This window comes from Cupressus sempervirens, chromosome 7, assembly GCF_028749045.1.
Source record: "Cupressus sempervirens isolate cs-2001-9-10 chromosome 7, ASM2874904v1, whole genome shotgun sequence".
NCBI lineage: Eukaryota > Viridiplantae > Streptophyta > Pinopsida > Cupressales > Cupressaceae > Cupressus > Cupressus sempervirens.
The window spans coordinates 628,162,661-628,234,749 of NC_143124.1; the positions used below are offsets into that span (position 1 = coordinate 628,162,661).

Sequence of the window (72,089 nt, forward strand, 5' to 3'; positions counted from 1 at the left end):
TCTTGTGATCGCGAGATCGGTTACTAATCGCAAGGTGAGGTGTCCTGTAATTGGGAGCAAGAGGAACACTATGAACGGAAGCCTGATCTAAAAACTCTAAGTTAGTAACTACCTTTTTTTAGTCGCTCAACTTCTTAGTGCAAGGATCGATCCTAGTGGACTACCCGGATCACCCCAAGATTTACACTCACCATATGTGTTCCTTTGGTTGTGCTTATGGCACTTCCATGACAAAGCCAATATCTCTTGTGGGAAACCACTTGGTGTGAGGCAAAGGAGCATCAAGCGTGGGCCAAGTTGTTGAGCAATGAGCCATGTCCTTTAGGTAGATATTGCTTGATGTGTTCTCAAATGTGCTAGACTTGTGGAAATCTTTGGAACATACACATGATGATAGTTATACGGCTTTCTTTAAAGACCTCACATATGCTTGTATCATGAAAGGTTGCTTTGTCCTTTGCTTGATTGTTTGAAGACTACTCCATGTGTCACTATCTTGCTTGGAAAGAAATTGCTTTTGAACATCAAATTTGCTATGCTATCAACTATTGTCAAACTTTGTCAACCAAGTCAATGCATCAAGTCTTAACATTTTTCTTGTGTTGCTTGCTAAGGGGAGTCTCATCATTTGATTTTTATTTTTTATGTCTCTAGTTCTTGAACATGCTTAAAGTAACTCTTTGGTCTTGGTACTCTTGGTCTTTCTATCTTCATGGTCTATGTCCACTTGCTAGTTATCTTTTTGCTGAAATGGTTACCTTGATTTCTTGACTACACTCTTGGGTTGGGAAAGTTGTTCACTTGTCACCCTACTTGCTCTATCTATTTGGCTATTTGGGCATCTTGCCTAGCTATTGACTTGATTCATTCATGTCGTAAATTTATTGGACATATTGTTTGACAAGTCACTTTAATATCTCTCTACTATCTTGGCAAGTGAACACTCTACCTCCTATAGTTTCAACATCAAGTTATCTTCTAGGCTCTTTTATGCTTGGCTTTGCATCTAAAACTATGGGATCTAAACCTTGTATTATCAAACCTCAGCCAAATCTAGATGATTATGATATCCTCCATGCCACTAAAGAGTTCCAAGATCTATATGTGCAATACAAAGAACTAGAAGAGACAAATGATCTTTCTTACCTTCATCTCTCTAAGCGCATGACAGAAATGAAGTCTAAACTTGAGAAAAGGTTAGAGGAGAAGATTGCATCATTACATGAATCTTCCTTAAGGTCTTTACATGCATGTGAGTCACCTTCTTTGAGGTCATCCTCTTCTTCTAGGTCTACATGCTCTACTTCAAGACATCAAATGTCTTCATCTTCTAGATCTAAAGACCTTTGTAGAGAACAAGCACTTGAGCCTATGCCAAAATTTCATGATGGACCTATCTTTGACCAAGATAATGATGAAGACATAAATGCATTGTATTCACTTGAGAAACAACAAGAAGATCCTAGACATACTTCTAATAGAACTTTTGCTCCGTTGGAAGATTCTTATGATGACACTTTGCAAAAACTTCTTGGCAATAAGATCATCATGTTACCTAAGTCTAGCTCATATGGAAACCCATTCTTGGATATCTATTGTGATTATCATCAACATAATGAGCATAGTACTTCGGATTGCATTGAGCTAAAACATAAAATCCAAGATCTTATTGATAATGGAATTATTGATACCTCTAGTGACTCATGTGCTGAGGATACTTCTCTTGAGCAAGATTACGTTGATGAACCTATGTCTAGTAGTGGCTCCATTACATCTTCCACTTCTTCCAACACTCATGCATCTCCCAACACTTCAAATCTTTCCAACATGCCTCCATAAAATAAAGAACCTAATGCTTTCCACATTGACTATGTGTATCCTCAAGGGCTACCTCTAAAAGAAACTCAAACTAACCTTCACTTGGCTGCAAACCTTTTCCATGCTACTAATCCTAAACATCCTCAACCTTCATGCACTACTATACCTAATCCAAGCACTACTCTATTCACTCTTCATTCTCCCTTGTCCTTAGAAGTGGCTCTATGTCAAGAGGACTCTCAAAACGAAAAAGCTATAAATGTCAAGAAAGATCAAGATCAAGCACCCTTTCATCTCTTTCAAGATTTTTCCCTTCCATATCCTATAACATGTCCACCTCCTAAGTATGATGAAGATACCACTTCCATTATCTCCCTTGAGCTTACTGAAAATTATGAGAAAAGTTCTCTTCATATGCTATCCAAAGCTACTTGTCAAGATCAAAGTGTCCCCTCATGTTCTACTTCTCCATATCCACTTCAAAATTGTGCTCAAGCTTCAAGTGCTTCTATTAAAAATGTTGTTCCTATCAAAGGTACTCATGAGTCTATTGATGGCTTTGATCATGTTGCTCACTCTAAAGATGTTGATATCCCTTCCCACTATCCCTTTGCATCTTCTAAATCTATCCTTGGTCCTTATCCATCTAAGCTAAAGCATTCAAACCTTCCATCCATATTGGGGCCTTATGTTCCTCCATCTCCTACATTCACTCCTAGCTCATTCCCTAGCTCTCCTATCATAACTCAAGATCAACAAAGACACTCATCCTTGATGACTTTTCACCCATCTATACATCTAAACCAGTCATATCATCCTTATTCATCCACAAATCCCAAGTCCTTTGGAAGTGAGAACAAACATAAGAATCCATTGAAAAATGAAGATCACTATGTCCCATCTAATCGACATGTGAATGCTAAGAAGGAGAATGCACAAAAGAGATTGCAAAGGTCCACTGTTAAGAGAGCTAAATCAAAGAAAATGTGGGTTCCTAAATCCATCATTGAAGAAATGCAATCTCAAGCACCCAAAGAACGAGGAAAATCTAAAGCTATATGGATTCCCAAGTCTCTTTTAAAAGACTTGAAGATTGAAAATATTTCAAAGTTGACATTCAAGCTTCTAAAGGCTTCCATTCCATCTTCTTCCAAAAATCTTCCTAAAAATATTCCAAAGCCTTCCACTCGACTTTTTTCCAAATCTCTTCTACCAGCTCATACATCTAAATCTCAAGCTATTTCATCCATGATTCCTCCATCATTCCAATACCCTTCAAGGTGTGTGTCAATGTTGATCTTGTACAATATTTCAACTACCCTCATGAAATCCTCTAAAGCTTACACTAACTTTCTATACATGAACTCTTATCCTCCATATACTCTTCCTACTACCATTTCTCTTTCATCACCCTTTCAACATCTTTGAGCATACCTTTCTATGGTCTTGTCTTATCATGGCTTATCTTTCCTATAAAAGCACTATCTAAATTGACAAAGCTTGAGCTCTTTCTAAAAATTAAAAAAAAAGAAAAAGAAAAAAGAAAAAAGAAAAAAAATGAAAATGTGCCTTGGTGAAAACTACTTCTTGTGGCACCTTGGTAGCAAAAGTAAAGAGAAATAAATGCATCCTATGGTGAAAACTACTTCTTGTGGCACCTTGGATAAGTACCATGATGAAAATCTGGCAAACAGGCATCATGCGTAATTCTTCCACCATCCATCTATCCCCTCTTCTCTCTTTGATCTTGACAATGTTAAGCTATCTTTTCATATTGGCTATCTTATCCACGAGATTTTCTATTGTGCTCTTCCATTCACTCATAGCATCTATCTGGAGCTTTATTCTTATTGCTCTATCCCATTACTATCTTATCTAGTTGACCCCTTGGTCTTGATCATAATAAATGAAACATGGTTCTCATAGGTCTCTTGACATGGCTACTCTCTTGGATTGCACACTTTCATGCTATCTCTCTCATTGGCTTCCATTGCTTATCCTACATGCTATCTTACTCATTGGCTTCCATTGCTTATCTTATATGCTATCGCACTTGTTGGTTTCATTGCTTATCCTTCACGCTATCTTGCTCATTTCTTCCATTGCTTATCCAAAATATGCTTTATATGACTATTTCACCTCTTTCCCTAGCTTGGGTACTCTTGAGGAGTCAGTCCTTGAGGACTTGCTTCATACTCTTTTTTCATCCATCTTTGCTTATCCACTGGCTTGTTTCTCCATCATGTCCTATACCTTGCTAGACATTAGGAGAAAATGATGTGATCTTGCTCGAGAACTAGTAATCTCTAAAACTTTTTAAAAATTTCAAAAAAAAATCATATATGATGCTGAAAAAATCCTAAAAATAAGAAAATGTCTTGAAAAAATGATCATCTTAGTGAAAACCTAGCAATAGGTGCTTTGATGTATCACCAAAAAAAATCAAAAATACAAAAATACAAAAAAATTGAAAAAAGTCTTGAAAAAATCTATCAAGTGGTGAAAACCTGGAAATAGGCACTACTTGAAACCCTCGTACCTATGTCTATCAGTCTCAATCATCCACTTCGCTACACATTTCCTAGCTTGGAATTGTTTCTTTTCCTCATCTTGGGGGCACAACTTCTTAGCCTATTGAGGTATTCTTGTGCATTAGGGTTTCTTGCACAACTCACAAAATAGTGTTTCTTAACACTACCCCCACCCACTTTGACATCAAGTGTTTTTCAACACTTTACAGATAGTTTACCTACGGTCTCTGATGTTGCGATATTTTTCACTATCAGAATCAAGTCTTGAAGAAATGGCCAAGTGACTTACACACATGCACTTTAACACTTAAACGACTGAGCTATGTTGATCTTTATCTACTTTGTGTGTTGTCTATGATGATTTTTTTGCCATGTGTTCCCTCCCTAATAGTCTTTCGAGGATGTCATTGACTAGAAGACTGGGGGCATGGGACATATTTTCTTGATTTTTGCTTGTGGGTATACTTTTGTTTTTCTATAGTGTTGTAAGCATTTATGCTGGCCCTATTCAACACGTTGACTTACAAATGTATCATCCTTGACTATTTTGCAAGACCACACTAAGGGGTTATCTTGGTGCTTATGCCTTGATACAAGTGTAATCTTGCTGAATTAAACTTAGGGAATGTAATTGCGTAGTTATCTTGACTTACATGTCTCTGATGCTTAGATTGGATTTCCACATACCTATCTAATATTGATCATATTCGAATCCTCATAGTTATACTAGTGATGGTTGTATGATCTCATGATGTCCCTAATAAATGCTCAATGATGAAATTAAGAGTCTAAATGTTATGTGCTTCTTACTAGTAAACCACTTTGCATATTAGCTTGCATTTTAAGTTCATTTTCTAGCTTAGTCTTGCATTCTTGCATATGGGGAGAGCTCTCTCTTCATCTTTTTGTGGACATATCAGCTAACTCCTTTCATATATTTCTTTACTTTCTTCTTGTTCATGTCTTTTCACCTTCTTAATCTTTCGCTTCATCTCTTTTCTATCTTGTCATCACATTATCTAAAGTTTTGACCTCTTAAATAATTTTGACGTCCTAGATTTATTTTCGGGATCGAAATCCAAATTCGAGTTCATCTTGATGGTCAAAATTGTCTTTTAAAATTCTACTTTCTTCTGAGCAGTTAGCTGACCTTTTGAGGTCTAATCTCTGAATCATCACTGGGGCATCTTCATTTCTTCATGTCTTCATCATTTTCATACTTCATATCTACTTAAATTCACTATTTCATGTCTAAAATCACCTTTCTACTCATTTCGACCTTATTTTTATGCTATATCCTTCAAGGTCAACTCTAGTCAAACTGGGGCATTTTATCAATTTTTTTATATAGTCATTCTTGGGTTCTAATCATCTATCTGTCATTTTGGACATTGCTATACTCTAATTTTCTCATTTCTAGCTAGTTTTTGCATCCCCTTACCTCATTTCAATTTTGATCCCGAGGGGGCAGAAATACTCTATCACTGCTTAGGAGCATTTGTTTGATCTTCTCACTTGCTCTCACTCTATCCTCTTTTCTAAGTGTTAGTATTCTTCTTGAATTCTGACATCATCTCTTCCTAGTGTTCAGTACTACTGCTATCAGGCTGTGCATTCACGACTTGCTATCTATTTCTGCATTTTACTCTTCGGAATTAGACATCTATATCTATCATCGCCTACTTGGCTTCAATTTTCTTTGACATAATGTGTTCCCAGATCGATCACGCATTAGTCAAAGAGGGGCAAATGTAATCACCTAAAAATGGTCATCTAGACTATTAGCCCCCTTTTCAACATTTTGGCTAAATTAATTTAATCACTTACCTAAAAGCCAAATTGCAAATAATCAATTTATTTGATTATAACCTATAGTTTGACTATGCTATCCTAAGTTCATTATTTGATTAAAAGAACATATCCCCTTTTAATTAAATAAAAGACCCCATTCTTCTAACCCACTTAAAGTGCACACATAAAGTCCTTTTTCTATTTTGCAATTAAAAGAAAAGGCTTTGTGACTTTTGTCTTATATGACAAGTTAACTTATCTCCTATTGGTTGATTTGTGTGTGCACATGGATCACTCCTATTTTCGAATTCCACCGTTGATCATCCACCATCTTCATCTTGATCTCTACCGTCCATACATCTTTAAAAGGGAGAGAGCTTTCCCCCTCAATCAATCCATCTTTTGAACATTGTTATGCTGCAGGTTTTCTAACAGGTTTTATTTGGAGATTTGTGGAGAACTTCTCTTCCTTGTCTACATTCTCTCATCCATGGCATTTTAGCTTAGATTCATGTTGCATGTTAGTTTAGCTTCTATTTTGCAATAATCTCTCACATAGCTTAATATTTGGATTGTAACACTCTCATCCATGCTTAGAATAGCTGCACTTTGCATCTCATTCTAGCTTAATTTTCATTTGCATTGCATCCTTGAGGAACTCCTTGGGACATTTGCATTCTTGCATCTTGTCTTTGGAACCTCCCATTGCATGGTTTACTAGCAAGAAGAGTATCTCTAAGGCTCATCTGAGAGCCCTTGAACTTGAAATACACTCTCTTGCACTCCATGGATAGGGAGCTCTAAGCCGGCATCCAAGCATTCCGAACTCATGGAATCATTTGGATAGAAGGGTTTAGAGTGGGACACTTTCGAGTGTACAATAATAAGCATGAAAAGCCCAGCCAAAAAAGTTTCAGTTCAAAGGCTAAAAAAAGCACAAGGCCCAGCCAACAGACAAAAACCAAAGAAAAGACCAGGAACAGAAACAACAAGAAATGACCAGGGCAAAAGCCCTTACAAAAAGCCAAAAAAAGGCACAGATAGAAACAAAAGAATAGGCAAAGGATCAGTCCTCATTCTTTCTCTCCAGGTCTTGCATGACCTAAGCTACCTCATAGGCCATCTTGTTATCCTTAGCCTCTTGTTGGTGAGCCCTTTGATCCTCCTGGTCCTGACCATTGTTGATGTTGTCCTTTGCAGTGTCGACCCCCATTCTAGCTTCTTCCCTGTCTTTACCATCCTCATCATCCTTCATAACTATGTCTTTGATCCAGGCCATTAAAGATATGATCTTGCTGTTAATGGAGGTTAGCATCGAAATCATTTGATTTGAGAGATTATGATTGTAGATTTTGAGGGTGTTAATCCTTCTCTCCGCCAAACTAAGCCTCTCACTATTGCCATCTCTTTTATTAGAGTCTGCTCCATTCCTGTTATCCTCCATATGACCCACCTACTCTTTGACCTCCTCCAACTCATGGAAAAGCCACTTGATTGATCTGAAGTCATCAATCATGCTATTATGGGCATTGTTCAAGAGATTCAGCCTGATTTCCCTAGCTTTGTCTGAAATAGCCACAATCGTCGGGTCTATGAGTTCTTCAAGCCTCGTCTCTTCTTGGTTATCCACAAGGACCTGCGGGATCATGGCCTCTCTAAAAATGCCCATTTTTTAGGACCTAACTTTAAAGTTTTTCCAAGCTTTCCTCCTATTATTTACTTGCATCTCCCCACCCTCAGTCTCAGAATCCAAATTTTGTTCCTTAGGTTGTGCATGAATATGGATAGGTGAAAGAAGCAGTGAATACATGTCTCGTTCTTGTTGCATTATCTCATCCTCCAGACCCTCTCTCTTGCATTTCTTCCTTCCCTGGTCATCCTTAATTTCCTCCTACATCTCCATTTCCTCCTCTTTCATCTCCACATCCTCCTCCTCATCGCTGTCATCCTTCACATCTTTCACAGGATGTTTCTACCCATGATCCCTAGGACTTTTTTTGTTGGGGATGATGAAGGCAAGTTCTTGACCTAATGGGTGGCTTTTTTATCAGCGAAAGAAATCATGTCATCCTCAGAGCTAAAGCTCTGAATGTCTTCCGAGTCTGAAGAGAAGCTGGAGCTTCAAGAGGTCACATTCTCAGTCTAAGGGGGAGCCTTGCTTATAGTTTGAGCCATAAAATGCTCATAAATAAGCAACAAGAGCCCCTCATGCAATGCGAGGTTATCAGTAGGCTTCTTTTTGAAGCTAACCACCACCTTGCTCAAAGAAGTTAACAAGTAAAAAGGAAAAGAAATTTTATGTTTACACCGAAAATGATTCAAAAGAACAAAGTGGTGGGTACGAGCCCTATCAAACCTAGGGTCCAAAGTAATATACTCTATAACAGCTCTCAAAACATACCTCCACAATTTCTTCATGGTATCAGGAACATAGTACGTGTCAATCTTCTTCAGGGCTTTCAGTCCCTTCTCATCCTTAACAAAATCCCGTACAACATTAGCCGAGAGCTTCTTGTCCCTAAAAAACTTAAAACCCTCAATTGAGATTTTAGCAATAGTTGAAATCACCTCCTCAGTGATCATGAAAGAAACCCCATTCACCTTCACTCTGCCATCCTTCCATGAACCAATCATACTATTGGTCACCTCCTAATCAAAGCCATGCAATTTCGTAATGTATCTGGTAATCCTGCCCTGATCAAACTACTCCCAAACTATGTCCCTACTCTTCCATTTCGCAATTTTTCCCATTGGCTCCTTTCTACTCCTTTTGCCAACCATATCTGCACTCTACACATCCTCAATTCTCATATGCACCTCTAACTGCAATAGATTGGAACGTCTGTGAATAAGTAGAATGCAAAAAGAATTAACCCTTATGTTGCTCCTATTGTAAATGTAATAAACAACCCACAAAGCATGTCGACTAGTCTATAATAAATTGCAGCAATTACAATTTCCTATGCTAACTTTTTGGGAAGTACCCTTTCTCCTTGATCCATTCATACTCATAATTGTAAATTGATTCTTCTTCATACTTCCTTGGATCTTGTCTAGTTTGATCATGCTTTTAACACCTACCAGCAAAGTATTTTTGAGATGCCATGTCATAATTTGGCTTGCACCGACCCCAATATTTGCAAGCTTGTCAGCAACCGGGCTAGCTTCCCAGAAAATATGAGTGACGTGGACTCTACTGAATTTGGCAAGAGTCTCACAAGTCTCATCAATAAGATTCGCAATCGACCATGATGGCTGAGAGTTGCCATTAATACATTTTCTAATGTTGTTCGAATCCCCTTCAAGCCAAAGATTAGTAACTCCAATTTCAGAAGCCAGTTTTATAGCATTACACGTAGCATTTGCTTCTGCAAAGTGGTTGGTTTGATAACCCAGCGGGAGGGAAAAAGCTGCAATATCATCTCCATTTTCATTCCTTATTATGCCTCCACTTCCCAAGGAGCCAAGATTTCCCTTGGATGCTCCGTCGAAGTTGGCTTTATGCCAACCTTCTAGGGGGAGAAGCCACTTGGCTTCCTATCTTTCCATCTTTCTGTCTTTTGCCTTCTCCTTTTTTCTGCCACCTAATTCTATATCTCCGCCTTTCCTTACTGAATAGTTTTCCTTAATGTTAGCAAATATTTTCTTTCCTATCACTATAGCCGACTCCTCTTTATCTCTAAAGATTCTGTTATTTCTCTCCTTCCAGATGCTCTAATAGGAATGAGGCAGGATCCAGGAACTTAATTCCTGAAGTTGAGACCTATTGAACATACATTTCCATTGACAAAAGAGATCCAAGAGGTTAAAAGGCACACACCAGCTGAAGCCCAAGTCCTAGGTGAGGAAAACCCAAACTTCTCTGGAGAAAGAGCAATGAATGAACAAATGATTGTTAGTCTCTATCTGATCTTTACATAACACACATCTACTAGGCATAATATGACCTCTTTTAATGAGGTTATCCTATGTAAGGATTTTTTCATGTAGAACCAGCCAATAGAACATATTAATTTTTTGAATGAGGCTAGGAATCCAAGCCCTCAACCAAGGATGAATATTTTTTAATCTCCAAAGGGTTGAGTACCTAGAGGTGGCAGTATATTGGTAGAATTGTTGGAAGCATGAATGTTGATGATATTCCTATGGGGGAGTATTGTAGGAACATGATTAGATCATTATCATGATGATATGTTACATTCATGATTGTGTTTGTCATTGATGTCAACATAGCAGTTTTTTGTGGTATCTAACATAAGAACAACAAAAAGATCAAGTTGGTACAAACAAATTGTTGACTACTTTCACTAGCAAGATTAAAGGGAGATAATAATAACTATCTAGTATACGTAGCTAACTTTAAAAGCATAAGATATTAAATCTAGAAGAAGTTATGAAAGTTTTAGTGAAGACTGTTCTAAGATAGAGCTTATAGAGGAATGTTCTGGTAAACTTGTTATATCTCTTAGCAAAGTTGTTATTCTAAGAAGCCAAAGTTCAAGATGTGAAGAAGACATGTTGGTGATGATGTAGCTAATATCGCTCGTCACAATGTTACATGTATGGAAAGATATTCAAGTTACAAGGTGGAAGATTAATGTTATCACTAAGTGTAACGTGTTCTTAATGTGGTCCTATAATAATTGATTGAGAAAGTGTAATAGCCAACTTAGGGAACTATTTTATGGATTTTTTATAAAGGAAGGACATTTTCCTTGATCATAAGATGAGATGTGTAAATGATTGTAAGCAACATGAAGAGCAGAATGCGAAGATAAGTAGAGTAGAGTGAAGGTGAAGGAAACTTCATTTCCAAGGTTTTATTGCGTGATCTAAAATTGGATACTTGGATCTGAGGTTCATGACCTAGTCTACAAGGTTTGATAATGATTGTTTTGGTTGATAGGACAAAGGAAAGAAGTAAAAATATAATACATACAATTATTTTGCAAGGAATAGTTGAGATATCAATTGGATAGTGAGTTTAGTGATCTTGCCCCAAAAGTTGTTTGGACAGTGGGTTCTTATGTCTTCTACAACTCCTAACAAGATTAGCACAACTCCTAATAGAGTTGGCACAACTCCTAACAGGGTTAGAATCTTATAACAAGGATTCAAAGTCTCCTAACAGGGACTCATACATACTAGATGTTGTAATAGACTCCTAATAGGGTCCATCCTTTAACAAGGAATATTTATATTAGTACATCATCTTGTGGGCATCATTCCTGTCGAGGTTTTCCCTCTGATCAAGGGTTTCCCTAGTTAACATATATGGTGTAATTGTGTATGTGCATCTTTGTATAGTTTTTTTTTTTACTTTGGTTGAATAGCTAAGATTGTTTAAGGTTGATAAATGTTTTAATTATTGGATAACTGATTCACCCCTCTCCCAATTATCTTGGCAGACTATTGTTTCTAACAATTGGTATTAGAGAATCAAGTCCTTCAAGATAAATTTTAACAACTTTGGGAGATCCATGGCAAACATATTTAGAAAAGATAGTCCTACATCTAATAGAGGAAATTTTGACACCCAGATGATGGAAATTCTTGGTGAGTTATCAAATTTGTGTAAAGAGCAGAACATTGAGTTTTCTGATCTAGAATCCTTCCATTGTATATAAGAAAATAGAAGCACAAGCAAATATAGATCCAAATCCAAAGAAGACATAAAGATAAAGGAAGGTATTGATCTATTTACAAAGAGAGAACTGGAAGGTATACAAATTTTTATTTGTTGGACATGTAAAGAATTTGGTCATTTTTTGACTAAATGTCCTAAGAGATTAAGAAAAACTAGAAATAGTTTACTTGTTGATAAAATTGAAGAATTTAGAATAAGCATGGAAAGATCCTTGAAAGACTATACATTGGTTAAAGAAGAGCAAGTAATAGAAGAAATAATTTTGGAGACTATTATGGAAAGTACAAATGTGAGAGTTGATGAGAAATTTAGGATACAAGAAAGAATAGTTGATTGCAATTCAGATGATGAGAATGTTGTTACTAAACCAAGAAATGATGAAGTATTCTTTAAGACTAACAATGATTTGAAAAATGAAGGAGAGCTAAGATAGGAACAAAGCTTGGAACTTTCAACAAAGCCAAGAGTTGAGATAAAAACTCCTACTTCGGGTAAGAATATGACAAAGAATCATCCACCCAAGCAGATCATCGGAAGCAAAGATAAAGGTGTGATGATAAGAAGTAGAATCAATGAATAACTATGTTTTGTATCTCAACTTGAACCAAAAAATGTAGATGAAGCATGTAAAGATGACTATTGGAAAGAAGTTATGAAAGAGGAATTGGATTAGATAGTAAAGAATGAGACATGGGAATTGGTTCCCAGACTAGCAGACAAGAATGTGATAGGAACAAAATGGGTATTCAAGACTAGCAGACAAGAATGTGATAGGAACAAAATGGGTATTCAAAAACAAGATGAATGAACAAGGTGAAGATGTAAGGAACAAAGCAAAATTGGTATGCAAAGGTTACTCATAATAAGAAGAATAGATTATGATGAAACCTAAGGTTATTCTTAGTATATGCAACACATAAAAAATTTAAAGTATATCAGATGGATGTCAAGTCAACATTTCTAAATGGAGAACTTGAAGAAGAGGTATATATAGAATAGCCTGAAGGTTGTCCTTTGACAGATGACAAGGACATAGTATTGAGATTGAAGAAAGCATTGTATGGCTTGAAGCAAGCACCCAAAACCTAGTATGCAAGTTTGGATAAGCATTTGACAAAGCTTGGATATAACAAAGGTATGGTAGATATTAATCTCTATTTGAAAGAAATTGATGATGGATTAATGATTTTGGTAATATTTTTTTATGATATTATATTTGGAGGAAATGATGATGAAAGTGACAAGTTTGCAGAAGAAATGAAGAAGGAATTCGAAATGAGCATGATAGGAGAAATGAAATATTTTCTAGGATTACAAATTTTGCAAGACAAAGAAGGAATCTTTATTTCTTAGATGAAGTATTTGAAATATTTACTAAAAAGGTTTGGTTTGGAAACATGTAAACCCATTGGAACACCTATAGTAACTGGACATAAGTTATCTATAAAGGATGAGACACCTACTATTGAGAAAAAGAAGTATAGATCTATGATTGGAGGATTGCAATATCTAACTCACACAAGGCCAGATATAACAAATGTAGTTGGAATTGTTGCAAAATTTCAAGCTAACCTCAGAGAAGCACATTATGCAAAAGTCAAAAGGATATTTAGATATCTAAAAGGAACACCAAAGTTCGGATTGTGATATGATAGATCTAATGATTTCACTCTGTATGCTTATATTGATGTTGATTGGGTAGGTAGTATGGATGATAGAAAGAGCACTAGTGGTGGAGCCTTCTTTCTTGGAGGAAGATTGGTTTCTTGGCTAAGAAAGAAGTAGGATTGTACCTCACAAAGTACAATAAAAGCAAAACATGTTATGATAGAAAATATTTGTAATCAAGTTGTTTGGATCAAGCAGATGCTAAAGGATATAAGGATAGAATTTAGTGAACTGTTGTCATACATTGTGACAACACAAGCACAATAAATATGTCTAAGGATCTAGTGTTGCATTCTAAGACTGAGCACATTTCTATCAAGTATCACATGTTGAGAGAAAAAGTTGCAGAAAAGGAGATTAGATTGGAGTATGTAAGAACTAAAGAGAAGATTGTAAATATTTTTACTAAGCCTCTTCCTGAAGAGACTTTTGAGCATTTGCAAGGCATGCTAGGGTTTATGCCCCTTCCTACATAAGATGATGCAAGAGTGCATCAGTCCAGTGTAACAGAGCACTATTGTTTGTCTGGATTGAGTGTTGATGCTTCTTGTATGGGGGAGTAGTTGTGATGGACATATTCATCTAGGAATATTGTTGGATGTTGTTTTAATAGTGTATTTGGACACTTGAGTAGGTCAAAAATAGTTGTTGTAGAGATTGTTGGTTGCTGAAACCTTTGACATTGATGTCAATGGGGGAGAAGTTTAGCATGAAAAATAGTGTAGAAATGGTAAGATAGTTTAGCATGGTGAGAAGTTTGAAAAGTATAGCATGGGAGAATGATTGATGAAGAGGATTTGAAAAGAAAGGTTAACAGTCTTTTGTAGTTTGTATTCTTGGAACTAGATGTTTTTCATCTATGTTGCAATCAATGCCAAAGGGGGAGATTTTTTGAAGAATGAATGTTGATGATATTCCTATTGGGGATATTGTAGAAACATGATTAGATCATTATCATGATGATATGTTACATTCATGACTGTGTTTGTCATTAATGTCAACATAGTAGTTTTATGTGGTATCTAACAAAAGAACAACAGAAAGATCAAGTTGGTACAAATAGATCGTTAAGTACTTTCAGTAACAAGGTTAAAGGGAGATTATACTAAGTGTCTAGTATACATAGCTAACCTCGAAAGGATAATATATTAAGTCTATAAGAAGTTATGCAAGTTTTGATGAAGACTATTCTAAGATAGAGTTTACAGAGGCATGTTTTGGTAAACTTGTTATATCTCTTAGCAGAGTTGTTATTCTGAGAAGTCAACATTAAACATGTGAAGAAGACATGTTGGTGATGATGCAGCTAATCTTGTTCATCATAATGTTATGTGTATGGAAAGATATTCAAGTTATAAGGTAGAAGATTAATGTTATCGCTAAGTGTAACATGTTCTTAATGTGGTCCTATAATAATTAATTGAGATAGTGTAATAGATGACTTAGGGAATTTTTTTTCGATTTAGTATAAAGGAAGAACATTTTCCTTTATAATAAGATTAGATGTGTAAATGATTGTAAGCAACACGAAGAGTGGAATGTGAAGATAAGAAAAGCAGAGCGAAGGTGAAGGAAACTTCATTGCTAAGGTTTTCTTGTGTGATCTAAAGTTGGATACTTGGATCCAAGGTTCGTGACCTGGTCTACAAGGTCTAGGAGTGATTGGTCTAGTTGACAAGATAGAGGAAAGAAGACAAAGTATAGTACATACAATTATTCTAAAAGGAATAGTTGAGAGATCAATTGGATAGTAATTTTGGTGATCTTGCCCCAGAAGTTGTTTGGACAGTGCGTCCTTATGTCTTCTACAACTCATAATAGGGTTGGAATCTTCTAACAAGGATTCAAAGTCTCTTAACAGGGACTCATATGTACTAAATGTTGTAATAGACTCCTAATAGGGTCCATCCTCTAACAAGGAATATTTATATTAGTACATCATCTTGTGGGCATCATTCCCATCAAGGTTTTCCCTCTGATCAAGGGTTTCCCTAGTTAACATATCTGGTGTAATTGTGTATGTGCATCTTTGTATGGTTTTTTTTTTTACTTTGGTTGAATGGTTAAGATTATTTAAGGTTGATAAATGTTTTAATTATTGGATAACTAATTTACCCCACCTCTTAGTTATCTTGGTGGACTATTGTTTCTAACAAGAATATCTGAGATTGTTGCAAGAATTAAGTCTTGTGAAGGATCTAAGAGGAAGATGAGATTGTATGGAAGATTTTGAAAACTTGGACACTACCATTCAAACAAGTAGCACAAATGATTGAACTTTTTCTACCCTATACTGAGAATTTCACCAGGGAGACTTTTCTTGGAAGATTAGAAGCAACAAAATCAACTTTGAGGCAGTCTGGAGAATTGACAAGATTGGAGACAACTTTTAGTGTATTAAGTGTTCATCCTTGTTTATCCAAAAGCGCAAGCACCTGTGGAGACTATGCTAGCAACAAAAAATCTAGAACTAAAGAAGACAGAAAGATTGAAGAAGGGATAGCCTTTCTTGTGAGAAGAGAAACAGATGGTAAGAAAATTTTCAAATGTTGGACTTGTAATGAATTTGGTCATTATTCTTCTAAGTGTCCTAAAAGAGAGAAAAAATATAAGAGAAACTTCAATCCTAGAAGACCTAGAGATTGTTTGTATACAAATGAAGATGATAAATCTGAGGAAAGAGTCTAGAGTGAAAGTGATGATGAGTTAGGAATTGTGGCTATAAAAGAAGAGAGTTTTGAAATTGAAATTAGAGAAGAAAAATCCCTAGTTTCTCAAGTTGAAAAGAAATATGATTAGATTATATACAATGGTTGTTCACATCATATGACAAGTGAGATGAACAAATTTGTTAAATTTAGAGATCATGATGGAGGAATTGTTAGAGTTGGTAACAATGCAACTTGCCACATCAAAGGGATATGATCTATTACTCTTGATGGAAAGACTAACACTTATGATGTTTATTTTGTCGATGCCCTAAAGCATAACTTGTTGAGTGTTGGATAGTTGGTTGACAAAGGTTATTAGTTGCAGTTTACAAAGAAGACTTGCATTATCAAAGATAAGGATGATAAGATGATTGGAATAGGTACACAATCTAGAGGTAATGTGTTTCAATTGAATCCTACTAAGATGACTTGCTTGGTTGCAAAAGTGGATAATAGTTGGTTGTGGCATAGAAGGTTTTTTCATATAAACTTTGATAACATTATGAAGGCTAGTAGTACATTTGTAGTCAAAGATTTGCCTAGAATCATGAAGCCTATTAATGTTGTTTGCAAGGAATATATAATGGCTAAACAAAAGAAGGTTTCATTTCCCAGCAAGAAGTTCACTATTACAGAGAAGTTGGAGATTGTTCATACAAACTTGAGTGGCCATACCAGAACGAGCGGATTCTATGGAGAAAGGTACTTTATGATTTTTGTTGATGATTTCACTAGAATGATGTGGGTGGCATTTCTTAAAGAAAAATATGAGGCATTTGAGAAGTTTAAGATATTTAAGAATAGAGTTGAGAATGAATTTGGTGCAAAGATTAAGTGTTTGAGATCAGATAGAGGTGGAGAGTTTACTTCCAGAGAGTTTAACATGTTTTGTGAAGAAAATGAAATTAAGACAATTATTATCACCCAAAACCCCTAAGAAAAATGGGATACCAGAAAGGAGAAACATATTTGTATAAGAGGCAACAAGAGAAATAATGTTCGAGAATGATGTATCCAAAATATTTTTGAGGGAAGCAGTCAATACAAAAGTATACACCATGAACAAAGTGCAAATCAGAAAAATGTACAAACAAGACCACTTATGAATTATGGTTTGGTCATACACCCTCAGTGAAGTATTTCAAATTTTTTGGAAGTAAATGTTACATAAACAGAGGTGATGATATTGGTAATAAGTTTGATCCAAGAAGCAATGAAGGTATGTTCCTTGGTTACTCATGGATAAACAAAGCTTACAAATGTTTTAATCGTAGAACTAAGACAATTTTGGAGTGTGCTAATGTGAAAGTGGATGAAAAGTTTGGAGTTAAAGAAGTAATGACAGATTATAATTCTGATGAGGAAGAAGATAATCCTAGATCTATTAAAGAGAATGTAGAAGTTTTCTTTGAGACTAACAATGATTTGCAAAATGATGTACAAATTTTTGAGAAAAGACAAGAACAAATAATAGAACCAAGAGAAGAGATAAGAATTGAGATAGCAACTTCGACACCAAACAAGAATTTGGAAAAGAATCACCTTGCAAAACAAATTATTGGAAGCAAAGACAAAGGAGTAATGACAAGAAATTGAGTACATGAGGAATTATGTTTGATTTCTTAAGTTGAACCTTGTTAGAATCTGAAAAGATTAATAACCCAGAAAACTAGTGCAAAGAGTAAATATCTAAACTATGAATGCAAATGATACAATATCAAAATAGCATCATAGAGTTAGTCTCCAAGAGAGTAATGCAAATGCTGGAAGCAAAATAGCATTAAGAGGATGCAAAAACAAAGATACAAATACAAGCCAGGTAGCATGCTTATATAGGCTAGGAAGAGGGAGGAGGTGGCAACACCAACCAATGAGGAGCAACCATCTATCGGACTAAAGATAGCAAAGTATCTTTCCAAGATAGCTAATTGATGCTCACATGTAGGAAGGTGACACCTCACAACCATTCACCTAATAAGACATGCTTTATTAACCTAAGAAAGATTATTAAAAGTGTAGGAAAAACCTAGCAAAATAAGAAAAATAAAAAACTACACTAACAAACCTAAGAGCTCATATGAGGAATGCAAGGATGATCATTGGATTCAAGCAATGAAGGATGAGCTAGATTAGATTATGAAGAATGTGACATGGAAATTGGTTCCTAGGCCTAAAGACAAGAATATTATAGGGACTAAATGGGTATTCAAAAATAAGATGAATGAACAAGGTAAAGTTGTAAGGAACAAATCTAGATTGGTATATAAAGGATATTCATAGCGAGAAGGCAAAAATTATGAAGATGCATTTGCCCTTGTATCTAGAATGGAAGCAGTGAGAATATTCTTGGCTTATGCAACAAATAGGAAGTTTAAAGTGTATCAGATGGATGTTAAATCATCATTTCTAAATGGAGAACTTGAAAGAAGTTTATATTGAGTAGCTTGAAGGATTTCCTTTGAAAGAAGATAAGGATATGGTGTGAAGATTAAAGAAAATATTGTATGCTCTAAAGCAAGCACGTAGAGCCTGGTATGCGAGATTGGATAAGTATTTGGAAAAATTGGGATTTGCTAAAGGTATGAAAAATAGTAATATATATTTGATAGAAATTGAAAATGGTTTGTTAATCATTGTGATATTTGTTTGTGAAATAATCTTTGGAGGTAACGATGAAGCAAGTGATAAGTTTTTTGAAGAGATGAAGAATGAATTTGATATGAGCATGATTGGTGAGATGAAAATTTTCGTAGTTTTATTAGTTGGTGCAAAATAGAGATGGTATTTTCATATCACACGCTAAGTATTTGAAAGACTTGTTGAAAATATTTGGCTTGGAAAGTTGTAAGCATATTTGTACATCAATGGTAACTGGACACAAGTTATCTAGCAAAGATGAGACACCTACAGTTGAGAAGAAGAAGTGCAGATCAATGATTGGAGGTTTACAATATCTGACTCACACAAGACCAGATATAGCAAATGCAATTGAGATAGTGACAAGATTTCAAGTGGATCCTAAGGAATCTCATTATGCAACACTAAAGAGGATATTCTGAAGGGTACACCTGATTATGGATTATGGTATGATAGATCAAGTGACTTCACTTTATGTGCTTATACTGATGTAGACTAGGGAGGCAGTATGGATGGCATAAAGAGCACTAGTGGTGGAGCATTTGTCCTTGGAGGAAGATTGGTTTCTTAGCTGAGCAAGAAACAAGATTGTATTTCATAGAGTATAGCTAAAGCAAAGCATGTGACAGCAACAAACAATTATAATTAGATCATGTGGATGAAGTAGATGCTAAAGGACAATATGATAGAATTTTTAGATTCTGTTATCATACATTGTAATAACACAAGCATAGTGAGTATGTCTAAGAATTGTGTATTGCATTTAAAGACTATCCATATATCTATAAAGTATCACATTTTAAGAGAGAAAGTTGCAGAGAAATAAATTAGATTGGAATATGTAAGTAAAAAAATTAGATTACAGATATCTTTATGAAGCCTTTTCCTAAATATACATTTGAGTATTTGAAAGGTATGCTTGGGGTTATGCCTTTGCCTCCTTCTGAGTAGATGATGCAGGGATTGCATCGGTCTAGTGGTACATAACACTATTATTTGATTGGACTAAATCCTAGTGCTTCCTATATGGGGGAGTATCTGAGATGAGTACAGTCATCTAGGACTCTTGATAGATGATTTAGAATAGTGACTTTGGACACTTAAGATAATTAAAGACTTGGAGAAAATGATTGACATAATGGAGCCTTTTTCATTGATGTCAATGGGGGAGAGATTGCATGAAAAACATCTTCGATATATGAGTGGAGGAGAGATTGCATGAATGGGGGAGAGTATGCATGAAAGATATCTCCTATTAATAGTGAAAGAGAAGTACCATGAATGGGGGAGAATATCCTCTAATGAGGGAGAGAGATTAAGATCTCATATGTATGGATAAGGAAAAGAAAGTGTTATTGATGACAATGTAAAGAAACATTATATGGGGGAGAAGTTGAGAGTTATTCCTGAGAATCAGAGTGTGAAAAAATGATGTTGATCCTAAAGAAAGAGATGCAAAATAGAGTAGTGTTCCAGTGTGGTTCAGACTTGATTGATGAAAAGGGTTTGAAAAGACAAGAATAATAGGAGTTGTAGTATCGTCTTGATTTGGTATTCTTGAAAGTTAAATTTTTTTCATCTATGTTCCCATCAATGCCAAATGGGGAGATTGTTAGCATGAATTATGATGGTATTCCTTTGGAGGAGTATCCTAAGCATTGACAAAGCATGTGGAGATTCTTAGCATGATTGGCATGTTGCATTCATGACTATGTTTGTCATTGATGACAACATAACAATAATTCTGTGAAGACTAGCAAAGTAACAGATAGAGAATGAGGTCGTACAGACACAAAATTGATGATCAGATCAAACATGGTTAAGGATGTGTTCTAAATTGTGTCCTGATGATGAGGTTAAGTGTACATTAAGGAGAAGATATGCTTGATTTACAAAGAGCACTATATAGACAGAGCATTTGAGAAGTAGTTTCTGGTTAATGGATTGTATCTCCTAATAGAGATAGAATCGTGATATGCAAGGTTAGACAATGAAAATAGATAATCTAATGGTGATGCTAGCAAGTGTGCAAGGTTTCGAGTCACACATGTGAGAAGTTGTAAAGACTACGAGTTGACAATGTTGTGTAATTGTAAAATAATTAATTATCTTAATGTGGTCCTATTATAATTGATTGGGAAAGCCTCAAGGCTAACTTAAGGAACTTTTTTGAGGACATGCTATAAAGGAAGGAATTTTTCCTTGATTGTAATTAACAATTGTGATTGAGATTAAGTGAGAAAGAGCAGAGTATTTGGTAAATGCGAGTAAGTAATCTAATGTATTATTGGATGTGAAGTTGGTGATCTAGCATTGAGATTAGAAGAAGAAAGTTTGGTTGATAGGAAAGAGGAAGAGGAAGTAAAAGTATAGTTAATCTTTATTATTCTACAAGGAATAATACATAGATCAGTTAGATAGTGAGTTCAGTGGTGTTGCCCCTAAAGTTGTTTGGACAGTGGGTCCATCTACCTTCTACAACTCCTAACAGGGTTGGAATCTCCTAATAGGGATTCAAAGTCTCCTAATAGGGTAAAATGTCCCATTTTTTATTTTATTTGATATTTAAAGCCTCTAATCAGATTTTAAACTCAAACAACCAATATTTCAAAAGATCAACCAATTTCTCAATAAAACCCAAATTGGGTATGCCCGAAATGGTGCCAAAAACTTCACAGCTTCACATATTATTCATAAATCTAAAAGTAGACATTTTTACAAAAATTTCACTAGCATAATGACCTAAAAAATGAGATTTCTATATCTTTATAGAATTTACACAATAGCTCCCAAACGAAGGATAAAAATAATGCTCATCGGGCTCTTGAAAACAATACAAAATAGCCCGAAAATACCACAAAACACTAATAATCTATCACAAAAGTATATCCATGACCCAATACATGTATTCAGCTCTATTTTAAAATCTAAATGTTTTCAATGTAGTAGCAAATCAAACTGATATGAAATACTCAACCGGAAACACCAAACTCTTACAAGAAACACACCCAAAAACTCATAAATTTGCATTGTTCAACACAAAAGAAAACTTTGCATGAGCTTACACATGGAATGGCCTCAAAATCTTATCCTTTAGCCTTCCTAGAAACCTAAAAACTCACATCCTTGGGTCTCCTTCTCCACAAGTTTGGCAGCCTTTGAAGAACAACAAAGCAATGAGCAAAAATCAAGTTCTAGAATGAGTTCGAAATGCCTCCAAACCCCTTTAAAGGAGTTTATAACCCTAAATCATGAACAAAAGGGGTCAATAATACATATTTTAATAATAATTTTTATTTACTAATCCATTGGTTTCCAAAGATTAGCCCTTTTTCCTAGAAATTCACCTTTTGACCCTGCCAACCTTAGCAAAAGTTATTATTTTTTAATTATTTGAAAAGGGGACATGACATAAGGACTGATATGTATTGAATGTATTTTGTTGAATCCTAATAGGATCCATCTTCTAACAAGGAATATTTATATTAGTATATCATTTTTTTGGTACCATCCTCACCAGGGTTTTCCCTCTTATCAAGGGTTTCTCTAGTTAACATGTGGTGTTATTGTGTATGAGTATCTTGTTATAATTGTTTATTATATTTCCCATATGGTTAAGGATTAATAAGATTGATAATTGTTATAATAGTTGGATAACTAATTCACACCCCCTCCCTTCTCAATTATATTGGCAGACTTTACTTGTTAACACACATGAGGACTTATCAGAAGAGGTTGTCCACTAGCTATAATAAAAAAGGTCAATCTTCATGAGTTTCAAGTGGGTGAACTTGTTCTTTGAGAAAACCCTAAGAACCAACAGAATAGGGAATAGAAAGGAAAATTTGAGCCTAACTAGTTGGGCCCATACATCATCATTGTTGCATTCAAGATGGTCCTTATCAAATTTCTACACCTGAGGGAGAACAACTCCTTGAGCCTATCAATATCCTACATCTGAAGAAGTTCTATGCTTAAGGCTCTCATGGCTCAACTATTTGTTCATTCCTTATGATCTTGAAAAAAATCCCCCAAAAAAATCATATAGGATGCTGAAAACTTCCTAAAAAGTATAAAATATCCTCAGAAAATGATCATCTTAGTTAAAACCTAGCAATAGGCACTTTGATGCATCACCAAAAAAAGCAAAAAGTTTTTTAAATGCAAAAAAAATTACAAAAAGTCCTGAAAAAATTTCCCAAGTGGTGAAAACCTGGAAACAGGTGCTACTTGAGACCCTCACACCTATGTCTATCAGTCACACTTCATGCTTATTCATTTCACGATACCTTTCCTAGCTTGGAATCAACTCTTGTCCTCATCTAGGGGGCACCATTGCTTAGCTTATTAGGGTCTTCTCATGTGTTGGGGTTTCTTTGGTAACTTATCAAAAATAATGTTTCTGAACACTTCCTCCCTTAACATTACACTTTTTGGATATCTTACCTACAATATAGGATGCTATGATATTTCTCACTATCAAATGTGAGTCGTAAAGAAATGGCCATGTGACTTACACACACATACACTTAAAAATTGCATTTGTTGAGACTTGATGGAACTCTATTTTTTATTGTTTGTTGTTCATGATGATTTATTTGCTGAGTGTTCCCTCCCTAATAAGTCTTTCAAGGATGTCATGGACTAAAATACTAGGGGCATGGGGCACATTTTACTTATTTTCTACTTGTGGGTATACTTTGTTAGTCTGAGATGTTGAGAGCCTTTGTTTTTGTCCTACTTGACACTTTGGGCCTACAATGTATCATCCTTGTCTATTTTTGCCAGACCACACTCAAGGGTTATCATGGAATCTATGCCTTGATATAGGTGAAATCTTGTTATATTAAACTTAAGGAATCTAACTATATTAGTCATCTTGACTTACATGTCTTTGATGCTTAGGTTGGGTTCCCGCATACCTATCTAATATAGAACATATTCATATCCTCATAGTTAGTTAGCATTGAATGATCTTTCAATGTCCCTAATAATGTTCAATGATAAAATTAGAGTCTAGAAATTATGCATCCCTTGCGAGTAAACCACTTTGCATCTTAGTTTGCACTATAAGATCATTCTAGCTTAGTCTTGTGTTTTGCACATGAAGAGAGCTCTCTCTTCACCTTTCAAGGATGCATCAACTAATTGTGCTCATTTTTTCTCATCCTTCATCTTGATCATGTTTTTCAACAGTTGTTGATCATGTTCACTATCTCACTTCTTCTATACCTGTCATCACAAGGGGTTAATCTCATCATAAAATATAATCTATCCAAGTATCACATTTTCAACACATAAGTCTACATCATAAACATGAGACTTAAAACATCTATGAGAGAGATATATCCATGAGCATATAAACATGCACACATAAAGATAAGTATGAGCATGAATATACATGATAAAACATCACATAGAAATGTAAACACAAGTGTTGAAATACCCAGAAAAACCCATCACATGAGCCTGAAATGAGACAAATACATAATGAAATCAATTGAATCCAGTATCTCATATATATATATATATATAATATATGAATCAGAGTAGATGTACATGTGAGGTCAAAAATTGGGATATCTCAATATACATATAAACATCAAAATATGTCACAAGGACATCAACCTAGACCTAAACCTAGACCTAAGACTAACTCCCTCCCTCATGAGTAGGTTGTGTCTAAAGGGGAGTTGTTAGTGTACTCGCTGGTGGCTGGTATGATTTACCAGCTCTCTTTGAATACAAAGGCACTTGCTAACCCATGGGTACTGTAGCAATATAGACTCCATGATAATTCAATGCCCTCCTCCATCTCACTAGCCTCTCATCCTCCTTAGGCTCCTCCTCATCCTCTCCCTCATCCTCCTCGACCTCCCACTTCGTGGCTTGACTCTGTGACCATTTATGTTTGCATGTAGCTCCTTGAGAGCTACTACCAACCTCCATCTATCTAACTACTCTGCCTCCACCGTCCCCACCATCCCCTCCTTTTCCTCATGCCTAAGGTAGTGCACCTGGTCTAGTGAACTGGGGAAATGGGTGTTCTACATCTCAAGGAGATAGGCCATCTCCACTCCTCCATCTGCAACATCTAGACAATAGTTCCAAGGCTCTCACTATAATGTTGTGGTATCCCTTAGAGTGGCTTGATAATCTAGCATAGGTAACCATCCCTAATCCTCCTGCCCCCTGAAGTAGACATATGCAGTCATCTTAGTAGAAATACCTTGTTGGCACCCAAATTGTTGCCACACTCAACTAATGACAAACTACTCTATAATATATGAGTATCTCCCAACAAGTGTTCTATTATAAGACATGTACTCTAGCTCCTAGATATTTGACCACCTTGTACACTGCCTATACGACCTCCACACAAATGAGGACAACTCATCAAAGAGTCTTCGATAATAGGTCACATCTCCACTATAGGACTGTGGGATGAAGCCAATATATTTTTATATGTAGGGATGCCTCCTCTTCCTAGTTTGTACTCATGATCACACTAGTGCTATGTGCTCCCAGACCCAAATTTGGGCCAAAAATGCACCGCAAGCCCATGTCCTCCTCCCTCGATATGCTATCTCATGAGGCTCATGGCACATGTCCACGAGGATTGTGGGTTCACATGCATCCTCTGAGGCTACCCAATCAGATCTACCACTAACCACCCCTAACCCAAAGGGAAGTCCTTTTGGCTCTTGTCTGTGACTAGGGCTTGGGCTACTAGCAAACATACAATATAGGCTGCATCATACCGATCCATGTATTCATCTATCAAATGCTCTTAGCTCAAGTGCTTGTCTAGAATGGTAATGTCCTCAAATAACTATTTGCTTTGTCGCTCTCCCCTATGTTAGGGTTTGAGAATAATAAACCTATAACATGCAAGTGCTCGTCTCATTACACCTCATATGGAAATCGGGAACCAAAAACACAATCTCAAGACATATCTATCATATTCACCAGATCATTGTGGCATGATACATGAAGGATGTGATACACATCCTCAAGAATGATGGTGGCCTTATCGGTAGGAAAATGAAAGGTGTTACACTCACTATGCCACCTCTTCATTGATGTTATCAATAGGCCATGGTTTGCCTAGAAATGGGGCATATGAAGTAACCAACCAAAGCCCATGGTCTCTAAGACTGTGATCACATCATCATCTAGATGGTGTATGACACATAACCCCACCACCTTGGGGGATCTGATAAGTAATGTTGGAAAAATGATCAGCGTGACCAAAACAAGAAACAAACGAGCATCAATGCCAACCATGATGGATCAAGTAAAGTTCTAAACAACTAAGCACATAAGAAAACAAAAGTCACATGCTCAAATTCTGCTTCTAAACATGAAAAAATGCTCATAAATAAATTGTGTCATACTTTACACAATAGTGGTGTGATAAATTTTGCTAATAAAGTGTTGTGTTATACTTCTCATAACATGTGTTTGATACTTTTTGCCATGCAATACTTCACACAGTGTTGTGCAACTATTGGGTGCCTCCCATATGATACACTCTATAAGATTGGTGTGATATAATATTGTTATTAGAAGTATTATGCAATACTTATCATAATAGGCCTATGATACTTTTAAAATATTGCACGATATTTCACACAAAACTATTTAAACATGTATAAAAAGGTGTTAAAATGCGCAATAAATTACTAAAACGCTCAAAAAATTTGATAACTTATTGTGGCCTTGTAATCTACAGGCCGGTTGTGTAACCAATTGTGTTAGAAATGGTGTGAGTGAGTTGGAATCCTTGCCAAAGCCATTGATATCTCTCTCAGATCACTCAAATCTCTCAAATTCACAAAAGGAAAAATGAGTTGAAAATGACCCTTGGACCCCTTATATAGTCCTTTGACCTAGTTTTGACCCATTTTTCAAACTCATCAAAATTCCACAAAAATTGTACCCCTATCTAATTTCAACATCTTGGATCTATTTTTAGGATCAAAATCAAAATTTGAGTTCATCTTGATGGTCAAAACCACATTTTAAAATGATGTCTTCTTCTATGCACTTAGTTGACATTTTGAAGTCTAATCTTTGAATCTTCACTAGGGCATCATCATTTCTTCATGTCTTAATCATTTATACACTTCTTACCTACTTAAACTCACCTCATTTCACTTCTATCTCATCTTTCTACTCAATTTGACCTAATTTTAATACTTTATCCTTCTTGGTCAACTCTAGTCAAACTAGAGCATTCTATCTCATCCTCGTAGTCACTCTTGGGTTCTAATTGCATATCCATAAACATGGTCCTAGCTTTATCTTGATCATATCTTTCTCATTCCTGCATCCCCTTTATCTCATTTCAATCTCTATCCCAAGGGTGCAGGAATATTCTATCATTGCTTGCTTGTTATTGCTATTTATTTCTCAGGGGCATATGCTTGACCTTTCCATTTGCTTTTGATCTATCTGCTTTGCTTTATGTTAGTACTCTTCTTGAGTCCTAATATCATCTCTCTCCTAGTGTTCAATACTATCGCTACTAGGCTATACATTTAGGACTTTCGATTTCACTTTGTATTTTCATTCCTCGAAGTCAAATCTCTCTATCTACTTTTGTTCTTTATTCTTTGACATAATGTGTTCCCATATCAATCACACATTAGTCAAAGAGGGGAAAATCTAATCACCTAAAAAGTCACTCAGACTACTAGGCGCCTTCTCAACATTTTGGCTAAATTATGTAATTATTTGCCTAGACCAAATCTCTAAAAATTAATTTATTTGAATTTAACCTATAGTTTGACTATAATATCCCAAGTCCATATTTGATTAAGTGAACATACAGTCCCCTTTTAATTAAATAAAAGATCCCATTCTTCCAACCCACTCTAATGTGCACACATAAAGTCATTTTTTCCTATTTATAAATTAAAAGAAAAGACTTTGTCTCACATGAAAAGTCAACCCATTCCTATTGGAGGAGACAAATATGAATATTGATGATACTAAAAGTCAGCTCCCACCCTTTATCATCCACTTCTTAATCATGATCTCAATCTTCCATACACCTTTAAAAGAGAGAGCTCTCTTCCTCTTTAAGAATCCTGATTTTGAGCTATTATTATGCTACAGGCTATCCCATAGGCATACTTGGAGCATTTCTTGGAGAACTTCTATCTTCTACCTTCCTATTCTTGCATACTCCTACTAGTTTAGTTCATTTTGCATTAGCTTAGTCTTCATTTTTGCCATAGCATAGCTCACTAAGTTTAATTAGTATGGTTGTAGTACTCTCTCATTTTTAGCTTTGTTGCATCTTTGCATTGCATTATAGTATAGTGGCATTTGCATTGCATTCTTTAAGAGTTCTTTGACACCAACACTCTTGCTCTTGTCTAAAGAATCTCCTATTTTATGGTTTACTATCAAGGACTCCATTTCTAAGGCTCAGCTAAGATCTATTTTAATGCTTGTGCGTATGCCTTTACACTCCATGACTAGGGAGCTAAATGCCACAATCTAAGCCTTCCAATTACGAAACACCTTGGATAGAATGGTTTAGAGGAGTGCACTTTCTTAGTGTACATAATAAACTAAAACAAAATTCATTACTTTGTTGTATTCAAGCCAATATTAATCTAATATCCATATTAATATGTTCCCATGGCCTCTTTGGTTTGATAGTGGATGATACAACCTACTAGTTTGTTTCACCTGCTCTGTATACTCATGAATTTTACATCCTTGAACCATCTTCTTTACATCAACACTCATTCCTAGCCACTAATAAATCTCACTCAATAGACCTATGGTTTTATCCATTCCAAAATGTCTACCCAATCCAATATAGTGCTTCTATCAAATTATCCCTCATAGAACCTTGAGGTATGCACAATCACTTGCCTTTGAACACAATAATGTCTTGAATAAAATACTCAATCCACGAGCTTCAATCCATTCCAACTATATTATTACAAGCTTCCCACACTTTTTAAAAATGTAGCTCTTGTTCATATAACTCACTCAAATAATTAAGTCCAACAAAATTCACTTTCAACTAATTCAACAACAATCTCATTCTACTCAATGCATCAAAAACTCTATTAGATTTTTTAGTTTTATGTTTAAACAAAAAAGAATAGCTTTGAAGAAATTTAATCCATTTTATATGCCTCTTGTTTAATGTACCTTAGTTGTTAATAAAATGCAATACATGATGATACATGTATAGCATGAACTCTTATGGTAATAAATAATGTCTCCACTTCTTGAGTGTATGCATAATTGCATAAAAATATCGATCATAGATAAAATCTTTTCTTTTTGTTTCATTCCACTTCTTGTTGAAGTATGCTACTAATTTATCCTCTTGACTTAGGATTCATCCTATTGTTATTCCACTTGCATCACAATCAACTTGGAATACTTTTTAAAAGTCTAGTAGTGCCAATATTGCCTACTTTGTCACTTTCCTCTTCAATAACTAAAAATTCTTCTCTATTTTTACCATCACTTGAATTCTTTCGTTACCCCCTTCACTATTTTAGTTATGGGACCACATACCCCACTAAAATATCTTATGAAATTCCTATAGAAGCTTTCTATCCCATGAAATATTCAAGCCTCAAATATACTTTTAGCAAATGGTCAAGAAATAATGGCCTTCACTTTTTCCAGATCCATTTTCACCTCCTTTTCTAGAACTACAAATCCCAAATAAACTAATTCCTCTTTGATGAAAGTACACTTTTCAAATTCACTATTAGTTTTTCCTCTTTTAATTTTTACAATACCATCGTACTGTGCTCCAAATGTTCTTCCTTAGTTTTGCTAAAAGTTAAAATATCATCAAGATATACAATAACAAACTTACCAAGATAAGGCTTTAACACATGATTCATCAATCTCATGAACACATCAGGTGTATTTGTCAATCCAAATGGCATGACCAACCACACAAACCATTCATCTCTTGTTTTAAATGTTATTTTCCACTCATCCCCTTCATGAATTCTAATTTGATGGTATCCACTTTTCATATCAATATTTAAAAAAATATCTCCATCATTCAAAAAATCCATTAAATAATCCATTATGGTTATTGGAAATATGTATTTAATGGTAATTTTATTAATAAATCTAGATTTTGTGCACATCCTCCATTTACCTCACTTCTTTGGTGCCAATAATGATGGTAGAACCATAAAATGAGACTTTCTCTACTCATCCTTTTGTCCAACAATTCTTGGACTTATCTATTTATTTCCTCATTCTCCTAAGGTGTCATTCTCTATGGTACTTTTTTTTGAAAAACTTGAGCCTAGAATTAAATCCATATAATGAATGATTTCTCTTATTAGTAGTAATCTATTTGATAATTATTTCATTATAATTTTTGCATACTCATCAATCAACTCTTGAATTTCCATAGGAATTTCTCTTCTTTGTTTATTGTCCAATTTTGCTTTGGTTGGGAACAACAATAAAACAAACTCCCTCTTTCTTCAAGTCTTTCAAGAATAAACATTTCCTTCTTTATTCCTCATTAGATTCAAAAACATGTTGTTGTTCCTCCTTCTTAATAGCATATCTATTATTCTTCCCATCATGAAAAACCCTCTTGTCATATTGTCAAGGCCTACGCAACAAGGCGTGACATGCATCTATGGGCATTATATCACATAATATTTCATATTTATAACTACCAATCTTAAAATTAAGCAAAAATTATTCTTTTTTCATAAATTGATGTTCCTTTTGTGCACCCAAAAAACTTTGAATGGGTTGGGATGTTTCATTAGTTTTAACTTCAACTTCCTTACCATTTCTTCAAACACAATATTATCTATTCTACCACTATCTACAATCACTTCACAAAATTTACACCATACTTACATATGTATTTAAACAAACTTCCTTTGAACTAGTTCAACTTCTTCCTTTATGGTTTAACAATATTCCTCTCATCATTAAAAATTCTTCATCCTCTAGATTTTCTCCTTGTCTTGATGTTTCTCCAACTTCATCTTCTACTTGGGTCACATGAAGTCTGGCCTCTTTTCCTTTACCTCCATTTGTTATATCTGTAGACATTCAAACCTTTTTTTTATAGAGTGAATAAACCCACCTAAGAGGTACTAACCTCATCTTATTTGGTAGAATTTCCTCTTCCACCACTACTCTGACCTCTACCACATGTATTTTCACACCTCTTCCTCTATTATTATTTTGCTATTTTATATTCAATTTCTCTTCAACCTTGAAATCATATTGATAGGCCTCTTCAATATCATGAATATTTAATATACTTATTTTATCTTGTTTTGACATATGTAGAGCATTCAAATACATAGAAACTTTCTCTACATCATCTTCAACATGGCCTTCTTGTATGCTCACTCAATAAAAGGCTTTTCTATACTACTTGGAACTTGTTTCTCACTATGTAGTGTTTTTCCCATTTGATTTGTGTAAGTCATCGTGATGGATGCAATCTTGATGATATTGATTCATAGTGACAATGATTGGGACCCGTGAGTGGTCTACACTCTTGGGGTGATTTGATTATTGTTGCATTAATTGGTTGTTTATGCTTATACTTGATTGATGAGATTACAGTTCAGGATTATTAATGGATATTGTTGGATGTGTTATGTTGTGCTTATGCTATAGATATTTACATCATTCTTGTAATAAAATTTTATTATGGTGCAAATAAATGATTTAAATAGATTATTTTAATGAAATTAATTAAATGATAATTTACGCGATTTTGTGCACTGTTGCTTTGGCTATATTTATTGTGCATCTACACTTGATCAGGTCGTTTAGTGTGCAAGACTTATATCCCCAATAGTGACACATTGAGTTAGTGATTTGACTATTCATACTGAGCTAATGGCGTCCCTATATGGGTGACGTATCTGTGTTAATTAAAATAATAAACCCTTTGGTTAATTGGTAAATTTGGATTCATTATGCATTTGTGACTAGACCAGTGAAGTGTCTATGCATTTAGAAGTCTGTAGTGGTCGAGGAAGTTATTATAATATTATGATTTAATATTTTAATGAGAATTTTATATTAGGTTAATTTATTTTAATTTACCGACTAATTTATCATATTCTATCTATGCTTCTAGGTGAGATTGTGTGTGAGTTTATCAGCATCAACATTTTGAATCATAATTTGTCATAATTGAATCCCAAGCAATTGGAGTTGCCAGATTTATTTGGGTTAAGGGAACCAATTAGATCATTTGATTTAAATAATCTAATTAATATACCACTTTGTAAAAAGTGATATATTGGTTAAAAGTGAGTTTATTCACACTTCTCACATTTTTAATTCAAGATTTTTGGAGCAAATCCTCCAAAACTCTTTATGAGCAATTTAGAGATTTTATCATTGTGGGAGCTACGCTCATGGGACCAACATGAGAGTAGGCTCATTGGATTTGGAGCGGGAAACTCCTTTGTTGAGGATTTCATCATTGTTGGCATCTCTGTTATTTTGTGGCACATGGTTCCGTTTGAGCACATTTGGTTGTGAGGTAGGACCTTCTCATTTTAATAGTTTTGGCTCATTTTAGTTTCTATTTTTGATTGGTTTATTGTTAGAGGTTGAGAACTAGTGTTCCCCTCTATTTCATATGTTTATTTCACCTTATTGGGCATATGTGAGAAAATTGGGGTTTTTTACTTTGGAATTCGTAAGTTTTAAGCCATTGTGTTGGTTGTTTTTGCACATGAGTTTGGAAGTTGATTTTTATTTGATTTTTGGGAGTTTATAGACCATTTGGATAATGGGTTTTAATTTCATTGATTTTTGACAACGTTGATTTTTTTTTTGGCAATTTTCACTTTGCCTTGTTTTGTGTGCCAACTAGTTTTCTTGGACGTTTCTTGGAATTTTTTTTCATCATAGATTTGGAATGTATATTAGGTTTCCAATCCAACCATAGTTTTACTTTGCATGATTGGGACTCATGTAGAATCCATACTCCTAGATTTAGGTCGGTTAAGTGAGTTCATAATGTTTGGTGTTTTACTGCCTCATTGGGATTCCTATAGAATCTATACTCTCAAATATGGGTCAATTTGTGAGACAATTGTACTTGTATCATTTGTTGCATTTTTCATATCCAACCCTTGCATTGGTATTATGTGATTACATTCACGAAGTTGGTTGTGCCCACATACAAGCATGTGTGTGCGCGTATGACATGATCTTGTGAGACCCATACTCCCAGATATAGGCCAGTTGAGGGATTGTTCATTTGGGGGTTGAGTTGGGAACTTGTGTTTCCTACATGCACTCATCATGTAATTATCATGGGTATGTAGGGTAGACGTGTGGAGTGACTTCTCTCATATACCCTAACCTAGAAGTGGTCGAAAAGGTAATGTGAAGAGGTTTTAAACAAGTGATAACCAAAATTAACAAATAGGAAATAAACTTAATGAAAGATAAGGTTATGGATTTCCTGGCCTCCCAAGGGAGTTAATTGAAGTTGTGTGTCTGGCCTCCTAAGGGAGTTGATTGAAGGCACAATGTCTGGCCTCTTGAGGGAGTTGATTGAAGGCACAATATCTGGCCTCATATGGGAGTTTATTGAAGATACATTCTGATTTTGGCCTCCTAAGGGAGTTTATTGAAGGCTCAAAGTACTTGCACTACCCAATGGTAAGTATTGACACTCGACTAGAGTCCCCACATAGTTATCCTTAGTGGGTCTAATCAGTGACCTGATGTATTGCATTGTCTTCATGATCACATCAATATTGGTATCATATTCTTGATTGGCATGTGTGTTAGCCATGAGTGATTGTCCTATGTGTTTGTGGTTAGGTCATTATCTCCATGAGCACGACGAGTGTGGGCCTGTGGGTACTAGGTGGTTGGGAGGTGTAGCTATGTATACCATTGCTAGGGACCGATGTACATAGATGGTATACTCCTAGTTTGAGGCTGGAGTTGGATGTTCACTTGGTACTTCAGAGTACCTAGAGTATATTTCGTGTGATTTATATTTTACTTCAGATGCATTTGTTATGATGTTTAGATGATGATTAGTATGTTACATGATGCAATCATTTATCATGATGATTGTATCTTATTTCTTTGATGATGTTTCTTACCACTTTTTTTGATTAATGAAGCTATCGGTAGACTAGCGTGTTGGATTTACTTGTGCCTTATGATGTTAAATGATGTTTCTTAGTAAGAAAGATCTCATAAGACAACTCCAAGGATCTTGTTGGAAAATTGAGATTTATGATCGGGGGTATGATTAGGGCCCTTGAGGTCTCATGATGCCATTATGGTAGGGAGCAAACAAGCACAATTGATTTTATTCAAGTATATCACGTGTGTGTTTTTTCCTTTTCACTATGACGTTGTTTATGTTTATTTCCTAGATTGATGTTGTTTATTAGATGGACATATGTTATTGCAATGTGTATTTTAGCTTTATTCAAGTTCTTAGATTTACTTTTATGCTCTTGAATAATCATTCCTCAATTTACGTAGATCTGGTATTCCCAGGTGTGGAGATTTCATGTTTTCACACTTTCATTCTTGCATTTTTGTGTTGTTAGAATTATGTCATCTGGGAGGAGCATTCTCTCGCATGACTGAGCAAAGTCTTGCATGAGTATGTACTTTCTCATGTAGTAGAGCAAAGTCTCACAAAATTATGTACTTACTCGCATGGCACAATGAAGTCTCATGCAAGCATGGTGGGATTTCTCTGCTGGTTCATGGGGAATACTCCCTCAGGAGTCCATCTTGACTCGCATGAGCTGTCAATCTATTTTGTTGTATGGAAAATAATGAGTATTTTCACGTAGTTTGAGATGATGGAATATGTAGTTTTGGATACCCTTTTGGGCCTTGCATCCTCCTAGATCAGAACAAATAAGTTGTAGAGGGTGTAAAATATATCATTTAAGTATTCTTATAATTAAGATATTTTATGTATGCGATGATTCATTTGAGATAGGTTCCAACCCTTTATAAGTTAAGATAGAAAATTTTAAGGCTTTAGGATTTCAGACTTAGCCAAATTTCAAGGTTCAACATTTGTCTTTTAGCATGGTGTCCAATAGATGAGTGGCTGTAAATTTGAGCCCTCGTCTTGTGCATGGACATTTGATGGTCTTTGCTTACTTTTCTTGATTATGTTATGGTTAGTTGGAAATGAACATATGTGTTTCACCATGCTAGGAACTTTTACCTTGGGCTTAAAAAGAACGTCTTGTTTGGGATTGATAGTTCAATACTTACCTCTTTTGATATGTGGATTTTATCTAGATCTCCTTTGGGTATTCTCATGTTGGGTGTGACCTTTGGTTTTAAGTCATGATTTAGTGCTTGGGGATCTTTGGAAGTGTTTGTAAGACTTCTGCTAGTGTAGGTGGACATGTGAATTTCGCCATATTCCCTATTTTATTATCTCAAGTTGATGTTTCATTCTTTCACTTGGTTACTTTATGTTATTGTTAAGTAAACTATCTTAAGAAAAAATTTTATTCAGTGCATGTTTTGTCCTTGTGTTCCAAGGATCTCCATGTGGGGCATTACACACTATTTTAGATTTTTTGCAATTTCCAAAACGAACTCATATGATAGTCCACTGGTAGGAATTCTTCCTCAACTTTGTTACCATTCTATTTGATTATTTTATTTCATACTTTCCTCTTCATTATCTATTGGTTTGCAAGTGATCCCACCAAAGGGATGCATGACCTTTCAACTTCATACATGCATTCTTCAGCTTTTTATCTTCTCTTTGACTATCAAATTTAAAGCATTTCTCCATTCCAAAGACCCAATCTAGTAATTCATTTGGATGCAAATTACCATTATAGCTTGGAGGATCATAGTAGGGTCTATTGTTTACTCTGGTCATGGATTGAATAAAGCTTTTCTCTTTGGTTGATCTTAGGTTGGGTTACTTTTTCTGCTACCTCGACTTATTCATCTTCCTCATCACTTACACCTTCCATATGAATATCTCTATGTTGTGATGTTTCTATGGCTTCTAGCCTAGCTTTTATTCCTCTCCAAATATCTATCATGATAGGGTTTGCACCTCTACGTGCTCCTCTTCCTCTACCACCTTCTTTACAAAAGTTCATTACAATTGTAGGCCTACTCTTTTCCTCTTCTTACCCATAACAAAAGCTCCTTCAAAATTTTATATTTGATATATTCAATTATCCTCAAACATGTTATGATACCACTTAGAGCATTTATGGTCGGGGATATACCCAAACATGCAACAAGAAATCACCAACAACAACTCACGAATAAAATTGCAACAACTAATTGAACTTCAATATTAGAGAGAAACTAGAATTACAACCTATAAAATATGAAGAAACACTTTGCCTCCCAAATTAATAACTACAATAAGAAATATTTGTCCAAAAGAACCCCCGAAAAGAATCCTCATCAAGCAACCCCTTCAAATGAGTTCACACACACACACACACACACACACACACACACACACACACACACACACACACACACACACACACACACACACACACACACACACACACACACACACACACACACACACACACACACACACACACACACACGAGGAGGAACATGAATTTTCAAGAGGAGGAAAATGGATATTCAAGAGGAGGGAAGTGAGTAGTCTTTCTAATTTTAAATTGAGGAATTGAAATAAATTCAAAAGACACAAAGAACATAATCTTTTTTCCCCTAATGTCAATTTATTGACTATGTGAGACAATACCCAACAACTCCTATTTCGGTTGGATTACTCTAGGTGACTCCTGATTGATGCTAACAACTGAACCCAAACCAAGCCAAAATTGAAAAATCAAAACTATAACTAGCACATCGACTCCTGATAGAGCTTGATGGTTTTTGAGTACTCTTGATGTCTGATTTCAAACAAACCAAAATTGTGACCAAGATCAAAATTTATTTTTTTAGATGATGAGGATTGCACATACACTTGGATGCTCTTGCATCAAAATTATTGTGATTGAAAAGTGCTTTCTACATTTTATAGTTCCTTATTTTGTGATTTGGCTCCATTGCCAACATGTTCATGTTCTGTTAGGGAAATGAAGATAGAGATGGAGGTGAGGGATATGGAAAGGACAGGAGAGACAAAGGGGGGAGAGGAACATCTAAACATAGAGATTTAATCATATATATTTAAATAATTTGATAAATTATATTTAAAAATGTATGTTAAAAATTAGATTGTTCCTTATAAAAGTTTTTTAGATCTAAAATAATAAATAAATTCACTATTTAATTTGAATAGATAATAAATATATTACAAAAATGTTAAATGGCAAAAGATATCATTCTTAATTTATTTTAAAAAATAAAATAAAAATTTAATATATTTTTTAAAATTAAAAATTGTAGATAAAAAATGCATAGAACCAAAACTATAAATCACTTTTTATTTATATTTATTTATTCTATTTTATAAACCGATAATGTAGATAAATATTTTAATAATAAATATAATTATGTTATTATTCTAAAATTTTGTTTAATAATTTATATTACTATTTTTTTAGAATTTTACTAATTTACAATCTTGAATTGTCAGATTGATTTTTCCTTTAAGAAAGTGCACCCATGTTACAACATTTTGCATACATGGAGGCCAAGTTAGATAGAATGAAAATATCTGAGAAAAATATTCCTTTCTACATCTTAAAAAATGATCAACTTCCAAGTTCATCGCTTTTCAATAGTTTTTGCACATTTTATGCAATGTAGGCGAGTATATACAGCTCTTGTGATCTACAAAAGTATTTGTATATTTCATTTAAAAAATAAAATGTTAATGTTAAAGTGGGTTATACTTATTTATATGCAATAGAGCTTCAATGACATTTCTCTAGTGGATTGAAGTACCAAGGGTGTATGGCTAACTTGGATGTCTATAGAAATAATCTTTAAGACACAATTCTAAAAAATCTCTGCAAATGGTTTCCCTTTCTTGTGTAATCGATCTTTCGTCAAACTACCTAACTAGGTCAATTTCTCTCGAGCTTGCTACTTGTATTTATCAAAATGTTCTTTACATGAGTGATATGATAACCAACATAAGGGCTCCACACCATGGGAATTGAACAAGCCAGAGTGGCTCAAGGGTCTTAATCATTCAAATAATATGTTTGAAGACAAAATTCTTACAAGAAGAAGCCATTCTACATCCTTGGTAAAAACATTGGGAGCAATAGTTTCAGATGTCCCTACTTTTATAATATGTTTTCTAGTTTTCAGGTTTTATGGGTAATAAAATTGCAAAAGGGAGTAGACTATAAAATAAAAATGCGCAAAATAAGGCACTTGGAAAATACATGTGGACCATGACAAACAATTAATGGTAATGCAGGTTGTTGAATACTTACTCCTAAAAGACCATGAAAGTTTATTGGAGTCTTAGGAAGGCCATGTCGAAAATCCCATTTTTAGGCAAAACTGCACATTTAAAAATTTCAAGAGACATTTCTTCCTTGGCAAAGACTTCTTTGTCTAATACATTGAATGAGCCTATATATTACATTAACCCTTGGAATGAAAATAAAATAAGAGAGCAAAACAATGACCATGGGAAAGAAATACTCGTCTCCTACAAAATATGTCATAGGCTTCTTCAAAATGAGCAACACGCAACAAATGAGTGTGTCACAGCTCATTTCTAGTAACTTAAAGATGCGGCTATCCTTCCTACAAATTGCACCATTGACTAAATTCAAAAACATCAAAACACAATGATCGCATTGATTGACATATATATGACAAACAAATTGCCCTATTAGCAATGACGAGGATTAAAAATGTTAAGCAACAAGAAATATTCAACCAAAACAACACAAAAAAGGAGCCAATAGAGTGGAGGAGAAATAAGGAGCTGCAATGCACACTATGGACATCCATTGCTCATGCTCAAGTGTCAACCATCGATGTCAATAATTCATGTCATGTGCTTTGGATGTAATATGCCTTCAACATAAAAATACAATTTACAATTGTAACCCATTTAAAATAAGGTCATCAACAAAGTCATGATTGCAATCTTCGCTAGCATAAACGAACTATTAATAAAAATAAATTTAATTTAATTAATAATAAAAGTTTAAAAGATTCTCAATAAGACATTTTAAAAAATAGGAATAAACTTTTGCAAGTAGTTGGCTTACGCCACGAGTTTAATCATAAAGAAATAGAAAAAAAGTAGCAAGTTAGTGTTATGAATATGCACTTTTGAAATCTTCAACACAATTTTGAAAATTTTAAAATTTGGTTCCCCTTTCTTGGAACTCCTGCTACGGTGTAACTTCAATCGTAGGTGTAAAGGACCAATGGCGTATTAGGGCCTCTGGAATAATTAAGGTGACGCGATTGATCTGCAGATCGAATCCCTGGAACTCTCCTCGAAAGAAGATCAAACCCCACCAGTCCTTATCAAAGCTTGTGGCATCTTTCTGTAAAAAAAACATAAATGCATGAATTTGTAGTTGGCGCCAGTTTCTACCAATTTTATGAGCTTCAAAGCTTTGACCTTAAATTTCATGGCACCTGCGTTTCGGCTGCGACACGCTCAGGTATATATAAATAAACGAATCTAGGCGTGAAGGCTACAATAGCATTTAAATACAAGAGTAGCCTGCTTTCTATACAGTTCAATTTCAATTTCAATTCATGCTTTGTCAATTTGCCTCTGCCACACCACTTTGCACGCACCCCGAGAAGCACAGCGGTTACGCATTGCACCGATTGCCATTACGGTGGTCTAACCCTAAAAACCCTAATCAAGGAGATAAACAGTTGATCTGAACCGGAGTTAAAACTTTTTTAAAGCTTTATCCGGACCAGCATTTATGTACAGAAGTAAATGCGAACAGTCGAGACAGCACATAATAAGGAATTTATAAAAGCAAAAGCTGCAGGACGGATTCTTTAATTCTCCCACCATCTTTTACACTTTTTCTTTATTCCGACCGGAGAAAAATAATAAGGGTCTTGGGATGCTCCCCCCACTCAGCGCTCGATTGTCCACGCGTCCTGCAACGATTCGGGTCCGTAATGGCCGTTACTTTAGAAAAAGTTAGTCTTCGTAGTAAGATAATCGTTTGTGGGTGACATGGCAGGAATGGGTGACGTGGATTGTGGGAATCCTACGTGGGAGACATTTTTTTTTTGGGGCCGTTCGAAGAGGTTAAAGTTGGGGTATTCTGAAGACTACCAACGGAAGGAAAGATAAAGGGAGATCTCAGGCTGGGCCAACTTTAGTTGAGCCTGATGGATGGATTCGGGTTTAGTATTCCAGTTCAGTCAAAATAAATCACATATTCGTCCGCTTTCGCCTGTACTTGTACAGATTGAGACATAAATTCCACAGCGAGCGATAGTTACATCATTCATCATATTTCCGCCCGGAATCGTGTTGTGCACTTCTCGTTTCTGTAGTGAATTTCATCATTTCGAGTTTCCGTTAGGTACCCACTGGGCTTAAAATGCCATTCCTGCAGTTGTAGCAGCCATTGTTTTCGTGGGCAACAATGGGGTGCTTGTATTTGGGGGCTGTGATAGCGACAGTGTATGTGTTATTGGTGGGTAGCTGTAGCGAGGCTGTCGATCTGAACGATGATGTGCTGGGATTAATAGTGTTCAAAGCGGATTTACATGATCCAAATTCGTTTCTTAGGTCGTGGAATGAAGAGGAAGATAGTCCTTGCGGCTGGGCGGGGGTAAAGTGCAATCCTAGAGCGGGGAGAGTAACAGAGCTGGTGCTGGACAATCTTTCACTCTCTGGAAAGATTGGGAGGGGTCTCACCAGACTGCAGTTTCTTCGCACATTGTCCCTTGCTAGCAACAATTTCTCTGGAGAAATTAGTTCAGATCTGGTGCAGATTGAAAGCCTCAGGATTCTGAATTTAAACCACAATGCTCTCTCCGGCACGGTTCCCGCCAGCCTCTTTCAACAATGTACTACATCGCTTAGAGTCCTGTCCCTCGCCTACAATGCATTGCAAGGTACACTTCCTGATACCGTAAGCTCATGTGCTAGTTTAACGGCATTGAACTTATCTGGCAACCATTTCTCTGGGCCTCTGCCTCTCAAAATGTTTTCATTGAAAAATCTGAGATCACTAGACCTGTCCCACAATTCCTTCGCTGGGAGTGTTCCCGAGGGCATCGGAGGCCTCAGCAAGCTCCGAGAGATTCATCTGAATGCCAATAATTTGTCTGGTCCCATACCGCCTGATGTAGGAGACTGCGTCCTTTTGAAAAATGTAGATATGAGCTTCAATATGCTCTCGGGTTATCTTCCTAATTCGCTTAGACAGCTGAATTTTGTTTCTTTTATGAGCTTCAGCAACAATAATTTGGTGGGTAACATTCCTCCCTGGCTAGGAAACTTGGGAAACCTAGAGTCTGTAGACTTGTCTGGCAATGGTTTCAGTGGAAGCCTTCCCGCCTCGGTTGGTATGCTGCAAAATGTTAGGTCCATTAATGTGTCAAATAATAAACTTTCAGGAACCATTCCCGAGTCCCTAATGGGTTGCACTACCTTGTTTTCACTTGATATCAGCGAGAACAACCTCACAGGAAGCATTCCTGGGGAGTTATTTGAATTGGGCTTACAAAACATACGCCTGTCGGGGAACAGTCTCAGTGGTACTATACCTCATGCTGCTTCTTCAAACTTATATAAGTTTCTGGAGGTGTTGGATTTGGCACATAATCTTTTGAGTGGAGAAATTCCATCGGTGATCGGTCAATGCACAAACTTGAAGCAGTTGAACTTGTCGAAGAACCTTCTTTCTTCCAACATTCCTTTAGAGTTTGGTAATCTTCATTCCTTGAAGACTTTGGATTTAAGTTTTAATCGTCTTTACGGGGGCATTCCTGGCACACTTGGGAGTGCAGCTGCTATATCCGTGCTGCAACTTGATGGTAATTATTTATCCGGGCACATCCCCGGAGAGATCGGGAAGTGTTCATCTCTGTTATTGTTGTAAGCGATCTATCCCACTGTTTCTTTAGTCTATCAATTGCTTCTTTACCTTATAAGTTTTGGCTAAACAGCAACTTTTTTCACTGGATGCTTTGTGATCTGAAGGCCATGTTATAATTCTTACTTTTGTTTGCTTCGTTTGGGAAGGTGGAGAATAATTATTTGTTCTTGGGAGTTCTTTGAAGTGTTGTCAGATCAAACTCGTGTTTTCTTTTTTACTTCTGAGTATGTATATTAAAGCGTTGTTATAGGGATTGGTTTTTAAGTCTAAAATCTCAGCCGATAGTTTGGGTTTCATCAGTTATTAAACAGTACTGCAATATTCTGGTTTTGTTAACTGTTGGGCGTTGTTCTTTTAGATATTTGGCTTTTACCAACAACTTGACAACGTTCACTTGTCTTAAGTCTATTCCAAGTGCCCCTGGAGTGAATCTCTTAATTTCCTTACAGAACTGCATCTTCTAAGAAAAAAAAAGATTACATTGTGGAAACTATTAGTAGTCTTTGGCAGATGAACTGTTTCAGAATTGCTGGTAAGTTTTCTTTCCTTCAAAGTGGGAGAAAATTTATGGGTTATCACTGTTAAATAACCTTATGCCAACATGCCTTTATTAATATATCTTGTTTCTATGGATCAAAGTATGATTTCCTACTGCAGATGTTGTATCTTGAATCCTTTCCTTCTTTGCTTAAGTTTTGGGGAGTCCTGTGATGGGGGAATTTCTGTAATTTTTATTTGGCCTAGTTTGTTTAGATAGAAGACAAGACGTCAGCAATAAGTTTTTGTTTTTGTGGCGTGTAAATTATTATTCTTGAATGTGTTATGGAAGGTTTCATGGCGGTTATTATTATCTTACGTTCTTGTGTAGATGGTTTGTTATCATCCATTAGAGGGTTAGGTTTGGAATTTCCTTGATCTGTGTAAAATGATGTCCAATTCTTCTACAGTTCAATTAATATGCATATGTTTGGCACAACTCGTGTTTATATTTGGTGCGGAGCTAATAGTTATAAAATTGTTACATCAAATTGCAGGAGTTTGTCGCACAACAGTTTGACAGGACATGTACCCAAGGAACTTGGCAAGCTGCACTCTCTGAGAATTCTTAATTTGTCAGTGAACAATCTAACTGGAGAGCTTCCACAGCAACTGGGGAACTTGGGTAATTTGTTTTCTGTTAATGTTTCTCACAACCGACTTAAAGGGAAGATTCCAACTGGTGGCATATTCAACACATTGAACAAGACTGCGCTTGAAGGGAATGCAGGGCTTTGTGGATCTGGCGTGAATGTTTCTTGCCCAATGGTTATGCCCAAGCCAATAGTTCTCAATCCAAATTCTAGTGGGAGTACAACAAAAGGGACCGGATTAATTAAATCAAGACACAGTAGAATTGTTCTAAGTGTTTCTGCAATAATAGCAATATCTGCAGCAGCAGTGATTGCATTTGGTGTTGTCGCTGTGACTGTTTTGAATATTAGAGCTCAGTCTAGTTCAAGATCTTTGAATCATATGCTTGATAGCTTTTCTCAGTCTCCCTCTACTGATATGGGTCTAGGAAAGCTTGTTATGTTTACACCGCATTCAGATCATACATCTGAAGATTGGGTGACTAGTGCTCATGCATTGCTTAATAAAGACTGTGAACTTGGAAGGGGAGGTTTTGGGACTGTTTACAAAGCAGTTCTAGGGGATGGGAGGATAGTTGCTATAAAGAAATTGATGGTTTCAAGTTTAGTTAAGTCGCAGGAAGATTTTGAGAAGGAGGTGCAGCTGCTGGGCAAAATTAAACATCCAAATCTGGTGAGCTTGCAAGGCTACTATTGGACTCCGCAGCTACAGCTCCTCATATATGAGTATATCCAAAGTGGAAGCTTGTATAGTCGACTTCATGAGGTTTCTCAGTCGGATGCACCTTTAAATTGGGCAACTCGGTTCAACATAGCCTTGGGGACTGCGAGGGGGCTTGCACATCTTCACCATTCTTGCAGACCACCAGTTATACACTATAACATAAAATCCAGCAATGTTTTGCTTGATGAGAACTGCAATCCCAAAATTGCTGATTATGGCCTTGCAAAGTTGCTGCCGATGCTTGATAGATACATACTGAGTAGCAAGATTCAGAGTGCATTAGGATATATGGCCCCTGAGTTTGCTTGTCAAAGCCTCAAGATAAATGAGAGATGTGATGTATATGGCTTTGGGGTGTTGCTTCTAGAACTTGTTACAGGTAGGAGGCCGGTTGAATACATGGAGGATGATGTTGTGATCCTGTGTGATAATGTGCGGTCTTTGCTCAATGAAGGAAAGCCTTTAAATTGTGTCGACCCAACTTTGTCTGAATATCCCGAAGATGAGGTCATTCCTGTTATTAAACTTGGGCTGATTTGCACATCCCAAGTACCTTCAAACAGGCCGCCAGTGGCAGAGGTAGTACACATACTTGAGCTGATCAGATCACCAACAGAAAGTAGAGAACTGCTTTAATGGGAAGTTGAAGAAGCTTGATTTCAGATGAAACATATATCAAATGGGCAGTGTGAGTGACACTGCTTAAGAGGAGTTCCGTTGCACCAGCCCTCAATCTTGAAGTGCCCTCTCAATCTTGTGAATCTATAAATATCTAGAGCTATAGAAATTTGCAGCCGTTGCTTTGCTTGTGTAGACAAAATATACACTAGGGCCGATTTTATTTTAGATTGAGGGAGAATGTCCTTTTTATCAGTGTCGAGTTTCATTGTCCAAACTGGAAATTCTTTTGAGAGTGGCGTTTGCCATTTACTTGATTTTTATCTATGGCAGGTTTATGTTCTTTCTGCCAGATGATATATCATCCACTACATAAAATTTTTGCATATTTTGTTTTCATTATAATTCTGTTATCGACGAAAAGCTGTGTTGTTCGCCCAAATGTTAGTGTTAAATGTCGATTATTCTAGGAATTTTCATCGTGAGTGCGAATTACTCTGAAGGCATGATATTTTTTTCCTTGGTCTTCAACATTGTTAGAAGACAAAATTAAAGTGTTGTAATCATTAATGGTAGGGTATGACATTGGATGCAGTCCTGGTATAATTCAATCTCGACACTATAGTGTGTTTAATAATTTCTGCCAATCAATGTCATCTTGTGTAACATAATAAGAAATAATTGTGTATTGTGGACAAATATAATTGGAAGTTAGTCTCTACATGCGTCTCCCTTTCCTCTATATATATATATATATATATATATTATACATGTCGACATGCTTTCTGTAAGTCTGAGATTGAATTGTACGTCAAACTCAGGGCAGTTGCACGGTTTATGTGGACATCTGTGTTCAATATGAAAGGAGCTTAAAGGTTTGACAAGATACATTAATTATTTGAGGATGAAAAGATTAATCAGATGGTCAGCTTAACAAAACTAAAAGTAAGAGTTTTGATATGGAAAAGAGTATGAAGAAGTAAAGGTATTCTTTTGTTGGTTCCATGGGTTATTAAAATCTTTCTTTTCATTTAATTCTACAGATATTTTTTCCAAGCTATTTGATGCACATAGTTGCTTGCTTTGCTTTTTAAGTTCCACTCAAACACACTACAATCATTTCCACCAGGGAGGCAAGCAAACAGACAGGAAGGCTGGTTGTGGGTCTTACAGAAAAGACACCAATCATGGTCATGACTGGCATTTTGACAAATGCATTTGATCGGTACGCTTGGCTCCACCATACTAATTGGTTTTGCAATTCAGGCAAATGATGCCCCGGTAGTTTCCATCATTCTACCACATGATTACGTGTGTCAAGCAGATGGGCCTCGAAACAAAGTAGGGCCTAAGTTTCCTTTCGATGACATTAAAGAATTTAATCTCATTTCTAGTTATGATGAAAAGGCCTATATAAGGGCACCTATTAACTAGAAAACAAAAATGTTGATGGCACAAATTAGAACTAGTTCACATCAGCTGCAATGTGAAATTGGTAGATGGCAAGTTCCAAAGGAAGAGTGGGCAGATAGAACATGTTTATTCTGCAATATGGGAACAGTGGAGACAGAGCAACACTTTGTCATGGAATGCTTGGCTTACAACGACATCAGATCTGATTATACAAAAATTCTGCAGAACAAAGACTTCAACTATTTATTTGAGGAAAATCAAGTGAAGAGAACAGTGGATTTGATTATCAAAATTCAGAAAAGAAGAGACAAGTTAACCAAAACTTTGCAACTGACTAGTTTGGCTCTTGACTCGGGAGGGCGATTGCATGGGTCCCATAGACTACTTTAGTCTCGTGGAAGTCATTAAAATCTATCATATCATATCATATTTGGAATAGTGGGGTTCCTTCGTTTTTAGCCAGGGCAACTGTGAATGTCTCATTGGAACTAGTGTACTTTGTGAAATTTGACTTCAACTGATAGCCTTTCTTTATTCATTGGAATGTGTGGATAGCAATTAAGGAATTGTCTGTCGGACAGAGGTAGCTGTGGGTAACATCTGTAATAGAGATTATGACTTGTCAGGCAGGGGCAGCAGGCCATTGCAAATTTTCGCGCTTGACAGCATTAATCAGAGGCAGGTCTGCCATCAATGCTTTGTGGGTCCCAGTCAATGTCCTGCGTATGTGGTGAGGTAAATCTACACCGACGGGCTTATAAACATGGCCTTATTTAATGCCGCGCCTAGATTTGACGCTGCACCCTTTTCTGGGTTCTCGACCGTATTGGAAGTGCAAATTTTGTCCAGTTTGAAATGTAAACTATGCTTACAAATGAAAAGTTTATGAGCAGACACGGCTTATGAAAGGATTTGGATCACAATTTGAAGATGGAAAATGATTTTAGCGTGTAAAGCTCTCGAGTCAGTCAGAGTTATGAGAAGAGAGCTATCAACTGTCATCTTTTAAGTGCAGGGGAAAAGTCCCTACAGTCGTTAGCCTAATTTTGTGTATTGAGATTCCTAGATGATAAGTCAATTAAGCCTTTTTGGTCTACCTTCGCGTTCTCTTTGTAGAGGTTATGATATTTGTAATTAAATGTTTTAGTAGTCTAATGTCTCGTTAATAATAGTGCACAAATGGTCAATCACCAATAAAAAAAATAACTCAATAGACAAAATTCAAATCACAATTATTAGACCTCTTAACACCATTACTGGAGCTCTCCACCTATTATTCATTGTTTCCTGCCATTTTCCCGTGTCATTTCAGGCAGTTTGGCCAGGCTCGATATATGAGATCCCTAAGATTGCACACGTGACAACAATCATCTATTTGTTGAATGAGAGATTAGGACGAAACAGAGAGCCAAAACCATCTTGGAATTGCAGATTACAATGGAACGCGTGTTTTCATAGGCCTAACGGTTTGTCCTGTGCGTTTATTTGATATGGGGCGTTAAAGCTTATGGCTATAGGTTCATAGGGCAATGGATACCCCTTCCATATTGACTCGTGCACTTATAAATGCTGTTGTAAATATACACATGTGAATTTAACTCTTATTATGTTAGAAGATAGTTTATGGGACAGTAAATCTGCCATTCAATCTTTTATGGTAGTTGTATTTTGTTGAATGACTGATAAGAAGTTTGCTGACGTACTCATCCGTTTTCTCAATCTGATTTTTAAAAAATTTAGGCAAGAATATTGCTTTGCATCACAGAGTATTATTGTTTTGTAGGTTATATTGTGACCGGAGCTTGTTTTCAGTTGAATTATAAGAATTTTCGTTTTTGAAATATAAAGCGACCAAAACAAGGGAGTCAGCTCTTACAAACAAAATGCTAGTAATCAGCACACTACCGGTAAAGACAAACACGAGACATCACTGTAGTAGAGAACTACCCTAACAACCAAGAAACAACCAATTAGTAGAGAAATAACCAAATTAAATTAACAGTTATACTAACCATACTATGATTGTTTAAAGTATAATCTATTGACATAAACAAACCAACCCATCCTAGAAACTAGACACTACCATTTACATCTATTAGAGTAACATCAATTCTAATATCCAAACCTATAATACTTAACATCATACTATTTAAATTCATAATATAAAATTGTCGGCATACAAGCCAACCTAAGTTTAAGTAACAACTGTAAACCAGCAAATCAGAGAGCAACCGAAAACAAAAAACTAGGGACATATAACCCCACTTTTATTTTTCATCCTTTTCCTTTTCTTTCCCAGCGAAGAGCACCTTAGCCCAGTCCTTAGCAAGAAACTTATAGAGGAGCTTGTTATCCTCCATATCCATCCTCTTTTCGTCCTTTTCCTACGCTAGCAATTGGAGGGTGGTAGCAACAACATGAGTAACCTTCAGTGCAAATTTAGAGTAAAACCCCTCCTCTAAGGATTTGACCTTTTTTTTCAACCGTACCTTTTTTTCATCGTTATACTCGTCTTCCTTGTTTTCTTTTTCATCATTTTTATACACCTCTTTAGTCTTTGTCAAGGGCTGGTTTTCATCTTGCAAAACCTAAGGGTTAGTAAAAACTTTGGTTTTTTCCTTTACTGGGGAGGAGATGGTAATGGGAGAACTGTCCACTTTGTTGTTGTCCTCACAGAAGGTTATAGGCCGAACTGATAGACTCTAAAAATCAGGCCTTGGTGGATGATGGTACAATTATTACCCTTACTCTTCTCCCTAACATCACTAATCATATCCTCAAGGGAATGTAACAAAAAGAATGAAATAGAAATGAAGTCTCTATTTCTAAAATGGTTCAGAAGGGGGAAGTGATAATAATAATAAACTCCAAACTCGCCTTCGAGTGTGAGGTACTCCATTAACACTAGACAGACATCCTCCCAAGGAGCTGGTAGCTTATCCCTTCGGAAGCCTCCTCTATAATGAACACGTTCTTCATTTTTTTGCAAAAAAACTATTCATGCTAGCCTCGTCCGCCATCTTCGTAACCTTCTTCCATTTCTTCCCCTTCATAGACAACCCATTAGCCATAGCAATAACCTCTTCATTAACTTGGAATGTAATACCATTAATGGTGACCCTACGATCATTCCACCTGTTCACAAACTGAAGAGAACAATTTTCGTCATACCTCGCCATTGCCTACATATAAGGAGGAAAACTCCCTTCTTTTGACAGGAACCAGGTTGCCATCGTATCTTTGAAATTTTCTATTTTTGTTGGCTGCAATCGATTCAAATCTCCACCCATTTCTTCCCTGCTAACTCCTGATCCACCAATTTCAGTAATTTATATTTGAACCTTCTTGTCGTTAATCTTTATGTCAACAATGATATTATTAAACATCAATAGCACAATAATGATGCAAATAGCCTCTATAGGGTCTTTAAACTTCTCGCAAGCAAGTTTTCTGGGCACTTCAAAATTCCATTCATTTTCATTATGGGATTCGTGCGTACTTGGTATCATTACTCTACCATCCTTGAAATCTTCGACAGCATCCGAAACTATATCTTTCGTACTTTCAAAAAGAAAATAATTTAAATTTCACATTATGTTACCATAATGGCAAAGTAACTCATATCTCAAATTATGACTATTTATTATCCAGTCTGTACGATGGTGTCTCATCATCTTTCCCTTATTCTTTTTATTAAATTTAGCAAATATTGCCTTCCTAGATACAATGTTGCCAAAATTGGCACTAATCTTTATTTGTCTAGCCATGCTTAATTTTTGTCCCTCGCCACCCCCCCCACCTTTCCTTGCAGATTAGGGTCATAATTTCCTCCTTTAGCATATCCATGCTTCTCCAATACGTCATTTCCTTTAATTCAAACCCCATGACAGCCGCAACATTCGCCACCATATTACCTTCCTTGTATATGTGCTGCAACTAGACTTTTTCCATCCCATTTATGATATGTCTAATGTCTGTGATGATAGTTTGGATATTCTAGCTGGGCTGAGAAGCTCCCTTTGCCATATCAATTATTAATCTGGAGTCACCTTCTATAGTTATTTCCTTTATTTGCATTTCACTAATCAATTGTAGACCCCAAAATAGAGCCATTGCTTTAGCTAAATTATTATTTCCCCCTCCAACATTCTCAGAGCAGACTAGCAGCGCATCACCATTTCCATTCCTCAACACTCCGCTCGCCGCCCCTATTCCCTTTCTTGCAACACCATCGAAGTTTAGCTTAAACTGTGTTATTGTTGGTGGTTTCCATCTTGTCTGCTGCCTCTTGATAACCTTAGAGTTATCAAATTGCTTAAAAATCCATTGAATACCCTACTTTTTTGCTATTTGGCATTCCTTCCTACTTGGTTCTTCCTTCGGTGTCTTGCATTTGGCAATCCTTATATTTTCTTTCAGCAGTTTCTCCATAATTCCCATAACTACCTCCTCAGGTCTTTCCTCTTCACGAAAGAAACTATTATTCCTTTCTTTCCATATGTGCCAGCAATTATATGGTGGGACAATCTTCCATAAGAATACCATCTTGGGATGAAAAAAGGGACAATCCCAGTTTTCCACAAATTGACTTAAATTCTCCTTCATCACCTATTTTAGTCCAAATTTCTCCCACACCGACCAGATCTTTAGGGAATATGGGCATTCAAGGAATCTTCGTTATTGTTATTGTTATTGTTTCTTCAAGTTTATTTCTTTGAAATATTGGAAGAGGACACACCTTATATTAAGATTACTAAATTATGGGAAGAGAGGATTGATATAGATTAAATTTTAAAATTAAATAATGTGAACACATATTTGTAATGGTGGTTTGTAAAATTGTTAATTATAATTTTATAAATACTAATTGTTTCAAAAATTTTGGTTAATTTTAAAAAGATTTATATGAATTAAAGAACTGAATTTGATAACTTTATAGATTTATAGATTTACAATTTTTTCATGTATAGTATTAGATGTGATTTCATTGTTGTCACTACTTATTATGAGTACTTGTAATTGAGTAAAAGGTACTACATGGTCCTAAAAGGTAATATGCTATGTGATGGTTGGGTAGGCACAACTAAAAAAAATGATTTGCACAACTAGTATCATATCCTCCTTTTTTCAATACAAAGAAAAAGCAAGTTGATGTGACATGGCATTTGATAGCTCCAAAAAATTTGAGTAAAATTGTAGTGTAAATTTTTGAGAGGTGCAATATTAAAAAATCAATTACTATGATCTCAACTCCACCCTTTTTTAGACAAATCTTTTAAAAGACAACAAGAAATATCATTAACCAAGTGGTTATAATGCATAGGTAGCTCATAATTTAAAAAATATATAATACATATTTTATTTGTATTCTTAAATTGTTTAATAAAAAATGATTACTTCTTTATTCTTTATTTTTCTTTGTGCGAGTTTGGTGTACCTAGAGATATAAGGTCATAATAGATAGACTAGAAGACAAAAAAAAGTTATAAAAAAGTTAAACAATTGCACTAAAAAATTGCCTCAAATAAATAATATGAGAGCTTTTAAAAGTATAAATATGTGAAGTTCATAAACACATATAAAGCACACAAATTAAAAAATTGTGTGCCTTTTAGTTGAGGTATTTCTAAAGTGCATTCTTTTATTTTATTTTTGCAGTTCTCAGTTTAAAGTTTTTTGGGTCTATATTTGATCTCACTTCAATTTTATTCCTCCCTTCAAGTCTTCAATTTAGGCTTGTAGCTTATAGAGCTAATTCCAAATTGATAAAAGGGAACAAACCCATGACTCAAATAAACTATGTTGCTCATAATTAATAATATTATACTATTCCAGATGTAATACTTTAAATGTATAAATTTAATTGTAATTATGAGACTTTTCTTCTATTATACATGGAAAGATTAATATCTGATTTTACCATACATTATTTATTTATATGTAAAAATTATTAATATTTTTAATTTATTTTATTATAAAATTGTTTTATTTATTATTGTATTAACTTCTTGTTGTATCTTGATTTGCCCTCAAGAGTAGTTGTAACATCAATAGGGAACCCATGAAATAAAACCTAAATATGATATTATGTTTACAACATATTTTTTCCCTTTAATAACACAACAAGAATGATAATAATACAAATTCAATGCAAAGAGATACATTACATACATGTAAACACAATTCAAAACATTTTACATTTCTCAAGGGGTTTATAATGTAGAATCACATACGTATTAATGGATTATTTAGATTAACCAAAAGTATAACGTATCACATTCATGATGAATATGAATTATATCATCTCATAAATAAATGTATGAACATAATTGATATAATACAATATGCTCAATGACAACATCCATTGTACACTGCAAGGTATATAATAAAAATTCAAGTACAAATATAATACAAATCCCATAAGCATAACAATTGATATAAATATACACAAAATAATATACAACATATGACAGATAAGAGCAAGTCTCCAATGATGATGGGCACGGAAGTACAATTGCTACAAGCATCATCCAACATTGGTACAAGTCCATCAAAATCTCAAATGGTAATATAATCACTACCCCCAACCATGTCGAACAAAAGTTCCACTCCCATCATGCTAAGGAGATAGCCTTAGGTCACACTCGAATAATAAACCATAAAATCAACAACAGAAAAGCTAGGCAAGGGATCCTGAAATCTCTCTACCTCAAGTGGTAGAGTGACACATGTAGGAAACCTAAGATGCATATGGGAAGTACCATCACACAAGTCAACTCTAACGTCATCTTGATAGTCTCTTTAGACCTTGACTTTCTAATGACTTTGTGAATTAGTAACCTCTCATATAGACAAGGTTACAAATTATACTATATCCAGTCCACTTAGGTGATAGGCATCTTCTCCCATTCTCATCCTAGCTTGTACTAGCACTCAAGGCATGAGTGAGGAATACAATTGTCTTATTAATTCATTTAAACCCCATTCGGGGTGTTATGCTATTGCTTATTAAGTAACTTACAACAAGTTACCCTAATAGCCACTTTAGGGCCTCGACCCTCATTGTAAGTCACTCCCCTATACACTTAGCAAACTTACCCTAATGCTCCCAACAAAGAAACCAAGAAGTAACAAAACTAACACTACAAAAGACTTCTCATAATTCATCAAGTCACGAACATCACCAAAATAAATGTTGGAGCATGATAAATACATCTATCACAAGACCAATGAGCATTAAAACATCATTAACATCATAAATCAATATCATCATCAAGATTATTGAATTATCATAGAAGAAGAAATAAGGTGGCCAAGTAAAATCTCAACACAATAATAATCGTCATCTTTTATGGTCAAATAATGTAATATTTGAGACACATGAAATCACTCACAAATGCACCCCAAAAGCTTATAGGAACCAATTGTGAGAAAAAATGGTTATGATCTTTTACAATATAACCTAGATAGTAAAAGGTATAAAATCATAAAAAAATATTCCAAGGCTTGAAGAAAATCTCCACTTAAGACAACATTCTACCCATATGAGGGCATATGCACCAAGATGGTGTGCAAAAAAGTGGACAACATGAAAAAATATTCAGAAGTACACATAACACGATTGTGTTATGTGAACTGTTGATAAAATTTCAAAATGGGCCTTGTCTCGTTAACAAGCCAAGAAAAAATATTAAAAATATTAAACTTTGATATAACGCAACCACATTATTAAGAACTAGAAGCAAGCACAATATCCCATTGGGTTATGAAGAACTAGAAGAAATGAGAGTGAGATATATAGGGGGGGTGTGAAGGAGATGTGTGTGTGTGTGTGTGTGTGTGTGTGAGAGAGAGAGAGAGAGAGAGAGAGAGAGAGAGATGGGGCAACACTAATGATAGAGTTCACATTGCTCTTGTTGGAAACTACAATTGGAACAATTGTTATGTTGTCATTGATGTCAAACTTAATTGGTGAGAAAGTTGCTACTTGAGTAGAGTGTCATATCAAGATGATTGATGAAGAGGATTCGAGTAGGTGAGATAATAAGAGGGCCTAGAGGAAAGGTTGAGTTATGTGGAATTGTAATGGGCACTTGATCCATTGGACTTTGACAAGATAATGTGTTGTTTAATCATAACACTAAGTGGAGAAGATAGTTGAGTTGAAGCCTAGAAGAGATGATCAATGAAGGACTAGATACTTAGGCTTAATCGAGCTTCAAAGTAGAAGATTAAGGAGCTTATAGTTGAAGCCAAGCTCTCCTAGTGTCAATTGAGTGAACAATAGAAGCCAAGAAAATATAGTGTCAACTGAGCACCAGTAGAGGTAGAACATCAAAAAATTTGGATCGAGTGAAGACAATGTAAGTCGAGCAAGAGAGTTAGTGATGACCGAGTTATTTGATGATGACCAAGGCCGAGGAACACAGTTTTGGCCGAGTGTCTGCATTTGTTGTTTTGTGAAGGAATTGAAATTCTTGGCCGACATAGTTGAATTCTTGAAATATGTAAAGCATGTTGAAGATAAGAATTGATGAGCCAAAATATTTTATACAAGGGAAACTATGTTTGAGTATTTCTAGACATGAATTCAATGAGAAGTTTCTAGGAGGAGGAAATAAAATAATGAAAGGATTCAATGAATATGACCTAAACCTAAGATCAACAATGGTGTTTAAGATGAAAAAGATTGAGCTACCTATTTAAGGAGGCATAAGGGCTAACCTAAAGAAAGGAGGTTGGAGTAGTTGTTGAATATGTTGATTGAAAAACTTGAGTAGAATGTTGATCAATGAAGCGTTGAGGTGAAGAGTGATTGCTTGAATGGTTTCCAAACGAATCAATTATAGAGATGATAATGGAGGCTAGCCAATGAATTAGCTATTGAACCAAATTGCGATTTGTATTAGCAAAGTGAGTTGTATTACTTAGATCAACTTGTTGCTACTTTCTAACCATTGTATCAGTTAAAATCCTTTAATAAAGGTTGACCTAACAACCATTTTTAAATCTTTTACTCAAGGTGACATTCTAATAGAATATTCAATCGTAACAAGGTGATTGAATCCTTTAATAGGGTCACACCTAATAGTCTGTATTGTAACCTTTAATAGGGTTAGACCTAACAGTGTGTATTGTAATCTTTAACAAAGTTGACTCCTAACAAAGCTCACTTTAGAAGAGTGAAAAATTAGTGACATGTTATTGGTGGGTTTTCCCAAATTAGGTTTCCACATTAAATCTTGGTGTCTTACTTCTGTGGATTTTATCTGAGATGTTTTTTTAACATTCTACAAGGTAGATACTATTAGGAAAGCGGACTACAAGTTTATGTTACTGATAAGTTTCTATAGAGACTGAGCTACTTAATGAATAGATCTAAGTTGTTTGATGAGTTCAAAAGTTTTATTGATACATCTAGACCTAAGGATAACTGATTCACCCCCTCTTAGTTATTTTATATTATTTTAACAATTGGTATCAGAGCATTGGTGATTGTAGAGAAATTTTTGAAGGGACTCGGAGCTAAAAATCAAGTTGTACAGGAAGGAGATACCCAAGTTGAACAAAGATAACTTCTTTGCATGGAAAAGTTTGATGAAGTTGCACATTGTTGGAATAGGAAATTCAATAGTATTCTACTTGAAAAATTAATATGTAATAGTACTCGCACCTATGACTTCCCATAAGATTAAGGAGAAAAAAGAACAAAATCATGCAATGTTGGAAATTGCGTTCATCCTAAGTTACTTAGAGTTTGATGATACAAAGGAGTGGAATATTGCAAAGAATATTTGGAAAAAGCTGGCAAAGATCCATGGAGGAGATAAGAATGTACAAAGAGCCAAATAAAAAATATTGAGAGAAAATTTTGATGACATGAAGATGGTAGAAGGTGAGAACATTGCTCAATATGTTGGAAGAATCAAAGAAGTTGTGAATGCTATCAGAGGAGCTGGTGGAAAGATGAGTGATGAGACTATGATCAACAAGGTATTGATAACTTTACTTGCTATATATGCTATTAGATTTTTTACGATACAAGAACTGAGATGTACTCCTGGTAATGATCTAACCTTGGATAGTCTAGTTGGTAGACTTATTGCTTTTGAATTGTCAAAATTTGATAATTTTAATGTCCCTACCATTGAATCATCTTTCAAGTCACAATTGGTTTTACATCTAAGAAGAAGAAAGGAAAGTATGATGTTAGTGAAAGTGAATCTTCTGATGATGATCTTGAGGATCTTGAAACATTAATGACTAGGAGACTACCTAGAGGCAAAGGAAAATTCAAATGTAAACTCCCTATAATGTGTTTTTCATACAATAAAATTGGTCATATTGTTGTAAGATGTGTTGACAGGGATGACAAGGATGAAAGGAAAGACATCAAGTTCAAAAGAAGAAGAGATGGAAAAAAAAACAAAGGATACAAGGACTACAAAGGAAAAGGTAAGAAGTCTTGTTTCTTTGCTAAAGAAGAGATTGATGATGAATCTGATAGTAATGATGAAGAAGTTGTTTACATTGCTATGAAATATGATTATGATGAAGATGAGAAAACTACACTTATTTCATATGTGAGTAAAGGTGATAGATGGATAATTGATAGTGGTTGCTCACATCACATGAGTACTGGTGATAAAAGTAAGTTTGAAACCTTAGAACATTATAAAGGAGGTGGTGCTAAATTTGGTAATGATGCACCATGTCTTGTGAAAGGTAAAGGATCAATAAAATTGACTGATAAGATCAAATTCTCATTGGGTTTAAGGTCTTAAATACAATTTGTTAAGTGTGGCACAGTTGACCAGTTTAGGTTACAAAGTTGAATTTCAACACAAGAAGGCTAAGATCTGAAATGGTTCTAGTGAATTGATTGGAAGTGGTTCTAAGATCTACAATGGTTCTAATGAAGGCATATTCTTAGGATATTCCACTAAAATCAAAGCATACAAATGTTTGAATTCTAACACAAGCAAAGTCGTGAAAAGTGCAAATATGAAAGTTGATGAATATGCAGAAAAGAATGAAGTTGGATGTAAGAAGAAACCTAAAGATTACAGAAGTTTCACATACATTGATGAATGTGAGCCCAAAACCTTACCTGAACCTAAGAAGAATTTTTTTGAGTAGCAACAACCAATACATGTCAAGTTACAACAACAGTGTGTCGAGCATCAGGAAATTAGTACCGAGCGTCAGGAAGAGCTTGCTAAACATCAACAGGTGATTGCCAAACATCCAAAAGAACAAGTTGAAATACAAGAAGTGCCACTTGAAGCTAATCTACAAGATGAACTTGAAGAATAATAAATAAAAAAAGAGCCTATACTATCAAAGTATGTGAGAAGACATGATGCATTTGATCAAATCATTGGAGACAAAGATTATGGAGTTATGACAAGAAAAAGATTGAGAAGTGATACATGCCTATTATGTGAATTTGGGGAAGGACGCTTTGGATAATAAACAATGGATTCAAGCAATGAATAAAGAGATCGAGAATATAGAGAAGAAAAAAACCTAGTGACTAGTACTTAGACCAAAAGATAAGAATACAATTAGAACACAATGGGTATTTAGAAACAAGCTAAATGAGAAAGGTGAAGTAGCAAGAAACAAAGAAAAACTAGTTTGTAAGGGATATGCACAAGAAGAAGGTATTGACTATGGGGAGACATTTTCCCCTATTGCAAGATTGGAAGGAGTGAGAACTCTACTAGCATATTCTACTTACAAAGGATTCAAACTGTACTAGATGGATGTTAAGTCTAAATTTTTTAATAGAATTTTTGAAGAAGTCTACATTGAACAATCTTGAAAGATTTGTTGACCCAAACAAAAGGGATTTGATATGTAAGTTGCACAAAGAACTATATGGATTGAAACAAGCCCCTAGAGTATGGTATGAAAGGTTACACACATACTTGGTGAAGTTCTTTTTGCAGGGACAAATGATAATTAAAATCTATACTTGAAGAATAAATCTAAAAAAGAGATGCTATTAGCATAAATATTTGTTGATGATATCATATTTGGAGGTGTAGACGCTCAAAAATGGTTCGCATCTACGACCTAATCACTTCTTCATACTAATTTGTCCCATTTTCTCATTCTACTAACTTCGATCTTTTGGCCAGATTGACCATATTTTGTCATTTGTATCCCCTTTCACATCAATTTCATATCAACTTAGAATCATATCAAATCAACTCAGAATCATATCAAATCAATTTGGAATCACCCCAAATCAACTCAGAATCACTCGAAATCAGTCCTAATCAACCCAAAACATATCAAACATCCCAAATCAATCATCATTTATCTGCTCCTAGGCATTGTTGTAGCTTTCAGTGTCTTGGAAACCTATCAACTTATCAATCTTATCAATCTGACCTTAGTACTGTCATGGCTCTTAGTACTAGGTCAAAATATCATTCATGTTATTCAATCTTTGACATTGTTGAGGCTTTCAATGTTGGATCATGGCATCATCAACCATTTTAATAATATTGACAATGTCCGTCAGTGTTATTATGATCGAACCTTATCAATCAATTTCAATCCTGTAGCATTTACAATGTCGGTTAAATGTTACATATCAATTTATTCATGTCATGTGTCCTTGGCATGTTATCAATTTTGATCTATCAATTAATTTAACCATGTTTTTGGTCTACCTTTTCATCATCTTATTCGATATCCATCATCGTCACATTTTCATCAAAGGATACGGTCGCATTCATTTAATCAATTTGGCCAATCATTTGCTAATTTTCTCTATAAGATTAAATAACCCATAATTTAATCCTATTCTTTCTAATTATTCTTCCCAATTATCATCCTCAATTAATTAATTTTATTAATTAATTGATTCATTATCTGCAAACCATGGAAATTCTTAATTTCCTAAGTTCTATTTTCCATCATTAATTCCATTTTCTACTAATTCTTATTTTGTGGAATAAAAGAATTTTTAATTCAAATATTCCATAAAATATTTCATCATCATGACACTTGGATGTGACACCTCATGGATTCTCCTTTGACACTTGGATGAGATTTTTCATAATCAAATATTATTACCTCTTACGCATGTCCCTATTTGGCTTATTCGTCATAGATTCTTGGCTTTAAGTGGGTTGAGGAATCTTATGACGCGTCATAGATTCTCTTCCAAATTTGACTCTCGTGTGTCATAGAATCTTATTTTTGGCATATTCTGTCATATGCGTCATAGGAATTATTATTACCTCTTACGCATGTCCCTATTTGGCTTATTCGTCATAGATTCTTGGCTTTAAGTGGGTTGAGGAATCTTATGACACGTCATAGATTCTCTTCCAAATTTGACTATCGTGTGTCATAGAATCTTACTTTTGGCATATTCCGTCTTATGCGTCATAGGAATCTCTTGCCACATCGCATGTCTGTGGGTGACAAATCCAATGCTGTCACCCTACATGAAAATTATAAAATGAACACTCTTTCTCTCATTTTGGGTCTCTTGGAATCCTTGAATGCTAAAGTTTTGAAAGTCTAAATCTTTGAATCTTGGAGTCTCTACTAATTTGCATTTTGCATTCTCACTCTCACAATAAAATCACACTTCAAGTATTCTCATGGCTTTATCCCTATCATAGGCTTTTGCTTCAATCTTGTGTGCACTATAGGAAAATTGGAGCTACAATCATTTGGAGAAGAAAGAAGGACATGGGAGCTACAAACGGAAAAGGGAGTTTTTTTTAAAATTATGTTTGCTTTCTTTTGATTAGTTTGGCTTTCATGATAGACTAGTGGGTGCTAACATATGTTGATTGAGTTTGTGATTTTCTCATAGTGTGTTATGCATATTACCCATTTTTCTGGTCCTACATTTGGTGAACCCGATGTGAATCATGCATATCTAACTTGGGTTTTCTTGTTTTGTGCTTGTAGGTGCAAGGAAGGAGCTCACTTGGAAGGGTATAACGACTATCTGCTCTTCCTTTTCACACCTAGATTTGCACTGTCGAAGCACACCTAGGTTCATAGTAAGCACATGCACCAATCAAAATCTGCATTTCAAGCTCCTATCATTCTCTAGGACATAGATTAGGTGATTTTGTGTTACTAATGGTCTATTTGCAGCGTGTGGCGATCGTTGGATGAAGATATGATCATAACAAACTACTAATGTGTGCTTTGCAGGACGTTGTCGAAGACTTTGTGTGTCTTTCAAAACTATGTGTGGATTTCCTAGATTAGATAACATTTCGTTTGGTGCTTAAAAAGAACCTTTTTCTTTTCTGCCTAGCGTGTCTATAGTGTTAGATCCCTAGGAGTTGCATTGGATGTATCCTCTCCCCTTGCCATTCGTGGATCTTGGGTGTAAGAGAAATCCGTGTAACTTCTATAGGAGGCCTGCCTTGGACCAGGATACTCGATATTGGGTATGCTAGGGGACAACCTCAGAGCAATAACGGGCCAAAGCCAGGTCAACATTCCAGCCACTATATAAAATTTGATTACAGTGAAAGCTGTGTCGACGGTATTGCTATGTGATAGCTCTCCTCCAGTACCCTTGTGGTGCATCAAACCCCTGTTCTCGAGGCTGGGAGACCTTCTGCGAAAGTTTATCATTAACTTGCCGAACGAAATGCCCTTACTAAAAACCACTGGCTCAAGGGGTCACCATGCCCATGAAGACATCCTACATTCTCATGGTCCTTAGTAGAGGCAACAGTCCCTTGGGAAGTCATGCCCCTTGGGAAGCGGATCTTGGTAGCCCCGAGAAGTGAGTGTGCTGTAAGGGGGAGCCTGTGGTGCCAATATCCTAGGTTGTCCACTCTAGATAAGCACGACTGAACTTTGGTTCAAGTAGGAATTCAGTGGATAAAATCCTAAAAGCCTAGGTTGTGGTGTGTTTGTTAACTTTTGCAACAGCTATTCTTGTCTTAATGTGTCTTGCTTGTGTGTAAAACATAATCAAGATAAAAGCCAAACTTTTAAATTTACACCTTGGATATCATTTGAACTTGTCAAAACCTCACACATTGCCAAAAAATTTCAACCTTTATCAAACTTTGCAAACATTGATTCAACACACTCGAACCTTGGAAAACATGGCAACTTGTGCTCTTAAATGTGCTTGGCAAAATGTAGATCTCACACTTGCATAGATTTCACTTGCATTCACCCTAGTCCAGGCTTCATTCTTACATCATATAGACTTCATATTGCACCTTTTAGTCCTCATTTAGTATCTATTACTTTTCATATTGCATCCATTTAGGTTCAGTTCACTTTCCTTAGTTTTTGCATTCCCATCTCAAAATTAGCACTTTGCATTCACCGCCTTGCATCTTTGCATACCTATTCATCATCTTGACCACTTTATCCATCATTCTGGGTGTCCTAATCATCATTTTGAGCATCCAAACTGGCCCTAACACTGTCCTCTACCATTTACCTCTTTGTGATATCAATCCTGAAACCATAGCTTCCAGAATTGCCTCAGTTTCAGCCCAGCTTACCAACTGCGCCCAGAAACTACCAACTACGCCCAACTGGGCCCCAACTGTGTCATTGACGTAGTCTACACTATTTGGGCACACTTGGTGGTCCTGAGATCCAATTTTGGGTTCCAGATAACATTTTGGGGCTTCAACAGTGTCCTTAGGTACCTGGTTAGCTCCCCTTGTACTAGCTTGCCCAGATTTGCATTCTACATCACCTAGTCTTCATCACCTTCAATTAAGACATCATTTTATAGGTAATAACCTCTTTTCTACATCTCCCAACCCATCCTAACATCAACCCCAACATCCTGGCTTCTTGGCATGTCAATTTGGTAACCATACTCTCCAGAATCAGCAAACATTCTTCCTAGCTTACCAACTGCGCCCAAAAACTACCAACTGCGCCCAAACTGGCTCCAAGTGCATCAATGATGCAGTTGATACTATTAGGGTGCACTTGGAACTATTAGGGCACACTTGGGTACCTAAATGACCATTTTGGGCCTCCGAACTGCACTTTAGGACCCCAAAACTGCATCTAGGAGCCTCTAGACCTCCCTGTTCTGCACTTGACCCAAAACCATATCTTGCACCCAAAATCCCCTTTTGCATCATAGGCATTGTCCATATCACATATCCGCTCAGCATCACCACCATTTCAAGTCGTCTAAACATCATTTTGAACCCCCAAAACCTTTGAATTTAGTCAAAAATCTAAGCAAAGTATGAGTCTTAGAGTATCTCCTAGTGTTGATGGATAATGGATCTTGACTAGTCTTTTTATCTTTTCTTATCATTTTCTTTGGTCAAAATCTGTCTATGTCTTGATAGATTTGCCCTTGTCATCTTTTATCAATTTGATCTTTTCGTCTTTTATCAGTTTTTTGGTCAAGATCCAAAGTCCTTTATCACAAGGTTAAACTCCTAGACAAAATACTTTCTAAAAGGTTTTACCTAAGTTCAAAACTTTCCATATACCCTTTTCATAGCATAATCATATCCCTAGCATCCCCAAACATCATTTTGACTTACCCTAGTGGTATATCCCCTTCATATTACATTGATCAAAATCCTTAGCATCATTTTCACTACCAAACCCTATCAAGTTGTCCATCAACCAAATTGCCTTCTTGAGCATTTACCCTCATTTTGCATGTCCCAAACGTCATTACGAACCCTAGAACACCATCCTTTGCATAGTCTACCTTGCATATACCTACCTTTAGTATCATTACCAAATCCAAGACATAACCCTAATTGTGATTTTGCATACTTTAGAGTCATTTTCATCCCCTCTAGTCAAACTTCAAAACATCACCTTACATTTGCATTTGCATAACATCCCTAGGAAATTTTCACTTTGCACATCAAAACCATAATTCATCTAGTATTTCCTCACATTCCATAACATTCCTAAACACTTAAAAATTCCAAAAACACTCATATCTTGCATACCCACCGCTCTAAATCACTCAAAACACTCAAAAATTCCATTGCATTTGCACTCTTAGGTATCATGCCAGCACTTACTAGGACACAATCAGCTCAGAGACCTGAGGAAATCTATCAACCTTTGTTTTCTGAGGCACAAGCACAACCAAAACCTCGTCCAAGACAAAGAAAGAGCAAGAAAACCCAACAAACCTTTGACGAAGACCAAATCTAGGCATCACAACCATTACTAGCATACCCCTTGAACGTGTATTCACAAGATCCTCATAATCAAGCTATGGCACAAAAAACCTTGAACAATGCACCTACCATGAGATTTACTCCAAACACTTCCCCCACACATGGGATGGTTCAATGGAGTCCTGACTTTGAACCTATATTAATGCCAATGCCACCAGGAGGAGGAAGTGTACCAACCTCACTTGAAAATGAACAACCACATGCATTTGAATTCAGCCAACCTAACACATCAAACATACAACAAGGTATTGTACACCTAAGTGATGACTCTGAAACTGATTATGGCATCACTGATGAAGAAATGGCTAGGGCATGTCAAGACAAAAGTTTTCGCAAGAACTTCAAACATTTGGCAGCACAAGAAATTGTCAAATTTAACCCAAACTTGGAAGGTCCTAGGTCCAAAAATCAAACCAACACAACAATTGAAAACATCCAACCCATGATAAATTTGGACTTAGACAAGGGAAAACAACCTTTGGAGTTTTCAAACACAATAATGGCACCTATAAGGTCCCATCAAGAACCAACAATTGAAATCCTCCAAAGTACATTTGAACACATCAATGTTAACCCCTTGTTTGATGAAATACCACCAATCCCTAAACACCCCAAAAGGACATTAAGACTTGATTTTAGTCACATGATGCAACAAAAAGATGCACCTAAAGGGACTCGTGCTCTAGGGATGCCAGACATACCTTCTTTGGAAGCAAATCAACAAAGTACACCTTTGCTTCTAACTTTACCCCATGCTATGACATCAAACACTATGGAGCCTCTCATAAATACAACATGTGAAACATCAAGTACAACCATCCCTATAGATGCACAAAGGAAAAGTCTTATTGACATTACACCCATTCCTAACAGGGACACATCTCATAGTCAAGTCAATATGATTTCGCAAGCAGGAACATCTAAAACACAAAGGTACCAAAACAACAATACAAACATGACATTCAATTCTCAAGGACTTAGTCAACCCCCACGACAACAACAACCTACAATGGTACAAAGACTCAACACTTCCAAGGCACAACCAAGTCTACATCCACTTGACACACATCCCACATATCAACAACAACATCAAATGCAACGACAACAACCATAAGTGGGGCAAACATCCAACATTCCTAACACGCAATCCCATGTGAACCCACTTGAACTACACACAATTTAACAACAACAATTTCAGCAGCAATTCCAACAACAACAAATGATGTTTTCTAAAAAACAAGAGCAACTCAAGCAACAGTTGGAATACCAAAGACGCCTTGAGCAACAAATCGCATACCAACAACACTTGTTACAACAACATGTGCCACAACAACCTCAACAAATACCTCTACAACAACAAACATGCACATGGTCTCACATACAACCAATAGAGGTATCCCAACAACAACCACAACACATGGCACAACAACAACACATGGTACAACAATCACAATATCAAATACCACAAGTTCCCCAACAACAAGGACCTTTCTGTCTTCGAGGTGCCAACATACCTCCACCACCTAGCGACACTTCATCAGACTCATCAGACACAGAAGTGTCAGAACCAAGTAGACATAGTTCTCGCCATAGCAAACGGTCTACTCATAGACACAAAAGACTTGAAGGAAAGACCATCATGCAAAACCCCAATGAAGAGCTATTACAACAATTCAAACAACTTTCCAAACAAGTTGAGGCATTGAGAGTCCAAAAGAAAGAGGCTCTATATACAGAAAGGGACCTATGTCCAAACCCATTCGATAAAAGTCTATATATGCCTCCATTCCCAAGACACTTTGAGGCTCCAAGGTTTGAAAAATACCAAGGAAAAGGAAACCCTATAGATCAAATCCGAGAATTTTGTGCTTCATGTACTAAACTCAGTGATGAGCCCACTTACCTTATGAGATTGTTCCCTCGTTCTCTAGGTGGGCCTGCACTTGAATGGTACTCCAAACTTCCTAGTAATATCAAATCTTGGTCAGAGCTACCAGACAAGTTTATCTCCCACTTTTCCTTTAACATTACAAATGAGGTGACACTTTCTGATTTGTGCTCAACTAAACAGAAGACAGGAGAATCATTCATCACATTCTTACTGCGTTGGAGAAGCTTAGTTAGTCAATGCTCACTAGACATTCCTGAAGAACAACAAGTAAACTTGTGCATTGAAAACTTAGTCCCGGACTTAATGTATGAACTCAAAATCAAGAGTCCAAGCACCATTTCTAAACTAATGAAAAAAGGGGCTAGTATTGAAGATTCTCTTATTCGTAAGGGAATCTTGAAGATAAACAAAGATAACACAAATACCAACTCGTCTGAAAAGGCAAAATTTTTCTCCAAAAACAAGAATGTGACTAATGATGGCATTGTAGATGCCCACACGATTAGCACAACACAACCTCAACTAACTTTGAAAGGTGTAAACCCTACAAATTCACAAACTCCTAATCAAACAACACCTCAACAATAGAAAACTGAGACTTTCACACAAGACAAAAGACATCCTAGAACCAAAGACAGGAAATTCACACCATTGGGAATACCACTTGAGACTGCATTACAACAGTTACTGAGTAATAACTTCCTGTAGCTACCCCCAATCAAAGATGAACCATTAACTAAAGCAGATTGGTGGGATGAGAAAAAGTATTCTGATTACCATCACACTAAAGGACACAAGACTTCATCGTGCTTCCAATTAAAACATGCAATACAAGACCTTATTGATGATGGTGTAATCACAGTTGATCCATCAGTGTTAGCATCCAACTCTGATCATACTATTTTCAAAGATCCCTTGGGTAATCATGACAAAGAGAAACCCTCAAGTTCAAACTCAAACTCAAACTCACAAGGTAATGTGAATTACACATGCACCACCTATGACTACACCATCAATTGCTTTAATGAGTCTGACTTCCGCATATCCACATTCACATTGTAGGCTGAAGACCCTCGTTGTGCTGTCACTACATGCCGTAGCAAGATCACCCTACCTGGAGCCCCATCTAGACCTACTGCTTCTACTAGACCTGCACCTCCAAGTAGACCTACTGCTCCTACTTCATCTGATTATAGCCTTGTTGAACAACTCGAAAAAACCCCTGCACAAATATCCATTTTGGACCTACTACGTGCATCCCCCCAACACCAAAAGATCTTGGAGCAAGCCCTTAAAGAGTCAATAGTCCCAGATAACATGGATGTTTCCCAGTTTCAAGCCATGGTTGGGAACCTATCTGCGTCACAACATATTACTTTTTCACCCTATGATATTCCTAAGGACAAACCTAACCATAATGATCCCCTTTATCTCGAAGTCTTCATCCATAATGCCAAAGTCAGACGCGTCTTAATAGATGGAGGAGCAGGACTGAACATCTATACTCTAAAGGTTGTCAACAATTTGGGTTATTTTGAAGATGACGTAGATTCCTCTCGAAGAATCACAATAAAAGCTTATGATGATGGTGAACGCTTCTCTAGGGGCATCATCACATTACCTGTCAGAGTTGGTCTAGCTACTGAAGAGACATTGTTCCATGTCCTAGACATCAAAATGAATTGCAACATGATACTAGGATGCCCTTGGATTCATGCTATGAAAGCAATCCCTTCTACATGTCATCAATGTCTGAAGTTTTCCTATAATAACATGGAGGTTACCATCCCTGGTGATCCAGATCCTTTCCAGTTTTGTGCTAATCTAAGAGATGCTACTGCATACCAAATCCCAACAAACAATGAAGCACAACCCACAAATCCCTCTAAGTATGTGGATGCCGATATACTGCTCAGTAAAGCCAAGGAAAAGATGAAGATTGAAGACAATGGGTGTGGAGAATACTTTATGTCTCAAGTCTCTCACATTAGGGAGTCACCACTTTCTCCCATCAGCACAAAGAATAATACTTCTATCAATGAGAATACATCCATATGTATTGAGAAAGAAAAAGCAGAACGAGAACCCACTTGGATATCTCCTAGCAAGTATGGACTTGGGTTTACCATCATGCAGAAACAAGGTTATAATGGCTATTGTGGTCTTGAATCTCAGAAACAAGGAATCATTGAACCTATCACTACAAAAGGACAACCTCCTAGTTTGGGGCTTGGATTTAAACCATTACGAATAGGTCCTCCTAGTACTATGGTACCTATGTGTAAAACTATGGATATTTTGAATGATGAAAAGGCATCTGAGGATATCCCACTTCAAACCAACAATCCCCTAGCCTCTGAGCATAACCCCAATGACCGAGTTGAATTAGTTACCTATATATCTACCTTCAACCAAAGCCCATTCAACACTGATGATGACATCTCCTCAAGTTATCCTGAACCTTTGGATTGGGACCAACGTGGACCACCAATTTTTGACCAATTCGAAAATGATGACACTCTTATAATAGAATTTGAAGGCATTATGACTGAAGATCATAAAGAAGCAGTTTCTCCTAAAGAGAACACATTGGCATATTTTGGGGAGCCAACTCCACCTTCTAGTTACAAAGCAAAAAGAGAAAGAAATAACAAGCATAGGTCTCTTGGTGAAAATCGAAAGGCACCATTAGACCATAACAAATCAAAAGCTAAGCAGCTCCCAATGATACAAAATGAAAAATATGATGCCATGAATATCAGTGTTCCAGTGTTCAACATGCCACAAAATCTTTTGGAGATCTCTCAATCAACATTCATGCGGAAGGTCATTGGTCTCAACCCTCCCAACCCTCCCTTATATCCCTTTGTTTATCCCCAAATCCAACTACCTACTTTGTCCAATAACCAAAATCAATCCTTTATCCAACAAGCCTTTGTATATGTCATCATCAGTGACATCCCACATGATACATCTATTGACCCAATTATCCTTAGATGCCTTGATTCGCAAGAGATAGACATTGTCTTACATACGATACACAATGGTATCTCTTGAGGCCTTTCTAGTGGTTTGATTTTAGCTACAGACTCGGAACAAATCCTATGTAGTTATGGTCAGTCATGGATCTAGAGCTCATTAGCTAGCAGCACCAACAATAGACATCTTCTCAGCATTTGTTAGTGACATTCTTGATTCCATCTAAAAGTCCTAAAAAAAATCAAAAAAATAGCAAAAAGTCATGAAAAAAGCAAAGAAAAAAGTAAAAAAAAAGTCATGAAAAAATGGATGCCTTGATGAAAACCTAGCAAACAGGTGTCTTGGCACAAAAATTTGAGTCAAGAGAAAAATTTTGTCCAAAAGTGAAAACCTGGCAAACAGGTGCTTTGGGCAAGTACCATGGTGAAAACCTGGCAAACAGGTGCCATGTGTAATCAGTGTCGCTCCTCCATCTATCAAGATTCCATCTGGTCTTTTCCCCCTCTATCATTCCTTGATCATATCCTTCATATTGCAAGACATCCTTGGTTCCTTATCATGGCTCACGAACTGGTTAATGTCCTTTGTTATCTTACCAAGCATTACCAGTCTGTACACACTTTGTCATTGGCCTTTGTACATAGTCTACGTCTTGTCTGGGGGTATATTACCTACATAGTGCGTAAGTTTGAATTTGAACTAGGGGCATACCCCTAAGAGCTTTTTATCCATTGGATCTATCGCATAACGAATTGGAGCTAACACTTGTATATGCTTATACAATCCTGAAAAAATCCCTAAAAATCATAAAATGTCTTGAAAAAAATCCTAAAAATTCAAAAATGATCTTGAAAAAATCACTAAAAATCACATAAATGTCTTGAAAAAATCCCTAAAAATCATAACATGTCCTGAAAAAAATCCTAAAAATTCAAATATGATCCTGAAAAAATCACTAAAAATCATAAAATGTCCTAAAAAAATCCCTAAAAATCATAAAATGTCCTGAAATAAACCCTAAAAATCGTAAAATGTCCTGAAGAAACTAGTCATGCAAAAATATCAAATATCCTCCAAAACCCTAAAAATCACAAAACCCGTCAAAAATTTGCAATAAACCTTGTACATACTCACTGTGGATAACCACCCCTTTTGTGTAAACACTTGCACTTTGCAAATTGAAAATCAAAGCACTACACTTCAATGCCAATTACAATATCTGAGCAACATGAACCAACAATCAATCCAACATGTCACTACGAACCTATCAACTGAATCCACAACTAGTGCTATCACATCATTAACATGTCAAACACCATCTAAACACCTAAAACACTAAAAATCAAGTAATAATGGACAAGGATAGCTGTTGGCTCACGCTATTTAGTGAGTGATTTATTTTTTTTGCTTTTTTTTTCTTTGATCATGTTCCGATGCCACTCAATGATATAAAACTAATCTATGAGATTGGCCGAGATGGTTCATGGTCATCTTTTTTCATTTCTATCTGTTATAATGTACCTTTGAGAGTTTGGGGCATGTACATATGCCTTAGGAAGGACAAGGTCATTCTCTGTCTGCATCATGCTTGTTTACGCAAAAGGCTTGCATTTGCGCTCTGGCCCTTTATGCCATGATGCGTTGCACTCCATTTACCATATCACAATAAAGCTCCATTTGACATATAGTGCACTTTATAGAAGCAAAAGTCTTTCCATCATACTAACATCTCCTCGTCTCATCTTTCTTATTCATCTCATTCTCCATCACCATGATCATGTCTTCTGATTCACCAAATCATCTTCATCTTGCATTCTTGCATCATCCTACGCTATCAATCACCTTTCTATGGCTTTCCACCTGGTTCAACCTTAGTCTAACATTTGTATCATCATATTTGACCAAATATGACCATTTTTGATGATCTCCCTCATGTTATGACATCTTTCCATCATTTTGGGCACGCACGCACAGTTTCGGGTCTACACTCTAGGCCTCATAACTTTCACATTTTAGCTTTGATTTTCATTCCGTCAGTTGCTATGGTTTTGTCTTTTTGTTGTCGATAAATTGACTTATCATATGATTATCTTAGTCAATTTTTTGAGGGGGCACCCATATATATCATCCCTATTGGGGCATGTTGTGGCTTTCTCATCAGTTATTCTTTGATACAACGCTCTAAATCACATTGTATCAAAGAGGGTCAAAATGTAGACGCTCAAAAATGGTTCGCATCTACGACCTCATCACTTCTTCATACTAATTTGTCCCATTTTCTCATTCTACTAACTTCGATCTTTTGGCTAGGTTGACCATATTTTGTCATTTGTATCCCCTTTCACATCAATTTCATATCAACTCAGAATCATATCAAATCAACTCGGAATCATATCAAATGAACTCGGAACCACCCCAAATCAACCCAGAATCACTCAAAATTGGTCCTAATCAACCCAAAACATATCAAAAATCCCAAATCAATCATCATTTATCCGCTCCTAGGCACTGTTGTGGCTTTCAGTGTCTTGGAAACCTATCAACTTATCAATTTTATCAATCTGACCTTAGTACTGTCATGGCTCTCAGTACTAGGTCAAAATATCATTCATGTTATTCAATCTTTGACATTGTTGAGGCTTTCAATGTTAGATCATGGCATCATCAACCATTTTAATAATATTGACAATGTCCGTCAGTGTTATTATGATCGAACCTTATCAATCAATTTCAATCCTATAGCATTTACAATGTCGGTTAAATGTTACATATCAATTTATTCATGTCATGTGTCCTTGGCATGTTATCAATTTTGATCTATCAATTAATTTAACCATGGTTTTGGTCTACCTTTTCATCATCTTATTCGATATCCATCATCGTCACATTTTCATCAAAGGATACGGTCGCATTCATTTAATCAATTTGGCCAATCATTTGCTAATTTTCTCTATAGGATTAAATAACCCATAATTTAATCCTATTATTTCTAATTATTCTTCCCAATTATCATCCTCAATTAATTAATTAGATTAATTAATTGATTCATTATCTACAAACTATGGAAATTCTTAATTTCCATCATTAATTCCATTTTCTACTAATTCTTATTTTGTGGAATAAAAGGATTTTTAATTCAAATATTCCATAAAATATTTCATCATCATGACACTTGGATGTGACACCTTATGGATTCTCCTTTGACACTTGGCTGAGATTTGTCATAATCAAATATTATTACTTCTTACGCATGTCCCTATTTGGCTTATTCGTCATAGATTCTTGGCTTTAAGTGGGTTGAGGAATCTTATGACGCGTCATAGATTCTCTTCCAAATTTGACTCTCATGTGTATAGAATCTTATTTTTGGCATATTCTGTCATATGCATCATAGGAATTATTATTACCTCTTACGCATGTCCCTATTTGGCTTATTCGTCATAGATTCTTTGCTTTAAGTGGGTTGAGGAATCTTATGACGCGTCATAGATTCTCTTCCAAATTTGACTCTCGTGTGTCATAGAATCTTACTTTTGGCATATTCTATCATATGCATCATAGGAATCTCTTGCCACATCGCATGACTATGGGTGACAAATCCAATGCTCTCACCCTACATGAAAATTATAAAATGAACACTCTTTCTCTCATTTTGGGTCTTTTGGAATCCTTGAATGCTGAAGTTTTGAAAGTCTAAATCTTTGAATCTTGAAGTCTATACTAATTTTCATTTTGCATTCTCACTCTCACAATAAAATCACACTTCAAGTATTCTCATGGCTTTATCCCTATCATAGGCTTTTGCTTCAATCTTGTGTGCACTATAGGCAAATTGGAGCTACAATCATTTGGAGAAGAAAGAAGGACATGGGAGCTACAAACGAAAAAGGGAGTTTTTTTAAAAATTATGTTTGCTTTCTTTTGATTAGTTTGGCTTTCATGGTAGACTAGTGGGTGCTAACATATGTTGATTGAGTTTGTGATTTTCTCATAGTGTGTTATGCATATTACCCATTTTTCTGGTCCTACAAGAGGAAAGGATGCATTGTGTAAATATTTTTCATGTCAAATGAGGCAAGAGTTTGAGATGTCTATGTTTAAAAAGATCAAAATTTTTGTTGGCTTACAAGTGTATCAAATGAAGAAAGGTATCTACATTACTCAATCAAAATATATCAAGGAGATACTGAAAACTTTTGGAATGAAAGACTCAAGACCGGTTGGAACACCCATGGCTATTGGAGATAAACATTCAAAGAATGATGATTCTGCTAATGTGAATCAAACCTTATATAGATCA

General features: G+C 35.8%; 1 protein-coding gene across 1 annotated transcript; it reads left to right on the plus strand.

Annotated features, from left to right (window-relative positions):
* Nucleotides 1–40,045: 40,045 nt before the first annotated feature.
* On the plus strand, nt 40,046–44,750 carry LOC149548265 (Leucine-rich repeat protein kinase family protein). Its single transcript, XM_089792324.1, has 2 exons — nt 40,046–41,835; nt 42,871–44,750. Exons 1-2 carry the CDS (start codon nt 40,376–40,378, stop codon nt 44,324–44,326), a joined length of 2,916 nt encoding a protein of 971 aa, XP_089648450.1. The 5' UTR covers nt 40,046–40,375; the 3' UTR covers nt 44,327–44,750.
* Nucleotides 44,751–72,089: the final 27,339 nt, after the last annotated feature.

Excerpts from the sequence above, each read along its gene's own strand:
- LOC149548265 (XM_089792324.1), top strand. The coding sequence starts at position 40,376 with ATGGGGTGCTTGTATTTGGGGGCTGTGATAGCGACAGTGTATGTGTTA. Across the intron at positions 41,836-42,870 it reads TGTTCATCTCTGTTATTGTT|GAGTTTGTCGCACAACAGTT; the intron begins GTAAGCGATCTA and ends ATCAAATTGCAG.